Source organism: Amblyomma maculatum, chromosome 6, assembly GCF_055883805.1.
Source record: "Amblyomma maculatum isolate TAMU_Amacu chromosome 6, ASM5588380v1, whole genome shotgun sequence".
Taxonomy (NCBI): domain Eukaryota; kingdom Metazoa; phylum Arthropoda; class Arachnida; order Ixodida; family Ixodidae; genus Amblyomma; species Amblyomma maculatum.
In genome coordinates, this window is record NC_139349.1 from 55,763,366 (window position 1) to 55,825,136 (window position 61,771).

General features: G+C 45.5%; 2 protein-coding genes across 2 annotated transcripts; one reads left to right on the forward strand and one right to left on the reverse strand.

Moving 5' to 3' along the window:
- Positions 1 to 1,374: 1,374 nt before the first annotated feature.
- LOC146185792 (disintegrin and metalloproteinase domain-containing protein 10-like) lies at positions 1,375 to 41,048 on the reverse strand. Its single transcript, XM_084607915.1, has 13 exons — positions 40,964 to 41,048; positions 32,697 to 32,844; positions 29,483 to 29,601; positions 27,808 to 28,061; positions 23,130 to 23,498; positions 22,425 to 22,617; positions 21,342 to 21,526; positions 14,651 to 14,831; positions 13,610 to 13,757; positions 10,549 to 10,647; positions 6,583 to 6,773; positions 3,129 to 3,334; positions 1,375 to 1,551 (listed from the first exon to the last, which is right to left on the reverse strand). The coding sequence occupies exons 1-13, from the start codon at positions 41,046 to 41,048 to the stop codon at positions 1,375 to 1,377; spliced, it is 2,355 nt and encodes a 784-aa protein (XP_084464041.1).
- A 3,640-nt stretch (positions 41,049 to 44,688) lies between these two features.
- On the forward strand, positions 44,689 to 54,777 carry LOC146185793 (neprilysin-1-like). The gene is made up of 4 exons (XM_084607916.1): positions 44,689 to 44,828; positions 48,125 to 48,202; positions 49,244 to 49,639; positions 52,712 to 54,777. Exons 1-4 carry the CDS (start codon positions 44,689 to 44,691, stop codon positions 54,462 to 54,464), a joined length of 2,367 nt encoding a protein of 788 aa, XP_084464042.1. The 3' UTR covers positions 54,465 to 54,777.
- The last annotated feature ends 6,994 nt before the right edge of the window (positions 54,778 to 61,771 follow it).

A 61,771-nucleotide genomic window follows, 5' to 3' on the forward strand; every position in this document is an offset into this window, starting at 1 on the left:
AATGAGCAGAGTGCAAGTGCTCTAAAGTTGAGCAAACATTTCCTAATGCGACGAGTTTGACAAGGCAATGGTTGTTTAAGAGATTTGGGTAGGACATCAAGAAAATTCACGCCAAAAAAATAAAATAAAAATAAAGCTAAGCTTTGGGACTTTTTACCACTGTAGTCATCAAGTCAATCAAGTAAGTCAGTACTTTGCAGAGGCGAACAACAGCACTCATAACGAAAAAAAAATAATTTCATTCAGGGGATGCGTCTCTTCTACACCGTATCACCCCAGATATGCAAATCCAAATTGACGCTGTCATAGGTCCCCTCGATACCTTCCGAGGGCAGCTTTGCTCGGTCAGAAGCACCATGGTCCGAAGTGAACGGTAGTGAAGCACTACGTAGAGTCCTTGAGAAATACTTCATTTCCGATACTTTTGACAGAAAGGTAGATTATTATTCATGGCTAGGCACTTACGAGTTGCTCCTGGCTACGCCAAAACCATTATTCTACTGGCCAGTCAAAACAGGCAAGAATTGTGACACTGCGGAGTAAGTTGCTGGCGAGATGCGCAGTGTCCGAAATGCTCGGAAGCAATAATGTAGTGGCCTCAGTCACGGGCATCATGCGCCAACAACATACAAGCAATATTTGGTACTATTCCAAGTAAATTGCACATATCACATGCATTGGATATGCGGCTTGTGGCCTAAGCTTGCTTATGAATGATGTGATAAAGCTGAAGTCATTATTAAAGTTTCTGTTTTTTAGCACATAAATTACGCTGTTCTAACCAAGCACTTCATTTTTTTTCGAAAAGTTCGAATTTTACATAAAAGAAACGCAAATTTTTCAAGGCATTCAAAATTTCATAAAGTTTTGCGTTTCTAGTACATACAAGGCTTGAATGCAACTGCAACACTCACGAATCGGGAATGCAAGCTCGATTCTAATCAAAAGTTTCTGCGAAAGTGGTTAAAAAGAAACAATAACTGTTTGTCACAACGCATGAAAGTTAGTAAACTTACCGACGAAAGTATCGGACGTCAGTGAGAGCGTATATAACATTTCATTTAGACATTCCCCCCCAAAAAACTCATTTCGATCGAAGTCCTGCGCGAGGATGGTGCACGAGGAGCTCCAGAGGATGGTGGTTTCATTACATATAGTTTATGTGGTTCTTGAGATAAATGCGTTGGGTGGCCGCGTAAATCCTTCGCCACGATGACAACGCTGACACGTGTCAGTATCATTTGACGCTCTTCTGCTGCTTATCATCGTGCAGAAATATTTGGGCCGCAGGTTTGCACAGCACGGTAAATACACGGTAAATGGTGCGGTCGAGGCCGTTGACTACTGGTGAGCGTCCGTGCATTGGGCGCAGAGTCACAGGCCGGCGAAGTCTCTGAGGAAGACCATGGGGTGGCGAATGCTGTCGCTGATCTTCCGGTTGGGCCGCAACGCGGGGTTGGTGCTCGGAGTGTGCACCGCACAGGCTCGAATGATGGCCACCGTCGTAACGCTGCTTACCAACAGGCCCAGGGCGGTAAGGTACCAGTACCTCTGCGAAAACGAGTGGCGTACAGAGAGCTGTGTGACATCGCCATTCTCCAGCCATAACCTGTTAACGAAATTGGGCGGCGAGGTTTTGGCAGCGTGGTGCCATCGACGGTGTTACACTCCTTTTCAAGCTGCGTGTCGTGCACAGTTACATTTTACTGCTGCTAGGGATGTTGCACTCTGTGGGCTTATAACTTTTTGACTGCAACATTGGGCTTCGACAGTTTTGCACTAGGTATGCTTGTGCGGATTGAGAGAGGGTTCAGGAGGGTTGAAAAGCTCAGTTGGTAAATGGTCATACTGAAAAACAAGAAAGAAAGACAGCCCGCGGAAAACGATGGACAATAAGAGAGAGAGCGAATCAGAGAAAGACAGAATTTAGCGAGGGTTTTAGTATTCGCTGTCATGCTACTCTGCGTAGGAAAGGGAATTAGCGATACACAGAAAGAGAACTGTGTGGAAAATTAAAGAAATAACGTAGGGGGAGATAAATGGTGGCCACTAAATGCATGCTAAGGTGCATCGTCAAGCGAGGTTTTGACACGAAATGATGAAATGCCTAGTCTGGCAAATGGGAGTTGTCCTCTACTCCCCTTTATTCTAGGCCGTCGTCTTTTTTGTGTGCAGTTTACCTAGTAAGGTGAACACTCTCCTGTCTAGGAGAGAAACATTTCACATGAAAATAGCAAAATGACCTTTTTTTTTTTTTAAATCAGTCTAGTCCATCGTCGTTTTTTTGTGCGCTGTTTTCCTATAGTATCAAGGGTGAACCTTCTACTTCTATTTAAGAGACAAAAATTTGGCATGAGAACACCAAATCAGCAATCTTTTTTTTTTTTTTTTTTTTTTTTTTGTTACAGTCAGTAAGCAAAAAAGCTCCTCTCAGACACGCACTTGAATTTTAGACAAAAATATATAAGCTCTTGTCACTTAGCGCAGCGCTGTTTCAGTGCAAGGCCATCAATTCGGAGGCTAGCACCTGAGAAAAATCTTCTCTTGCTGGTGGAGCCATGCCCCTGCATAGCAACAGCTGCTTGACAACGATATATCAGTTAGCCAAGCATAGTCGTGACACTGGGCCTGCAGGATAGCAAAGACCGGGGCCAGTTTAGGCTTGAGCTTTCACCTTGACCATATCCTTTGACTTAGTGAATTATAACGATATCACCTCCGATGCTATAGCGTTGGCGCCGAGGCAATGACGGTAACGTCAAGTCCCACAGTATGGCGCTGCAGTCGCGCAGCCAGTCAATAAAAGCAGGTTTAATTGGTAATGATCGAATGCATGTCTCATTTCTAGTAACTACTAAAAGCTATAGGCAGCAGAAGAGAGAAACGAGTTGAACAACACCGCCCTCAAGGGACATTAGAATTTCTGCCAAAATTTTTTGCAATTTTGTCTCCAATTAAACCAACTAGATAAATTTCCTATTTTATTGATCACCATTAGCTGCCCAGGATTAAGCCTCTTCTTGTGTGACTGAAATGGCTCATAAAAAAAATTGGTTCCGTCTTTAACGTTCGCCATCGCGTTAAAAGCCCGAGATAAGTTATAAATGTACCCGACTAATGTGTCTCACCAGGGCAGCGTCGATGTAGAAGCGGATGTCGAAGCGGAGCAGGCGCAACTTAGCCAGTGAGCCCTCAGCGTCGATGAAGCGGCAGCGACGGAAGGAGTCGCAGTACCCCTGCAAGTCAGCGCACGCGGCCCCGGGCTCCAGGCGCTTGTGGCAAAGCGCCCGCATGCGGTCTATCTTGCACGCTTCGAGACACTCGCTGCCTGGCACTGCGAACCATGCCCCGGCCAGCCATCATATATAGGGCGTTACAATGCGTTGGAGTGGCAAGGCGTTGAGGAGGCCCAGCAGGACCCTAGTCGGATGCAACCTAAGTCTGCAGTATTCGCCACATGCTATTTCTCCGTGGCAGAAAGCAGTCCGCGCCGCTAAAGCTTTTTCGGGTTACCTAAATAGCGAAATTATGGTTCACACTTAAGCTCTGCCTTGAATGGCATGGCGCGACAGCGTAGGCTACCAGCCCGCATATAAAGCCCCGCTTTAACCAAGTCATGCGAACCTGACTGCGCGGCCTATAGGTAACGTGAATGCATCGGTTCTGGCAGGCTGATTCTGATATCGCCCTCCCATATGAAAGGAGAGGTCCAAGTTGGCAGCCCCTACAAAACGTAACGTCTGGCAACTCTACGTCCAGTCAGTGCACGGCCATGGCAGCTGCCAGCTATGGCCTGTCAGCGCCATGTTCGTGATTTTTCGCTCACAACGCCAACCGCCCGACGCCGACACCGGCGGGCGGCTGTCAACACTGCATTTTCGGTGAACGGGACCTTTATGGCTGTCGCGTTAAAAAGATTACCACCAGACCGAACCATAAAGCTAATAAATTACGATGCCTCTTCCTCGTTTGGTGTAGTCGAATATTATAAACTAATTTTGTAGCGAAAACGACACTGCTCTAGGTTTTCAAGCCGTCATCGTTTTACTGTGGCACCTTGGAAGATGAAGACGAAGAAGAAGAAAAAAAAAAACAAGAAAGAGAAGAAGTAGAAGAAGAAGAACAATAAGAAGAAATAGAATAAGAGAAAAAAGGGGAAGAAAGAAAAGAAGAAGTAAAAGAAGAAGAAAAAGAAGACAGATAACTCGGTTGTTGGTAGAGGCGAACAACCGCGAGTTGAGAGGACAGAAGGTTCGTTCGTACGTTGTGCGGCGATGTGCCCCGGAGTTCGACGTAGAGATGATGTCATACCACTAGAAGTCTTCTAGACCCGAATGAGAATTGTCAACGACGAGAGACAAGGTGCGCTCATACGTGAAGTGATTCCCTTATGACATAAATAAAGCTGAAACCATAGAGTAAACTACTATGCGCAAAAACCATGTCTTTACTTTGGAGCCGAACATAAACGTAGCCATACAGATTGCTCCCGCGTAACTCCAGGTTTAACCACAAGCTAAACCACAGCTGTTTTTTTTATTTATTGTTCGGCGGAGTAACACACAGGCCTGTACCATGCCCCATAGTTTGAAATGCCGCTGTTTAAAGTCGTGTCTTAATATTTCGATGCACCTTTATGGGTGAACTATATGCTAAGGCTTCATTGTATACCGCAATTCGGGGATATGTGTGCTGAGGAAACCTAAGACAGTCACAGCCGTCCGAAGATGGCCATGGTAGCGACGCTTAGCAGAAAGTAGAATTTTTAAAAACTTGGGTTGAGGAAGGCATCTATTGCTTTATACAGGTTTTTAAAAAGGTGTTATATAACAGAACTGCGCCCTTGTTATATGTAAAATATTTAAGTTTTAAATCTTTATGTACATTTTTATTCGCTTTATCGCCGTTCGTAAAACATTTCTTTTGTCTGTAGAAATATACACTCTCAGTGGACTAAATGTGATAATAATCGATTTCTTTAGAGACAATCTTGACACTATATATAGATAAAAGAGTGTGCAATAAAGTTTATTTTGCCAATACACACTTTATATACTCTTTCGTATAATTTCCTCCTACTCCCGGCTCCATTTTCACAATGCCTGATGGCAAACTCATCGAATAAAAAAAAAAAAAGACTGTCTTTAGACTGACGTCTACAACCACTTCAATTTTCTTCCGTCTACAGACTGCCAATCAACTGTCCCTTTGTTAAAGTAAATAATCTTAATTTTCTGCTGTCTACACACAATCTATTCTGCCTTTGGATTAAAATTTATAGTTATTTCAGCTGCAGATGACGTCATTACTCGGTCACTGATAAAAAGGTTGGTTGGTTGGTTTGTGGGGTTTAACGTCCCAAAGCAACTCAGGCTATGAGAGACGCCGTAGTGGAGGACTCCGGAAATTTCGACCACCTGGGGTTCTTTAACGTGCACTGACATCGCACAGCACACGGGCGCCTTGCTTTTGATAAAAAGGGAACGAGAATCGTTCGTTCTTCAGATGAACAATGGACGACAATAAAAAGCTTTACTACGCGCAACCATGCGTACGAGCTTTCGCGACACACTACGTTTAACCTGAGCTAAACCACAAATTTCTTTTTTTTTTTCAAAAAACCTGTCTAAACTCTCACAGTGATGAAATTTGAAGACACAATCTTCTTTTCCAAATCGTACACCACGGGAAGCCGAGCACCAGGTTTAGCGATGGTCTGTACCAATTCGGAAAAGCCGATGGGTAATCGATTGGCAACGGGTGTATATCTCTTTCCGATTGAGTTTGAGCATACTAGCCGGACAGTTACTTCACAACTTTTAATAACGAAATGTGGTGCATATTTTTTCGTGCATGTATTATGTGTGCCCAGCCTGGGTACTTTTAAAGTATTAGCTGAATTTGTAAGCACAGTAATTGGTTATGTCGTTTTCGAAAATGATGTGGTGACGTTATTAAACACTGCAAGTGCAGTCTATACAATCTATAGATAATTGTGTACTGAAGGTTTAGTAGACAGCATCTAAGGCATCTATGCACAACCGTTTGTCCAATGTTTAGGAGAGAAAGATATATAAACTGTCTTTGGAGAAAAGCCTTCAAAAAACAAACGCCATCATCTATTAATTGTCTATAGACCAGCTTCTATAAGACTTCCTTCAGACAAAATCCTACAAAATGCATTTAATAATAATAATAATAATAATAATAATAATAATAATAATAATAATAATAATAATAATAATAATAATAATAATAATAATAATAATAATAATAATAATAATAATAATAATAATAATAATAATAATAATAATAATAATAATTTAATATATAAATATAGATTGACTAAATCTATAAATTGTCTGTATATTTATGGTCGTGTTTAGGTTATATTTCTGTGGAAGTTCGTGGACTTTATTGAAAATAGTGCATGGCTATCTATATAGAGTCTTGCACTTGCCTTAAAGAAGGCCGGATTAGCCTCGTGAAAATAAACTGAACTGCCGCTGCTCATGATGGTTTGCAGGACATGTGCGTGCCGCGCGTATGTGAACAGGAGGAATACCAAGAGTTCGAACTCACAACCGTCCGTGCAGGCTATCAGGCACATCTCTTCGGGCGTGTGGGTCGGGCCCGTGAGGAAGCATTGGTGAAGGTTGTACATGCGGCACACCGACTGCAGGCAATCTCCAGACTGGCACACTTGCGTGCCGTGGTTGCACAGAGTCCCATCGGGTTTCCACTTCGATGCTGGGCACTCGCCACTCTCTCCACTGTCGTCATGCCAGCGTGTCAAGGGGTGTTTTATAATTTCCGACAGAGATCTATCTGTTCTGAAACCACGGCATGCATGCACGATCACGAGGACTGCGGCCGATGTGAGTGTCCAGACTGCGGCGATATGTTTCATTGTCGTAAGGATTCTATGTACGCAATCCATGTCGTGGTTTCCGCGAATACCTGACGACTATTAATTGAAAGGAACTTCCGCTTGCGTTTTCACCTCAACATGAATCGTACAATGCCTAGACCCACGACCCTCCGTCCATGTCCTGATAAATACAGGCGAATGTATTGGCTCTTGTGCACACACGACACACGAAGGCGTGAAGGTGACAGTCTTTTTGAAAACACTTTAAAGGGAGGGTGGGGGGGGGGGGGGGGGGGTGAACCAAAGTAGAAGCGCGTTTATTTATATGGCTCAAATTTTGCCTCGTCGGCTAATTGTCGCCATGTGATTATGGCGACGTCCCTGGAGCTGTCACAGGAATCTACTTGCTTGGAATTTAGCATGACACCGCTTCGGACGTCGTGGAACATATTGAATGCCAGAATTTCGAGATGCCTTTTAATTCTGAGGTAACTGTGGGGTGTTGTAAGATACTGTTACGCGCACGTTGATCAGATTGGTCGAAGCTTCTGATTCACAACAAAAATTTGCTTTTAAAGTTTTTCCGGCGCTTGCATCAGTTACATATGTAATTGGAAATCAATGGACTGCGTTTTTGAATGTAACTGTGAGACAACTGTGTAACATTGCGAGGTATCGTTGCGAAATAAATTGATAGATGTGGGCTAAGCTTCGTATGCGTACCAAAATTCTGCTTCTGAAGTTCGTCTTGCGTTCACAGTAAGTCCAACAGCCACAGAAATCAAATGGGGTGCGTTTTGGCAAATAGCAAAAATCTGTTAGCCTGTCGAGAGATGATCTGCGGATACAGTGATTACTATCGGGAAGTTATGCGATACGTAAAAAATCATATTCAAAAACTGTTCCTCATAAAGTATCGAAGAATTCTGGGTCTGCAGTAATAACTCTCACGACACTGCTGTTCCTCTGTGAACGTCCTCAACATGCGAAGTTGAAGAAATTGTCCCCGATTTAAGAATTTACTATCTGAGTGATAACATAGGAACCGCTCTAGATGCCTTGAATTTATGTGCGTTCTATTGATTTAGAATGATTTCTGTTGCATCAATCACTGATAAATTTTTCTTATCGGAGAACGACATAAACAAAACCTAAAACGCTGAGTCTCTAGTGGCGAGTAGTGATCCTCGCCTGTAGTGGCCTATCAGATATGCTCAAGGATTCTCATTTCATCGTGATCTCTGCTCCAGGCTACGCTCCGCATATAGAATCTGCTTTTAAGGAGTTACTTTAGAAACCCAAAGTTTTACTCAATCTCTCCGCCAATGAAAACTAAATAATGGGAACTGAATGATATCAAAGGAAGCTTCTGTGCTAAGCTGGGCGTGATAAAGGACAAACGAGGCAAGGACCTCACTGAAGCCTCAGAGATAAAGAAGAGGTGGCAGGAATACACAGAAGAACTGTACAAGAAGGACCCGGATGTGCAAACCCAACATAAGACGGTTGAGATTACTGACCTCGAGCCGGGCATCCTGAAGAGTGAAGTTGAATGGGCCTTCGCCAGCCTTGCTAAGAACAAAGCTAGCGGAATTGATGGTATTCCAGCTGAGTTGCTTCAAAACCTCAACCACGACGCTGTTAACACACTGCATACATTATGTCAAAAGATTTGGACAACCCTGCAGTGGCCACAGGATTGGAGGAGGTCAGTTTACATCCCCATTCCAAAGAAAGGCAGTGCCAAAGATTGTTCCAACTACCGCACGATCGCGCTTATTTCGCATGCTAGCAAGGTGATGTTGAAAATCCTCCAAGGTAGGCTGCAGCAGTATGTGGATCGGGAGCTTCCGGACGTGCAAGCTGGGTTTCGCAAGGGCAGAGGAACTAGAGACCAAATTACCAACCATCGCTGGATCATAGAAAAAGCAAGAGAGTTCCAGAAACCCACCTACTTCTGCTTTATTGATTATGCGAAAGCGTTTGACTGCGTAGATCACAGCAGATTGTGGCAAGCTCTCCAAGAGATGGGAGTTCCAATTCACCTCATCTGTCTCCACAGGAACCTGTATGAAGGACAAGAGGCCACAGTCAGAACTGGGCATGGTCTTACTGATTGGTTTCCGATTGAGAAAGGAGTGAGGCAAGGCTGCATACTGCCACCCTGTCTATTTAACCTATATGCAGAGTGCATCATGAGGAAGGCCGGTCTGGACGAGTCTTCAGCTGGAGTGAAGATTGCTGGAAAACGTATCAACAACCTTAGATATGCGGATGATACCACTTTAATGGCAGAAAGTGAAGTGGAACTCAAGAGACTTCTGATGCGCGTACAAGAAGAGAGTGAGAAGTTTGGGCTTAAACTGAACATTAAAAAGACGAAGATCATGGCGTCTTGCCCTATCAAGTCCTGGAGCATCAATGGACAAGAAGTGGAAGCTGTGACAGATTTTCTGTTCTTGGGCGCCATGATTACCTCGGAAGGAGACTGCAGCCATGAAATTAGGAGACGCCTGCTTCTGGGAAAGAGAGCAATGGTTAGCCTTGACCGCCTAGTAAAGAGCAGAGACATTAGTCTGCCAACCAAGATCCGTATAACCCGTGCTATGGTCTTTCCAGTTGTGATGTATGGATGCGAGAGTTGGACTGAAAAAGGCTGACCGCCGAAGAATTGACGCGTTTGAATTGTGGTGCTGGCGAAGACTCTTAAGAGTTCCTTGGACTGCCAGAAGATCAAATCAGTCGATATTGTCGACCATGAACCCTGACTGCTCATTGGAGGGTCAAATTCTAAAGTTAAAGCTCAGCTACTTTGGTCATCTGATGAGAAGAGAGGAGTCGCTGGAGAAAGATTTGATGTTGGGAAAGGTTGAGGGTCGCCGGAGAAGGGGTAGGCAGCGAACGCGATGGTTAGATGGCATTCTCGAGGCATTGCAGATGAAGCTATGTGATGTTAAGAAGATAGTGAGAGACCGGAAAGCGTGGCGTGACATGGTCCATAGGGTCACGAAGAGTCGGACACGACTGAATGCCTGAACTGAACTGAATGATTGCGTGATTAACTTCATTTCTGAGGCGGCCAAGGACTTTTGAAATTATATATACCAACCCACATATATTTCACTTTTCCTCCGCCTCTGGAAGCAAAAAGGTACCCCTCTGATGGAGCTGGGACAGGGAGGTCACCGTCGCTTGCTGCGGGGGCTAGCCTGTCACAGAATTTTTATCTGTTGTAGGCCGTCATTGCACCCGCCACCGTTTTGGTGGTGGACGACGGCTGTTGTTGCGGCGCGCGTCTTTCTCTCCCTCTTCTTTTTCTTTCTTCTCTATTTTCTCTTCTGTCTGCACGAGGCAGCGGGGGTGGCTCAGCTACAGAGCCAGTAGCAGGCCCGTGCATTTTCTTTTCCTTCTTCTATACAGCCACTGCAACAACAACAAAACAGGCACACCTGCTAATAGCTCTCTACTCAATTCCCGACGGCGCTGTCGGTTTTCATTACATGCGTGACTGCGAACAAGTGTTGTCTAATCAGGAGTCTGAAAAGACGCATTAGACCAAGTATTCTAGAGATAAACCGGGCCCTGGCCACTCATCTGCTCTGAATTGTTCTCAGATATTACTATCATTTAGTGTGACATCTCGCGTGGCGTGTAAACAGGCACAGATATAAGGATACTTGCAAAAAGCTTCGTATTGGCAGTCGTCTTCTGGCCTGCAAGGCACCGAAGGTCCATGAAAGGTGCAGTTCTCAGTGCAGCAGGCTCCGTTGCTTGGACTGTAAAAACATGCAAGCCGCTTCAACAGTAAACGACGATGTTTTTGTTTCGCTTGAAGTAGCAAAGACGCTACAGTTCCTGCATGCCGACTTTATGACGTCGTCATGACGTCACGTCTGGTTCTACGCGACGTCATGATGACAATGTTGGCTTGGTTTGTTAAAAGGCTTAACGTCCCGCACCGGCTCCGGCTATGAGAGATGCCGTAGTTGAGGGCTCCAGAAGTTTCGAACACCTGGGGTTCATTAACGTGCACTGATATCGCACAGTACAGCTAGAATCAATATGAAAGGGAACACGGGAGCGTGTCACCTCCACGCTTTCAAATGCGCTGTCACCAACAGGTGATAAGAATCAGTGGTAACACCCAAAGTAAGCTTGGTCGGCTGCTCTTTCCGAGCATACCCTAGGTGCTACCCATTCTCGTCTTGTGTTAGTGGCAGCGCTTTGCAAAGCGCGGAGGCCACGCGCTCCCGTGTTCCCTTTCATTTTGCTTCTAGCTGTACATTGGCGTTTTTGCTTCTCGCCTCCATCGAAAAGTATCTTCCGCGATTAGGACAGTAGCCGTGTGTCATTGAGTTCAGCGCTGAGTCGCCGCGGCGGGAAGCGTGACGGTGTGGTATGGATAACTTTTGAAGCACGCGGTTGTGAAAGGGGCTGCCCCCATATGTACCATTGGCTTCCCCATATGTACCTGTCAAGTTACACATAGAAATAAAAAAGAATGGCAGGAGGAACTATGAAAAGCATTAACTTGTTGGGAGCAGCGAGTGAGCAGTACGTTTTTCGTTTTGTTAGGTTCTCCACAGACTTTTGAAAAAGGCGTAGCCTTTGAATTGACGTACCATACTTGGAAGTGGTCATTAGAAAGAATAAATGACATTTCATACTCCTGGAAGAATGAAAAGTACGGGCATGAAAGGCACTTGCATATAGAATGAAAGGCCCTTACAACATCTTATTGCGGGGTTTAACTTCTCGGAGCGGCTTGTTGGCGGTGAATAGGAATCGTAATTTTCGGTTTTTATTCCTTACAAATTTGATGGAGTTAAGCAGAACGAAAGTTTTGGCTTTTTTCGACCAATATTTTTGACGAACGAACTGTTGACTATCTTCGGTGATTTAATGTGACTATTCTTTGTGCAGTCAAAAGTCATTCAGGGTCTGAGTGTTTTTGTCAGCATGACAGCTTTCTTAAACAAGATATTTGGGGTAATTGGAGCTATTCTTATCGAAAGCATGCCCTGCTACCGTCATTGCGACAGTAAAGCGAGTTGAATGAGATTAGGCGGCATGCGAAATGGCAAATGGAAATTTACTTCCAAAACTATATATTTACATCTTACCGTTGAGTTGCCATGCAGGGTTGAGTGATATGACGATGTATGACGTAGTCTGTGCATTGATGTCAGCAATGAAACTGCCTTTCAAGCTTCAATTAATTATCGTGACACTTGCTCAGTTTGATGTCAGTATCCTTGTAGTCGGTAGACCTACTTAACCACGGAGCGAACAGATACAGTGAAATTGAGATATATCCAACTCGAAGGGGATCGCGAATAGTTGGATATGAAATAGTAGAAAAGCGCAGCTGTAACGTAGAACAAAGAATGCATTGCCCCCAAGGCGGATTGGCCGCCGATGTGTTTGCAGCACCTCAGACTCTGACTTATGCCTGACATGCTTCACATAATCGAAGTCGCAATATACGATTGTTTCGAACTAGCCACTGCCTATACCTAATCATATTACTAGCAGACTACAAGTTCAAAAATAGGCACTACCGGGAAGGCGGTGGTGCCGGGTTCAATCCCGGATCAGGACGAATTTTTCTTTAACTACGAAGTTTCTGAGAAAGCTGTATAGCCTTGCTTTGTAGCCGTATGGCTGCGCTCGGGTGGATGGCAATGAGTAATTACTCCCTTAATAGGTCATTAAAATTACGGTACAGTTGGTTTCTGCGATGCCTTCGGCAGCGAAGCGAGCGAACCAACTCAGGAGGGCCGCCGCAAGTCAACATTTATGCTGGCTGCACCATGTGTGACCGATGTACCGTGAGGAATGAATGCGATCAATTGAAGTGCACCCCCAAGCACGTCTTGTAACACACCCAGCGTTAAACGAGTAACGTGACTGCACAGCCCTGTTGAATGTCATGCAATCGATCCGCCTGTAGGCGCGCAAAGTGATATTTAACAGCTCCATTAGGGGAAGCCCTATTAACAGGGACACGACGCTCAATTTGATATATCGAACGACCCGAGAAGCTGTAGTTCAAATATTGTTTGACTTTCCTATGCTTTTATGTGTGATTTTCAAGAGTGTAGCGCGTGTGTGGAATAGAGCCATTATTTCAAAATATTCGGGTCTGTTGCGTTCAGGCTCGACTCTAGTGCTTAGCTAGCAGGTGGCAATGAGGTGGTGCTTCCCGGCCAGCGAAGGCAAGTAAACTATATCGTGGCACTACCTCAAATCTCAAAACTCTGCTGACTATCTAATCTAACAGATATACCACCATTTCATTTCAGTATGACTTTCCAACTTAGTTAATTTCAAACTTTGACTGTGACTCTATACTCAACAGGCCGCTATAGTTATGCATTTCATTCTAGGAACATCTTTTTTCCCTAAAACCAAATTTTCCAAACTGAAATTGTAATACGTCTGTCGTCTTCTTTTTCGGTTTATGTAAAAAGGTTCAACCCCTATCTGTGACGGACGCCGTAGTGGAGGGCTTCGAGTTAGCTTATTAGATCACTTGAGATTAATTAACGTGGGCTGACATCGCGCAGCACACGGCCGGTTTTGTATCTCGTCTCGGTCGAAATACAGCTGCCGCGCCACTGCCTTTGGTTAGGTCGTCGGACGCAAAAGTCACTGAGCTACCGCGGTAAGTTCAAAGACCTGCTCTACAAGCCAAGCTTATACTTGTTGGCGGTAGAGAATAAGGGGGTCCCTTGCCTGCATATGGCGCCGGTGGCGAGGGTGCAGCGTTTGGGATGGTTGCGCGAATGGCAGCACTTGTCGAGGCACTCGAACCGATCGTAGCCGCAGTCACACTCCTCCGAGTCTTCGCGAATAAGGTTTCCGCAGAAGGGACTCGTCGGCTCTGGGACGCAAGCAGACACAAAGCAAGAACCGATTACCCCTGAGGGGGGGGGGGGGGGGGGTAAAAAAACCTAGACTAGTTACCAAGAACAAATCTCGATCAAACAATTTTCTGTGTATCCTTAAATAATTAACCGTGGACGAGTGCACAAAGGCTCGAAAAACCGCTGGTTAAGAGGTCGTAGTGAGAGCTTTAACGCTCTTATAGTGTTCTAAATGCGAAAGCGTTGTATTTCCGTCGTATATGTTTAGCGTTTATCTGGCACGCGGGTTATAATAAAAGGAAACAGAGTTTAGTGATTGCTATCTCATCTTTTAATGTTTTCATGTGCACAGTTCCGTAAAAAGCGGCTTCCCAGCTTTTCCTAAAAGTGTCATGCAGCTTTATGCAATTTCTTCGTTTCAGACGAAATTCTCACTTTTTATGCCCGTTTCAGAAATCCTGGCGTTCCGACGCTGTAATCAACGACAATTGAGGCAAATTTGTAAACTTTTGCGCATGACTGGATAAAATAGTTGATTCTTCACATCATGAAACTGATTTTCTTTCTTGAGGTGTACATAAACTACCGCATATTTTACGAACCCAAATGGGAAGCGGAGTTTGAAATGGTCTAAGTCTACTGCTCAAGGCATATGAAAAAAAAAAAAAAAAAAAAACCAAGGAGTCTCGCACGCAGGCGCACTCGTACAACCATGTGTGTCCTCGTTGTTTTATGTGTTATATCCTGTGTTATGGATAAAAGTGTCAACAGATGGTGGCAGAACAATCCGAGTTCACTTTGTATTTGGTGTTTTCAATATTGATAGCATATACTTAAAATGCATCCTTAACTTTGTTATGGAACACTGAACTTTCATGGCTCACCAAACGTAAATGCCGAAGTCGCTCACCTTGGAAGCAATTTGGGCGTGTCCCGTCGCCCGTGAGCATGTCTTCGAGGACGACAGAAATGTGCTGCACACTGCAGGGCGAAAATTTGCGGTTGTTGGAGCGGGTGCCAGCCTGGGCGTTGGCGAACATGATGTAGTTGCCCTCATCGCCACCAGGTACGCACTCCGGTGGGTAGTCATGCTGCAGAACGAGCATCGAATCGAAGTAAAATTAGGTCCGAGCAATCTGTTGCGCAATGCCGATATTTACTTCATTGTCCGAAAGGTAGGTATATGAAAGCTAGCAATCCCTACTGCTAGCTCACTTCATCGTTTGGAAGCGTGTTTAAATAGAACCTCCTCCTTCCCCTGCTGCAAATGAGGGCTCGCGTATTTGAGAAATGAGAAATGCCAGGTTAACATAAAGCTTATTAGGTGTCAAGAGTAAATGAAATTTGCTGCCTCGACTCACTTTCCTGCGGAAAACTCAGCAAAAGGACCGATAAGCGAGGAATCCGTAATGCCGACGGTGGGACTACTCGCTTGTTGCTAGCCAACCAATATGACCGAAAGAGGAAATCTTCTCTCGCCCATTCGCTCGTCAATATCTAGTACATCAGGCAACGTCATCGAAGGCGTGTAGACATCAGTTGCGAGCGCCACAGCATGCATTTCGGCGGCGGCGAATTTCACGTCCTGCGCAGAGTGCCATAACGGGAACGTATACGAAAGGGCCAAGGCACCTGGTTTTTGTCCGAGAAGAGATGTACAGGTACCCCCAAAAGTTTGTCCAGCACAAAAATTGCAGTAGAGGCCAAGACCAATGTACTCGCAATATCGCGCATGGCCAAGGCGAATGAGGCAAGCCACGAAGCGATTTGACCGTGCCGCTTGCCTGTCACCCGGTCCTGCATCCACAGAAAATTTTGCTCTTCGTCCGGCAGTCTCCCTGTGATTAACAAAACTGAAGCTAGGCCCTCTGTTGAATGACCCTTCCTATTTTGGCTGTTTAGGTTGCCTTTGGTGCCGCTCTTCGATATAGTCCCCGCATCGCCAGAACACACTCCAGCAGACTTCTCCTGGGCGCTGGGTTAGATTGAGCTCGCGCTGGAGGCGCAGCTCGTACTAAGAAACTTAGCACAGAAGCGTTGCTAAAACTTTGTCCAAGATGTCAAAGGTGATTTCAGCCTTCAGCACCGTCTGTCGGCCTTCCACAAAGCCAACGGCAGGATCCTGGTCAACACTTATAAGCTTGCGAAACGTCAGTGGCCTGCACATGCATTTACATGTCTGGTAAAAAGTCTGCCACCGACTATCAGTCATCCTAGCCTGTATAGCTGAGAATCTCGACCTATAGGCTAAGCTGTGGCTACTCGGCTATTTCTAAACTGTGACCAGCGTCTCGACAGCCCCCTGGATGATGAACAGTCCATTAGATGTGCCTGCCTGCATGGGGCCTTCTGTCCATTTGTTTGGGTATCTGTATTCTGGTGGCGTTTTTATTATAAAGTAAAACAAAACAAACAAACAAAAAACAGCGCCTACATAAACCGCATACACAACACCACCTCCCCACGTTAACGAAAGCTTAAAAAATGTTGCCTAAATTGGAGAGGTTTAACGTGACTGCACTTATTACAACGTGCGAAATCCCTACTTTTGCCACATTTATCTTGGTGCATTGTAGATGCAATATACAGTGTCACTGTCCACTCGCCAAGGGCACGCTCGTATGGACGCCCGAGTTGGCAGCGCCTGCTAATTTGACGATGCTGGGATTAGTAGGCCGTATAAGTCTCGCAAAGTAATGCTTTCGCACTAAGAAACCACAAGAAATAAAGCCTGTTTCTGTCGTGCAATCCCTACAGACAGAAGAAAAAACCACGTTGGGCGCCAGTTGTGGGGTAGCCTGCCGCTTCTCATCCGTATTGTTGAGCACGACGAATTGGAAAACACACAAGGAAATGTTTTATTTGAATGGTCGAACAAGGATGAACCCATACTACGCCCTGCACAAAGTCACCCAGCCAGCACACTCCCAGCAAAGCCAACATACAGTCACCCAGCCAGCACACTCCCAACAAAGCCAACAGCACTCGCTTTTGTAAGGGATGGGGCTGCTCACTAAACACTCGCCGTGCGACGCCAAAATGGCATCGTCGTGTTGAATGGTGACACTTGTGAGCGCAAAACATTCATGAAAGATTTTCAGTTCCCAAATACGCGGTGCACGTGGATATGGTATAATATACTGACAAAGGCGCATTCTCGTTAGCAGTCATCGATAAGAACGGCAGATTGCGGCAGGGTTTGTCTGGAGCGAATGATACACTTTTCGCAGCACGCCGCTTCGTCGCGTCGCTCTCTTTTTCTTTTTGCGCACATGGAGAACTGATTATTTCTTTGGTTGTTCAAACCAGTAGCCATGTGACTGAAGGGTGTGCTTTGCACTTTCATTCGCAACATGCAGAATGTGCTCTTTGATATTTGGTCGTTGCACCTCAAGAAAGCGAGCAAATCAAGTTTTTTTAGCCCTTCGGTATTCCGAAAACGTTTTTTGAGCACCTGCACATAACCATAACCGATGCATTTGTCTCACACCAATTGGGAGGGCTGAAACCAGAGTCTAGAAAGGACTGAGGCTGAGAATAGGACCAAGCAACTGGGTGGAGGTGTAACTGAAGTCGGCTAATGATAAGGTTCCCAGCTGACCATTTTCTGATTACTTATTTTTGAAGCGATAGTTTGTGGGGATTCACAATTCCCTTCCTCCATTATAACGCCCGCGCGTAATTAACACGCGTGATTACGCGCGCTGACAGAGAGGTTGGCGGAGGAGAGGGCATGCTGGCCACCCCCCGCCGCCTCCCGGGCACTGCGGCGACGCTGCCGCGGGCTTCCCTCTTTCCTGCCGGCGTAACCGGGAGACCTCCTCTCCCGTTCCGTGTCGAGGAGCGCGATGTGAATCCCCACAAGTTTCACTACGCGAGGGAGGGGAGGGTGCTGCTCCTGACCCTACGGGGCTAGGAACGGTAGGCCACCGCTGTTTGCAGCGGTGACTCGCCTGCCACCGGCTGTTTTACCTGTTGTAGGCCGTCATAGCACCCGTAACTGCATCGGTGGTGGACCGTGACTATTGCGACGCGCGTCTTTTTCTCTCCCTCTTCTTCTTTTTCTATCTTCTCTCATTTCTCTGTCCGCACGAGGCAGCGGAGGTGGGCGTCCGTGTGCTGTGCGATCCACCTCCGCTGCCTCGTGCGGACAGAGAAATGAGAGAAGATAGGCGTCCGTGTGCTGTGCGATGTCAGCGCACGTTAAAGATCCCCAGGTGGTCGAAATTACTCCGTAGCCCTCCACTACGGCTCCTCTTTCTCTCTTTCCTCTTTCACTCCCACCTTCGTCCCTTCACTTACGGCGCGGTTCAGGTGTCCACATAAAACAAGTGAGACAGTTACCGCGCCTTTCTCTTCCTATAAATAAATCAGAGGCAGCGGAGGTGGCTCAGTTGCAGAGCCAGTAGCAGGTCCGTGCATTTTCCTTTCCTTTTTCCTACAACAACTACGCGTGGTAAAGCCAAGGTCACCGCGTGCTTCCGATGACCTTCAAGAAGCTTCAAAGTTGAGTTAGAACTTAATAATAATAATTTGTTCACAGGAAAGGAAAGCCGTTATGTTTGTCATGCGTACTGTGGACACCTAACCGCACCGTAAGGAAGGGAGGAATGTGGGAGTGAAAGTGGAAAGAGAAAAGGAGACGCTGTAGTGGAGAGTTACAGAGTAATTTAGATCACCTAAGGATCTTCAGCGTCCACTGACATCGTACAACATTCCGTTTCGCCTCCATCGAAACACCGCCGGCGGCGGTCAGGATCGAACTCGGGAACCCCTGCACAGTAGTCGGGCACCTTAACCACTGGAATTTAAGCCACAACCATTTTGAGTAGCTATGTTCGCATCAAAGGGCAAGGTCAGCGTCAAGGTTACACTCTACCAAATAACTGAGGTAGGAAGCAGCTTTACGCGTGAGCAGCAGCACGTCGAGACACATGATCGATGAGCCGCGAACCTCGGCCGGAGCCACTCCATGGGGAGACTGTGGGGAGGGTGGCTGATCCTGGCCCTGATGGGGCTGGGACAGGTAGTCACCACCGCTTGCGGCGGGGGCTAGCCTGCCACCGAATTTTTATCTGTTGTAGTCCGTCGTTGCCCCCGTCACCGCTTCGGTGCGACGCGCGTCTTTCTCATCTCTTCTTTTTCTTTCTTCTCTATTTTCTCTTCTGTCCACACGAGGCAGCCAAGGTGGCTCAGCTACAGAGCCAGCAGCAGGCCCGTGCATTTGCTCGACTCCCAACGAAGAGCTTCTCAAACTCGGGGTCCATAATACCTACGAGGAACTCAAAGAAGCACAACGAACTGCCCAAATAAGGCGCCTGTCTAGCACGCCCGCCGGTAGGACAATACTTGAGAGATTAGGTATTGAGGGCGAACGCCTATAAGACCTCCCTCAAACTATTCCACGCGATATCCGAAAGAGGATCACCATCAAACCTCTTCCTCGCAACATGAACCCCTAGGCCCATCAAGGCCGAAGAAAAGCACGAGCTAAGAGCCTGCACACAAATCTGAGCCGGCTACAGGATGTCATCTACGTCGACGCTGCAGAAGACGCGGAAGACCCTAACAAATATTCGATATGTCGAGTCACAGAGCCCAACACTAACCCAGCGAGACCCGTTATGGCGGAGACTGTTTCCACATCCAGACCCCTAGTGGCGGCCGCCATCGCCGCGGCCATCGCTTTTACTAATGCAACAACCATAGTAAGCGACTCCAAACTGGCAATCAGGAACTTTGCTAGAGGTAGAGTCTCCAATCCCGCCTCACAAATATTCAGTGAAATGAGAGAATCTCCTCTCGAGATAGATATCGAATTAATATGGACCCCAGCTCATGCGGGGAATCCGGGAAATGAGGCTGCCCATCAATACGCCCGAGAATTAGCCGGCCGAGCGGTGGCGCAAAATCAGGAACCGGAACCCTTCGGTGAGCCAGTCGTATCACACCACGAACTCACTGCACATTACAAAGCAATAAGAACACTCCTACCACCCCATAAAACACTGACCAGACAACAAGTAATCCAAACTACACATCAAAATTCATAAATGAGGATATGAGTCCCTTCTGCCGGTTTTGTGGGGAGAAAGACAGCTTCGAGCATATGATCTGGGCGTGCAAAGCCCAAAAGCCTCCCTCAGAACTCTTGCCTGATCCCTCTAAAGAAACTTGGAACAAGCTAAGGTCCAGCGATGACCCCGGAATTCAGTTCAAGGCCGTCGAATGAGCCGGCGTTGCCGAAAATCTCCATGGCCTGCGGCGCGCTAGTCGACTTCCCCTATTCCTCCCACTTATTGTGAATAAAGTTTTATCAGCCTCTTTTCCTTCTTCCTACAGCCACAACAGGCAGCGGTGGCGGCTCAGCTATAGAGCCAGTCGCAGGCCTGTGCATTTTATTTTCCTTCTTCCTACAGCCACAACAGCAGCCACGCCATGGACTCTCGGAGGAAGAGCAACATGAGCAGCCGTGCTCGTTGCGAACGTCAGTTGGCTGCATCGGACGATCCGGAGGACTTTGAATTGCGAGCATAAAGTTTGCGGAGAAGAGAAGGGGCTGAAGCCAAAGCCTAAGCGGCGGAAAATCAGGAACGACATGAGGAGCGTCTTGCGACATGTCGCCGCGACGATGCTGCAAAGAGTGAGCGACGAGCCACCGCCGCCGCCGCTTCTGCATCCCTATGCTTCAGCTATCGCTTCAGGCTAGGTTTAACCGAAGCTAAACCGCAGCCAATTCTTTTGTTAGGATTTAAGGTTTTAGCTGATGAGCTAGAGATAAGATACCATGGGAAAAGGAGTGCGTCCTTAATCGAAACATGAGTTCATAGTGTAAAAGATAAGAAATCTGATTTCATGGTATCACTGTGGCGCAAGACGGCGGTGATCGCAAGTCAATGCAGCTAAGACCAGATGACAGCAGGGATGCAGATAGTTATAAGGGTGGGCCACGATGTGTAGTGTGAGAATTACGCTTGTTCGGACGCTGTCATCTGCTGCATGACAAACAAGACCTGAAATGCAAATGACATGAAGACAGTGTTGAGAACGCTTGAAAAGTAAACTTTAACAGCACAACAAACGAACAGAGAAGAAGAGACAGACGCGGACGGCCAGCGATCATGCAAACATAGCTTGGTTCGACAGTTTGAAGTAAGGAGTGCACGCTGTAACAAAGGAGGAATACGAGGGACACAAAAACCCCCTCACACAACTTCGCAGATGCTAAGACATTTAGGCACACTTTCAGGAAGAGTGCTTAGCCATAAAATAGCATTGTTGCCCATTTGAATTTTATGTGGAGGAATTTGAATGACTTCGCCATCCTTTCGTTTCGCTCCTGCCTTGATACCTTAGGGGCCCAGAGCGCGTGCACGCACGCACGCACGCACGCACGCACGCACGCACGCACGCACGCACGCACGCACGCACGCACGCACGCACGCACGCACGCGCAGGCTAGGAGATTTTGCCAAAATAACTATAGTGCGAATTCATCAAAACTTAGCAGCCACAGAATATGCTCATAGCGCTCCTCACGAGTAACGCCCGTCGGACAGCCATAATATAGAGCCTAGCTCCTATAGCCAGACACCACGTACGGGTGAGCCGAAGTTGTGTCCTAGCTCGTGAGTAAAGGTTATCTCAGAGATGCGCTGCGGTACACGGCCGTTGTGATTCTGGAAGGAGATGGTCCCCGTGTTGAGGCTCATGTGCCCAGAAAAGCGCATTGTCGGACCACTGTGCACGACTGGTTGGAACGGCTCGCAGATGCCTCCTGGGTAACCTGCGTAAGGTATTGGAAGCACATTAGCTTCGTGCGTTCGACGCAAGCTTTGGAAAATGAGACGCCATTGTGTCTTAAACATCAGCGCGTTTTTTAAATTCATCAATGAGGATTGCTGAGTCCTATAAGGCGTGTCCGAACGGAAGGTGCACATAGTGAATGGCAGATCTATAGGCGCTAATACTTGTTTAGGCGGAGATGCTGACAACACAGCATGCACTGTTCTTTAAAAGCTGATTCACTGAGCGGGAAGATACAGCTTGTAATAAACTTTCGAGGTAAGGTTCCCACACTGTCGCTTTGAGGTATCATACACGCAAAAAAGGGGACACTGAAGTTTTCATCGTTTCATCTGAAATACAACGGCAGCCGTGGCCAGCTGCGTTTAGGCATATTGTCACGTGGTGGTGACAAGGCCGATGACACAAATGAAGAGTCTGGGAGTGCACTGAAGGAACTCTTTATTGGGCTGACTTGCGCCCGCAAAAGAACTAAGTGATTCGGCGGCGGCGATAGCAACAATCGTGCTCGGCTGTCGTAGAACAAAAAATGCCCGTATCACGCGTCAGCGCTCGATTTAAAGGCTGCGACGAAAGATTGAGATAAAACTGCAACTAGTGACTAGCATACCCTGGAACATTGTAGAAACATACACGCATGGCTGGAATCTTCGATTTACGCCTTGGCGTATCTTGCGCGACAATGATAAGGCTACGTCTGGCGGCAAAAGAAATGAACAAACAAATAATACATAATCGATTTGTGCGCTGGCATGGCAGTGATAAGGCCGCATGCTGGCGGCTGTAGAAGAAGAAACAAAGTAATGCATGGTTCGCGGAAATATGTTCCCCCTTCTCTTCTGAAAGAAGATAGATGCAATGCGGCTCCACTTGCTTACCTGGCCCATCGGCGATGTATGCGACGCCCAGAAGACCGCCAGGAAAAGCGCGATGCGTCCACAGGTACGAGGCACAGTAACCGCTGTGGTCGGTGCGCGCCAGAGTGCTCAGTAGATGGGTCGCATCTAGGTCTTCGCGGCAGAACGGATTTGAGTGCTGCCGCTGTCCTCTGCATGCCCTGGAGTCGTTGATCTGCGGTGAGTGCAGCGATGGGAAACATGTCGATGTGACACGAACATCCCAATCAGCCGTTTGAGCGGCAACCGATCCTGGCGTACCTTTCGCTTCAGTATGAGGTCTGCTCATTGATACAGTATTTCTGGATTTCGCGATCGTTTTTACATTATCGAATTCCCTCTGGCTGTGCTTGGACTACCTTACAGCACAATATGTACTGCCTGAAATGGTGCAGAAGTTGCAATTCCGCTACATTCAGTGATTTATCTACGAAACTGGTCACCGGACATTGAACTATAACTTCCTACTTGGTCCGAATAAGGAACGTCAAATGATACGCTGCATTTGAGCCTATCGCTTTAGGACATCAGATATTACATAGCATATCACACCAAATTATACCATACCATTAGATACCGTATACCCTAACATAGCATACGTACCAGCCCACACCCCGCACCAACCTTTACCCATGTAATGATTACGGGCCTCTATTTGTTGTAATTGGTGAAGCCTGCAATAGTTACCTGGACTCGCTGCACGGCAAATGAGATTCCGGTGACGCCCAGGAAGTCGGTGGCACCGAACATCTCCGAGGCGGCGGCCACGTGCGACGCCACAAGGGCGGTGATGGTGTCGCGAGCACGGACCTGGTCTCCCTCCAGGTCGTCGAGCACGGCTTTGAACAGCAGGTGGTCCACGGCGATCTGCAGGTTGCACACACGCTTCTGACTCCGTGAAAGGCCCTTGGAAAAAGGAGCTCTCCGCAGAAGTGCCGGGTTGCCGTTCAAAATTCCCCCGCCTGCACTGCCAGTCAGAGGAGTATCGCCAGAATCTGCGTTGACGTGCTGTACTTGTGTCCATAGGGAACGCTTCGATCGATGACGCCTAATTCCCTGCACCCAAAAAACATAAAAAACACGAGGGTATATTAAACAAGGTAAAGAAATGACTATGTAACAGTAGGTAAAAATTGAGGGCCTCTCAAGCCCGTCTGTGCACATTGTGCATTGCTTTGATTTTCTTATGCAGTTTGCACAATTACTCCAGTGTCCCCTATGTGAAGGCAATGTGTTCGTAATTGTGCGGCGTTACAAACCTGCCACACGCAAGCGCTTTCAATGCATTCATCAAATAAACATAACGGTTTTCTTTGGAGGGTTTCTTACTGAGCAGGACTAGCCGTGGGCTTCATGCGCTTAAAAAGTGTTGCTAGAAAAATGCCTCGTTATCGTAAAACTTTTTATTGCATGTGAGCAAAACTCCCTTCTTTGCAAACGCTATTGAGAACGAACTTTCATAGCACTAAAATTAGCACTAAAATTTAGAACAGGCTTTGCCTGATTACACTAGTCGCAGTACGTGTGCTGAGAAGTACTGATTTGGTTCACGATTTAGGTAAGATTAAAGGTGAAGTCCTGGTAGAATGTCAGGTCTTGATCAGTCATTGATCAGTCATGGGCTAAGCTATACCGGCCTTAGTTACTCGAGCGAGGCCATGTGGTTTTGACGTTAGGGAACCGCTTAGCTAATCAGAGCGACGGCACTCGATGTTCGACATTTTTCGATTCTCATCTCACCCTCCCACTTGGAAGGAGCTGCCCAATCTGGCAGATCATTCCAACTCTATCATGCCATCTAGTCTTGTGACGTCACACAACACCCTGACCAATAAGTGAGCGACCTCTCACCTGTCAGATGCATACTAGTGATTTTCTGAGCCTGCGACTTTTAAATGGCGGAAAAGAGGATGCTAGGATGCAGGTTGCCATGCGTGAAAACGGTTACTGACGTCATTCGTATTGATGACGTCACGGTCTTCCCAAGTGACGTCATCAATACGAATGACGTCAGTAACCAATTAAAGCGATGGCATAGACATTTCCGATGCTCGGTTTGGCTAATCCTGAATGTGTGCCTCAGCACAACAAAGGACGCCTGTGGGCTTAAGAGGGAAAGACGACGTCTTGACCTTAATGTTTTGAAGTATATCAATCCCTTCAGAGAGTAAGGTTACCATAGGCACTTTGTTGTCGCTGTTACTGAATTGCGCGCCGGCGTGACAAAAGAATAGAATGGCAATGATGAAATCGACAGGAATCAGAGTAGAGAAAGGATTTCAACAAAGTTGGAGTGGAGCCGTGTATCCACGCTGTACATAACAAAGATTGAAAGTGGGGCCGATTTTTCATGTTTGTGCCAGCAGAATTGTAGCGCATGTGCGCTACAGTTCAAGTCCATGTGCTCCGATACAAATGAGCAGGAGCCTTGCTCACAGCAGCACAACAGCCTAGCAGTATTATCTTCTAAATTTCAGCGTAATGTTTACGTGAGGAAACCTCACCGTTGCTTCTAAAGGGCTACGCGATGCTTATGAGATACTTTCCAAATATTCACTGGAGGATGGGCGTAATAAAACTTACTGCTGTGAAATTTGTCAGCAATTATACAAATAGATACAGCACACATTCTACCTCAAAAATGGATTACCATTTTGTGTAGTGTTAATTATTTTTAATTTATCTTTGCTCTAAAGCACCTATCTCATCACGTAGAAAGTATCTGCCTTTAGCTCTAATATCAAAGAACATATTTGTATAAAATAATGTTCCAAACAAACAAATAAAAATAAATCTTAAACCTACTTAGTGAAGAGTTCTGAAAATTTGTATGATAGGAAAAAAAAAAGCTTGTTACTCAAATATGACTAATATTAAGCGCCCTGAGAAGGAAATATGTTTACTATTGATTATTTTTCTCAGTGCTCTAACATTACCACAAACGAAAGCTTTTTTAGTGATGAAAATACAAACTTACGTAGGGAATTGATTGCACTTCAAGTCATGTGAAAGGGATTGATTGAGATCTGGTAAAAATTTGGTTCGCTTACGCCTTATTATTGTTGAAAAAATTATGCGAAATCATATAAAGAAGGTTTTATGACAAAATGGTAGACAAAGCATTCCAAACTTCACGCCTTTCCGCTCGAGGTGACAGAAAAGAGAAAAAATAAATGTCATAAAAGCGTGGTACACAATCGTAAGGCTAAACAAATTCTCTATTATAAGTTTGCCAAATGTAATAATTGATATTTTCTTTTACAAAACACAGGCTCATGCCATCATAAACCTGCGGCCATGAAGGCGCCATGATGATATTAGTGATGGGGTTCAAGGCCAAGAGCGTTATACTATCGTTGACACAAATATAAGTTTTCAGCACCGTGTTATGACAGACAAGGACAAGGACAAGAGCGGTTTACTATCGTTAACACAAAATTTCAGTTTTCAACACCGTATTATGACAGACAAGGATGTAAACCAAAGGGCAGGTGGTGTTGTAGAAGCTCCTGAAATGACTACAGTTGGGCCGGGAAAATTACTGTCAAGGAAATAACTAGTTGGATGCAAAGCGGTGTGCGAACATGTGCAACTTGTGTGCCTCTTGCTTTTAGGGTATTTGAATTTTGCGAGTACAAGCGCGCTTCCAAATTCTAAGTTTTGTCACTTGTTATGATATCACTTGTAAGGCTCTCATTACTTTCCTTCCCCGTGTTTTACCTCGTGAACAGTATTAGCCACACTCGTCTAAAACGACGACATACTGAGCCTGACTGAGTGACGTCTGCTGCCCATACAAATTTCGCACACAAATTAATCACCAACCTCCACCCATAGGCCATGGACATCGTGAATTCAGCCGAAGAAGCCGGGGCCTCAGCAGTGAGGATGACAGCGGTTAATTATTTGATGGCTGTAGCGCACTTGTGATGGATGCGTATGCTGTCCGCATTCTGTTCTTTTTTTGCGATACCCATGGCTGTCTCTGCGTTGTATGTTTTTATTTATGTGAAAGCAATACTACCACTTACTACTCTAGGTTTCGAGCCTTCAGCGTAGCGCGGCGGTAGCCACGTCTTACCCACGTGACGCTGTGACGTCACACCCTACGTGACACTAGGGTGAGAGCTGGGATACCAACTCAAGCGGTCGGCGTAGCGCGGCGGTAGCCACGTCTTACCCACGTGGCGCTGTGACGTAACACCCCACGTGACACAAAAGCGAGAGATGGGCTCCCAACTCAAGCGGTCGGAGTGGCGCGGTCGGAGCCGTGGCTCAGTTGGCAGGAGCTGCCAATTTGGGTCTCTCGTTTCACATGGGACGGTTATGTCAGAATCAGCCTGCCAGGACCCTGGCATTCACGTTACACCTATAGGCCACTAAGGCACGTTCAGAAGACTTGGTTAAAGCGGGGCTTTATATGTGGGCTGAGGAAGAAGAAAAAGAGAAGAAAAAGAACACTCGGTCACCGGCAGCTAAGGCTTTCGCTCAATATTTGGTTCACCAGCGTTGAACTCTTGTAACCTTTTCAGTCGCGACTACCCCGGAATCTTGAACTTAAGCCATACTAACATAAGTAACTTGGCTATTTTAATAACCCAGCAGATGTCAGGGCGAGGGAATGCAGTCACTGAGAGCATATATATACCGTCGGAGTGTGATTTTAGTGGTGCACTGAGGATATCGACAGGAAACCACGTTTCAATCTCGAAGAGATCGATTTCGCTCTGAACAGAGCTTTTGCCCGTGTAAGAAGCAGAGGAAAACACGAAATCCAGGTGTCGCCACCGCTTTCGATTTAGCGAGTAAAACTTGTGTATCAGCACCGACATTTAGGTGCGTAATCCCGGGGTAACGAGCTCGAATATTTTGAAAGGAATATTTTTGACTGCACTTTTCTTGATGATGAATGCGTCTTTTGCTGTCTGAGAATAATAAAAAATGACCCGATAATCAGTTTTCATTGAGAGCAATAACTGGATGGAGAAAGGCTCAGTGTACGTTCAAGGCACGTTGGAGTACTCGTCACCTATACACTTTGCAGGAGCTACCAAATATAATGCGGATCAGATTTGGTGCAGCTATAGGTGCGCGAAACCCTTAGTTATTGCCGCTGCAGCTCCGAGCATTCGACTTGTGTGCAGACACACAATACGTTCGAATAATGTGTGGCCGGAAACCAAGTGGAGGTTCTAACGGTCTGTACAGTTCCCTCAGTATGTTCAGCTTTCCCGTTTTGAGAAACGGTTGGAAACTTTGAATGCTTCACGGTAATTGTAGCTTTGATCGCGTCCCTCCACTTGTTTTTTTCGACTGTGAGGTATTCAGTTTTAGACGCAAAGCAATGGGGAAGGGTTTTTGGTACCTTCAGACGCGACTTGTGACGCTGGCTTCGGGTGGCATACATGTGGCTCCCGCGCATGCTTTGAACACCGCAGAGCGTGCCGTTAACTGTGACGTCACGGGCCGAGTAAATCACCGTATGGAATGGCCGCGGTGAGGACGTAGAAAAGAAGCGGCTAGCCCGTTCCACGTAGAATTCTACTCCAGGGGAGAAGATGATGCGGCCCGTGAACACGCCGTCCATCACGGCTCCCACCACGCGGCTGCCGGCAGCGCCTGCACGAAAGTAAGGTCGAGATTGTGCCGCACTGTACATATGCAGAGGCCGACGCGTTTGGTACAATGGCTGGAAAGAAGCACAGAAACTATCGGCCAACCAATTGTGCCGCTGAAAATTCAGAACGTTTTCTCTGGTATCTGTTTTACGAACATGGTTTGCTTAACTTCAGAAAACGTACTTTTTAAGTACAGTACCGGCAAGCTAGCATGTCCTGCCACTGTTCAAGCATCTTATAGCAACCGCTTCAAAGTATTCATCGTTTTATAAAACGTGATGCTAGATAGCCTGCTGCTCACGCAGTCTTTTGATCAATAAACTAAGCCTGCTAAGGAAGGACTGCCCAAGAACGGCATGCTAAAGCGGCGCGCGGTGGTTTACGCATAGGGCATTTTGTTTTGAAGAAGACCGTTTGTACTGAAATCATCATCATCATCATCATCATCATCATCATCATCATCATCATCATCATCATCATCATCATCATCATCATCACCACCACCATCATCATCATCATCATCAGCCTGACTATACCCACTGCAGGGCGAAGGCCTCTCCTATATTTCTCCACTTAACCCGGTTTTGTGCTAACTGCATCCACTTGACCCCTGCGAACTTCTTAACCTCATCATTTGTTTGTCGAGCTCGTGTTTTACTTATGTTAAACACGAGCTCGGCAAACAAAATCGCTTTCCTAAAAATTCAGCCAGCCAGCGCAAACTATGAAAGTTCCCTTTTAAAACTAGATATTATCTTACACTATCATGTCTTGGATCACATTTAAGGTGGCTGACTCTTAACTGTTGGCAGCTGCAAACCTATTTGAACCCTTGTCGTTAGGTGGGGCTACGGTTCAGAACTTTTTCGCGCTGTGTCTCTGAGAAGTAAGCTCTTAGACAACAAGCTCTCACATCCACTGGCATCTTTGTCTTCAGCTTCCCTGCCACACTATAGCCACATAGTTGTAATACCGCTTTGAATTCAAAACGGCAGCCTACAACGTTTCATGAATTGCCTTTTCTTCCTTCTCTTTTTTCCTTTCCTGGGAACATGTTATGACAGGTAGGCTTATGAATGCGAGAAAGGCTGCAATGAAAATGGTACTATTCGCGATCTGAAATTTCTTTTTTCTACTTCATTTCCTCCTCCTTTTCTCATTGTTCATAATGACTCGCCAATTGAATAAAGAAAAAAACTATTCATTATAAATGATCATTAATCAACCTGGCAAATCTTAAGTTCATGCAAGCCTGTAATATCAGGTATTCAAGCTATTTCACTTTATAGCAAAATGAGAGGTCATAAAAAAAAATCGTCAGGGTACCGGTATTATGAAAGTAATTGTATCTCAGCCTTTATCACCGCGGCATTAAATATTGCCCCAAGTGAAAAGGGAAACGTAGCAAGTTTACGCACTCACCTATGACGTAGCCGGAGTAGATGTGGTCGAGATTCGTGTTTACTTTGCCGTCGTTAGCTATAAGGACAAAGTCGTCCGAGAAAGAAGACCGGTCATACACGAGCTTCAGTTTAAACTCCCTGAATAGAAAAAAGAAAAGAAATGAGAGGTTGTGTGACTCCGCCGTCGAACGATGTATCGTACGGTAGCGTCCAAATCGCAACTTTCCGTTCACATTTAATAGCATTCCTGCCTAATTTCTGAGAACAGCAACCCAAAATTCTAAGTTGATTTTGAAGATAAGTCATCCAATTTTCGAACTGAGAAAAGCAAATTTCGGGAGTGGGCTGCCCAACTTTTTGATGTGAGCCAGATTGGTTCTAGACGCAGGTCAACTCAATTTCCGAATTGGGAAAAGATAATTAAGAGTGGGCTATTCCTATTTTGGGGCTAGGCCTAGTTCACTTTGAACGTGAATCAACTCATTCCTCAAATTGGGTAAAGTTAATCCTAGGGTTGGACCACCCAAATTTCAGAGATGGGCCAAGATGATGTCGAGCATGCCCTAACCCAATTTTGAACACGGGTCAAGCTATTTGCCACCACTGAACTTGTCAGCGCTCATATTCGGTCTAAGTAATTCCAAAGTCAAATTTTGGGTAGGATATGACATGTCCTAGACATGCTCAGTATAATATGCCAAGCAAAAGTAATTAGTCATTGAATTCGACCCGAGCGTTGTCATATACGGGCACAATGGAAACCTAAACAGCTTTCTTCTCATTTTGCAAATATAGTGTTTAGGGGAATTCCCAGTGGGGGATTCCCCTAAACACTGTACGACTACTTATACTACGCATTACCATTCATAATTTCATATCGTACAGAGCCATTTAAAAATTGTGCGTTGTTTTTAGCGTTATCATGCTTACCCATTCCCCAACTGAGTGCAACAGAAACAATCCTGTTCTTTCCTAACATCCGCGAGATCACGAAGGGGTGCGGGAGGGGGGTGGGGGGGGGGGGGGAGTAGAATTTCTTTAGCACTATAAAAATAGATGGTGCTAAGATAAGGAAACGCAAAATAATTTTACCATAACTTTGGAGGCTATATACAAGCATAAATTTGGAAACTAACAATTTTCTGGAAGCTTGACGTAGCCTCGCCAGAGAAAAAAACGAAACAGGCAAAACTGTCATCCATCCAACTTTTTTTGAGGCAAGATAAGACCAAGCGAAAGTCTTGTACTCAATTTATATCCTGTGATGTGCGGCAAAACGCAGTAACACCGACGCGTTCACTCTGAAACCAGAGGTTTTGCTCTGCAGAGCGCACCGCCATGCTGGTTATCTCCCCCCACTTGCCTCCTTAAGCATCGAAGTGCTTACCCTGTTACGCGATGGGAATGGTGTAACAGACAACGTTCTCAGACTTTCCAAGAACGTTGGTAACAGTCTGGTTTCTTCGCCACTTTTCGCTGTATGTGCACCGCGAGATGAGGGCGAAAATAACTTTCAAAACAAGGCCAACTCGGAATTCGGGCCCTGATGTCGGCAAGAACATAGAAGATTACTGCCTTTTAGAGCGCAGCTCTTGGCGCTCGTTCCGGCATTTCGCGTCGTCGTCGTCGGCGTCGGCCTCGTAACAAGCTTCGTCCCCCTCTCAGCTCCCCAGCCCTCCGTGGCGGCGACCGCGCGTATTCTTGCTGTGCGCGCTCCTGCCACCGCCGTTCGCCCTCTTCCTGCGTTGCGGAGACGGTGTTCTCCGGTTGCCGAAGAGCCGGCTCACTTCCGGTTGCCGAAACGCATAGCCACGTTGACTTGACTCGCTAGCGGCGTCAGCGGCGTCATAAATTGCTGCTATCTCTTCGCCGCGCAACGCTCCTATGTGCCCACTCGCTGCCTCCCGCAACCTCCCGATAGTTTAATTGCTCTCTTCATTTCTCCGACCACAAAGCTTCCTTCATGACAGTAAAGAACTGTTAGTGGAGTGTTTATTGAAGGAATATGTGTGAAAAATTGAAAAAAGTTGTCTGTAATTGTACGTACATGTCTTCCTCGCAATATTTGCCTCAATCTATCAAAAAGGTGAAACAGCTGATGAGCTGCTCTCAAATTTCGCATTAGGAAGTAACGTAATTGTCGGCAATTTTTTTTATGGCGGTGATGGCATTCGGGGAACTAGTTGCATGATCATTTCAGATACAAAATAATTTTGCATGGACATAAGAAAAGAGAACCGCTATAGCGCGCAGGTAGTATACGAATTCTTGACCTCTATAGGTGTCGAGTGCAGTACTCTACCAAAGGAGCCTCCTCATACTCAACTTCCGAGGGGGGTTGCGTCTAACCATGCGTTGAAAGCATTCACCAGTGCTGCTTCCGACCGCAACAAATTTCGTTATACCACAAATAAAACGGAGAACGAGATCGCAGGGGGGCTTTCGTCAAAGTGAGAAAGCCGGGAAATCTTAAGCGCAAGCACGCCGATGTCACCACCAATCGACACACAATTAGATGAAAACTGAGGAATAATTTTGTATGTTGAAAGAAATCTCTTCTCATTACGTGCAAATAAGCACCGCCTAATGACATCAATGCCGTAAATGTTGCTTATTTTAAATCATTTCGTCACGTATACCGTTAGCCAGTTAATACGGGAAACTGTTTGCACAAGAAATAGCAGTGAAGTTGCCTTCGCGCTCTATAAGACGCACTTTCGACTGCAAGAAATAATTAAAAAAAAAGGTGAGCGACTGAGCTCTATCTGTAAGGGTACGTGCGACAGTGCTAATAACTCCCGTCTTCTACTTCTCTTGCGGATTTGCGTTCGAGTAAATTAACCTTGCTACCTACTTAACCACTCATCCCTTAAGTTATTCCGCCGTTATCTCATACACTTATCAGAAAATGGCCGTAAGCTACCATATTACGTGGTAGACCACCCGTCATGAATATAATGTCTCCCTTTAAACATATTGCCTGCATGGCCTATAAGGCGCAGGTGCCCGCACCGCTGAGTGATATATACGCTAGAGAAAACTGTTGCCTTTCGACTGGTGACAAGAGCTCAACTTAACTTCAGCATCGACCTCCTGATGTTTGGTAAAGAGCCTCTGACAACGACGACATGCGAGCCGCAACTATAATGCCGAGAAGAAACGTGCCTCTTCAGTATTTTCTAATTTTGGTTGCGGAATTGCATCTGCGAAAGGGGAAGCAAAAGGTAGCTTACCTGTTGTAGGCCCTGAAGCTGACCTTCACGCTGGGCAAGTGGCTGTGACCGCGTACGCCGGAGCGTTTCCAGCGAGCCCTGCTGGTGACGTTGACTGGATGGTACGAAAGTGGCTCGTAGTGACGCACGAAGTGATTGAGCGGGCGTGCTGCGAGTTAGAGCACGCATTCGCTAGCTTATCATTGAGTCTTAAACGTGTGTTGAGGCTCACCACGAGAGGGAAAATTCCGTGAGCACTGAGGAATCTACACTGCAGAAATGCGAAATCATTAGCAGTGTTGGTGCACACGGTGCATCACGTTTGCTCTCATTAAAATCATCAACTAAACGTAACGTCATTCATCATCATCAGCAGCAGCCTGACTATACCCATTGCAGGGCGAAACCTCTCCCATATTCCCTCAATTAACCCGGTTCTGTGCTAGCTGCATCCACTTGACCCCTGCGAACTTCTTAATCTCATCCGCCCACCTAACTTTCTGCCGCCCCCTGCTACGCTTTCCTTCCCTTGGAATCCAGTTTGTTACCCTAAGCGACCATCGTCATTATCAAGGCCATTATCATTGCTAATGCCATCATTGAGATTATCTCTAACTGCAGCGTCATTGTCATCGCTACTATCATACTCGCGGTAGACAAGGAGAATTATGATGTGCGTTTCAGGATCCCGGGCGTGGCGCTGTTTCTTCAAACGCTCGGCGGCTGGTACAAGGGCTGGAGGTTCGATTTTTCCTGGAGACAAGGTTTATTTGTTTTTTTTTTCTATCTTCCTCACGACACCAGGGATTGTGTGATGACGTCGAAATCTTGCGGTATCCCGCGGAATCTCGCGAAAAAGTGTAATACTTTTGGTGGCTGGACGGACAGGGTCATGGCCGCGAGTATGAGTCATTAAAGGCTTTCGCCTTAAACGTGGCACGTGGCTGAACTAACAGTTATGCGGGGCTGCGCTCTTCTTGTCTTTCTTGTGCCCTACATATGCTAGGCGATAGGTTCTCTTTTCAATCAGGGGAAGGTTACAGGTGCGGTGCGTCTGTAACTGTGTCACTCCGCCAAGAACTTCAGCCACACGACGGAGCTTGACTGGGCTCTTGCGTACGACCGCCTGCCGCCTTGCGTTGCTGTTCGCGCCGTTGCTTCACTTCATCACTGCGGTGTAGCTGACGCCATGTATAGAGCTTACAAGTTGCTTGTAATCAATGAACCAAATTTCACCCTGACTGCTTAATCTAAGGCTGCAAGTTGGCGTCTACATGTTAGTATCAAATGCTGTGTTTTAAGATAAAGATACTAAATGAAACATGAGTCCACATTCCACTGTATAGGAAGAGACTTGCTACGGCTCTGCAGTTCGGTACAAAGCCAGGAAACGCGTTCGCAGACTAAACTGCTCTGTCGACATATAAAAGAAGTAATTAAACGTCTTACATGAGCGCCCAAAGTGCCATAATGGCAAGACCGTTTTGTTGAAGTGCACATGGTAGTTTTGGTTACATTTAAAGCTACAAGGCGGTCTGGTTAAGCTTTACATGAAACACAAAAGGGAAATCAAAGTGGTTGCTCAACATCTTTTTAATGTTTACTTGCGATCAGTGAATAAAAACATCCTGATTGCACTGCAAATATTTGCAGTATAGAAGAAAGTGTTGACGTATTTTCAATGAATTCATGTCATGAATGAATAAAGAATTCAGTCCACAAGAAGACCGCAGCGCGACAAGACTATACAGCACCAGATAGTGTAAATGAATAAAAGCGAACGAAATAAACTTCATAGATTGAGTATAGAGAAAATCTCACAATCTAAAGAAGTCGGTCAAGGGGAAGGCTTGCTTCAAGGCATAAGGAATGAGATTTCAGAAAACGGCTGTGTGTGACCCAATTTTTGTCTGACGAGAAAAAAAGTAACAGCTTCAAGAATAACAAGCAAGTGTTGCAGGTACGACTGCTGCACTGAAGGAACTGAAGGAACAGGCAAAGCAAACAAGGTCGCATTTCAATTTTGACGTTTTTCATTGACTCACTATATTTAAGGGGTGGCAGAAAGTTAGGCGGGTGGATGAGGGTAGTAAGTACGCAGGGATAAAATGGATGCCGCTAGCACAGGACGGGTTAATTGAAGTAGTATAGGAGATGCCTTCTCCCTGTATAGCCCGGCTGACGATGATTATTATTATTTGACTGATAGCATTTCGGCAATAGCGGATGTATGGTTTTCAGAGTTATCATGAAAACGTCGCTTTGAATAACCACGCTTTTTACGCGACTTTAATATCACGCTCTCTTTGGCAAAATAGATGGGATAGAAAATATTCCTAAGCCGATACGGCCTTTACTAATGTATTCCTTACATTTATACACACAATATATAGGAAAGAATTTCTCTACTTGCAGCTTTCCATGGCCCAAGCGCTCTACTTACAAGCACCAGCAAAAAAACGTGGCAGTTAACAGGGTCGATCAGCTTACCGTGGCAGTTTTGAAAAGGCACTATGACCAATGCAGCGAGTAAAACGTAGGCGACGCACAGCTTGTTCATAAATTTCAGTCTCGGCCTTCTGATGACGCACACAAAGCGCTGTTTGTTCTTCTTCTTCTCCGCTTGTTCGTTACGTGACGCATGCTGAAGGAAATTTGTCAGGCCCTCTCGCGGTATGCATAAAAAAAAATCTGCTGAAGGTTACCGCGCTTTCGCAATTAGCAAGGCCAATCCCGAGATTTCTATGTGTGCGCCATTTTTATTAAGCCAACAACAACAACAGCATTCGAGTTGGAGAAAAAAATCTCGAAGCGGTTCCTGAAACCGCAATCTATTTGATGCAGTTGCGAACGTGTTCCTGATGATTCCTGCGCATTAACGATTAGCCAGTGGCGTCCTCCGCGCTAGTGTCTTTCGTGTCTTGCAGTCATGAAAACAAAATAATGATGACATTGCAAACAACCACGATGACAAGGAAGAGGTCATTTTTGCAAAGTGCAGGCGTGCTGATGCCGTACAGCCCTTATATCAACTATTCCTCGGCGAGGAATTTAGTTTATCGTAACGCGAGTATCGCGCAAAAACAACAACAATAACAAAGAAAAAAAAAACGATTAAAACAAGTAGAACAAGTAGAACGCAGTAACAAGCAAGTAAGTAACACAAGGAAAAGAACGGAGACGTCAGAGCCTTCTCTTTAGCTAAATGACCAATGGACGCTGAGGAAAAGCGTCATTAGAGCTATCTCAAGACACTCTGATTTCCAGCAGAATGCTGCACCAGTCGTACGGCTCTTTACACATCGTATTGTTTTGTACATCCTCGGTTGTGTCATTAACTTCATTAAACGATGGCAAAAACAATTTTATACAACAATATGAGCCTCGCACACACGTTGCGCAATCTGTAATATGGGTCCCGACGGGTTCGCCGTGAAGAAGAATGTGGGAAATCCCCGTGGTATTAAACTTCCAACTCACTGATGTTTTGTTTAGTAAATTCTCGAAATCACACTGGGAATTAAATCTACGCAATAATAGACACACATCTGGGTGATGCACGGAATCTGCGTCCACCGGGCCCATGCGCCAGAATATTGACGCTGCTTCCATGATACCTTCTCGGCCGTCTAGTACGGACCGAGGCGCGAAGGTCAGGACGCAACCAGCGTGTTTGTTGTCTTAGCTCCCCCTGACGTTACTCTCCTGGAAAGAAGCTTGACCGCCTCTAATTTCAGCGACCTCGCGCATTCCTTCAATGTATGCCGCAGTCAGGGACAACCATAGAATCTCGAGAAATGATTCCTTCTTCATGATCTGTGGTAAAGAAAAAAAGAACAAAAACGAAAGAGGCATTACTGCTGCACGCGCGGATGTCGTTTTCATGGGAAATGTTGTAAACGTGCGCATTGTAACCTGAACAGAGCTAATAGCTTTTGATTTCTTAACATGTGCACAGAACTGAATGTGTGCAAGACAAGTTGACAGCACATTCTTATAAAAAAACAATAGTAACCTCGTTCTTTCTCCGAGGGAAAATAAAAACAGCCAGAACTGTAGGCCGTAGCTCACCGTTCCTCGGCTCCCTGGTGGATCGAACTCTCAGTGCCACCTAGATAACATGACCATAAGTGGCCTACCCCGCTATTCCGCCCACATGTACAGATTGGCATATATAAAATTGGGCAACATTTTCCTTTGGCAGCAAGGCAGCTCGGAAGCCTTCGGTGATGACGTACTGCGCCGTTTCCCCGACTAAAGCTCCTGACGCTGTTATCGGTGTAAATAACGTACACATACTGGGCAAACGCTCTTTAGTGCCTTGAGCAGCACTTTACGAGGCAAGGAGTGGTCATATGCTGAAAAAAACTTTCGCTCGCATTAATGGAGCTGATAAGCCCTTCAGCTGTGCTTTCCAAGCCGTGTCCATATAGTATGCCCATGTACGCCTCGCGGGATTCTCGACAGGCTAGCATAGTCAATGAACGCGCACAGCATATAGTATTAACGTGATAAATGCTCTATGATAACTCTGTATTGGTTAGTATTGTAGTATTATCTTCATGTGTTAATAATGCGAATAATTTCTTAATGATATATTAGTTCACAGCGCGAGGAGTGAAATTTTTGGAAGGAGTATTTTCTACTGCGCACTGAGCTGGTGCGTGGATTGGCTCTGCGGCTTTGGCTGCAAAGCCGCGGAAGGTTATCATCGAGAATAGTGCTTTCTCACGTTATACTAGGTTTTAACCAAGTTAAACCTCAGCAAACATAGACACTAGTAGGCGCGTTTCCTTCGTAGAAGAGAGCGACAAATGACCATGGATGCGAAAAAGCAGCCCGCGTGATCATATCTGGGCCACGACAGGGTCACTGTTTTCTCTTACGGGGGCTCCAGTGTTGAGAAATATCACTCGTCCGTTCTGCAGCCTCCCAGCTCTCCTTGTCTTGTCAGGGGACGGAACAATTACCTCCTAGTGCGCTTAACTCAAGACTGCTCAACCCTGCTTGTACCTGCTTTCGATTATGAGAGAGGCAGTAATTTTATTTCGCATGCGAAAGCAAATAGAATAAAGTTCGTCACTTAATGTATCTATGCTTCTATTGTAGAAGCACTTAACAACGCAACAAAACAAAGTCAGAACCACGTAAATGACCATCATTCAAACAAACATGTCTGTAAGCAGAATAAACCTCATGCGACATAGTTGAACGACATAAAAATTTCAATTCTGCTTTCGCGATGCAACTCCTTTTCTTACATACTGATAAATGTGCTGAATTTTAATGACTAAATTCGAGAAAAACGTGTTTAAAACACGCTGGAGGGAACCTTGCGCCCACTATAGTTATTCGCGGTAGAACCCATCACCTCTAGAATACGAGGTACATTCCCTGCTCACTAGGCCTCTGCACAGGTCCTCCAGCGACCCACGTACCAAACTTTCTTTTTCTTTTCTTTTTTCATGACTGCAAGCCATGAAAGCTAGGGAGGCAGCCTGCACTTTACAATCATGTAGCTGTGAGTAAATCTTGTGAGGCCCTAATTGGTGCCTCCTCGCTGCTTCTGCTATTGGCTCTCTCTCTGCTGCTCAATGTATACCCATTTAGGTCGCCAGTCCAGCTCGACAATCAGAAGAAACTTATTAAAAATCAAACATTGTTCATTTTAACCACCATGGTTCTAATTATCAGTCGGCTTGCACATGGGAAACAAGCAGCGAAAAATTGAGTTCCCGCTTCTATCTTAATATAAATGTACGCTACTTCAGGAGTTCAGAGCACGTTAACTGCTCGTAGCCGAAGGTTAGCGTTAACGGCTCCCGTCTTTGACTTCCTCTATATCCGCCCTCGTTAGCGTACTTGCACTTTGCCACCTGCTTGATCATTAATAAATTAATCAGTGCCTGTGTTATATCACACATACAGCGTATACATTCGTATGCTACCCACATTGTTTGGAACGGTTCCCGACATATGTACCAAGCTCCGCTTCAACCAAGCCGTACAAACGCGCCTGTGGAGCGTGCTGATAGTGTGTACGACTCGTGTTCCTAAGGCCCGAAGGATTCAGTTCTCATCTGTTCCTTCAATTACCAAGGAAGTACACGAGTTGACAGCTCTTGCCAACTCGACCATGTTGTGTTGTCTCGCATGCAGCGTCACACAATCCGCACATCAGTTAATGCCAGGCCGTGTCCCCTATCAACCACCATGCACTTGCCAGACGCAGGCTGGCGAGTTTTCGCTCACAACGCCATGTTTTTAACGCGATAATGTTAAAAGTGCTCGTTCTGGACGGAAAATGACGGGAATGACTTTAGTAAATGGTAGTAAGGATAGTGTTTACGCTGGACAGTGATTGTTTGGTTAGTTGTGCGATGTCGCAAGAGTACATAACACTGCAGCCGAGATGGCAGCAGTTACCAACTCTAGCATCTCCTCTCAAATGTGTCAGTTAGATGTGATTAAAACCTTACGGGACTCTTGGGTCCTGTTCGTAGGGTTGGTTAAGGCGGGACTCCGTATGCTACGTCGGGTGACCTTTCACATATCGTGGTAACTTAATGGTTCGCTAGTAGTATGTGTGAGATAATACTGGCACAAATTAAGAGATAATTGATTAAATGAGATAATGTACATGGACGATGATCCGGAGGCAGCTCCGGCAGGCGAGAGCCACTAACGTTGTCGCGTGATACATGGTGCACCGCGTCATATAATTGTTCATCAGTTGATTTGTGTTGTTGTAAGAGAATTGTTACTCATTATAACTTTGCCATTATTAGCTTGTATTCGTGTATAAGCTATTTCTTGTGTTCCTTTTATGGTTGTGAAGTTTCCCTCCCTTCTGTAATGTACTTTGTACTCTGAGTGTAAATAAATAAAAGGCGCAGCTAGTGTCTCCCAGTTTCCTAATGAGCAGGACATTTAACAATGTTGAGTTATACACGGGAAGGAGTAGTATCAAAGCGTTGCGCAACTAGTAGTGCGCGGTATCCATGCTTAATTATGATGCTCTTCTATACTACACATATTTCGGGGGAGCGTTCCACGTAGCTGCTGATATCTTCACAAAGACACGTAGAAAAAGACTGAGTTGACAACTTTGAAATACAACTCCTTTTGAAAATTAACAACGTGTGACAAGATATCAACCCAGCGGCAGTCTAGATTCTGGTAGTACGAGTAAATGCTTGCTGCAACAATGAATGTTTGAAAGAAACTAGAAACTAACACACCCGTAATCGTTATTTTTCTGTAATTTTTCAACATCTTTTCAGGGGCTGTGACTGGCCACCGTATAGCCAGCTACATTTTGGATTGAGTACGTAGATGAGAACAGGCACGCCAGTTCGACTCTCTCATATTGCATATACTATCTTACTGAGTGCCCCAAACTGCGAGTAATCTAGAACTTCTAGCGGTTGTATTAACGGGATTCCAAAGGATGATTTCTGTCTCAGCCCTCTTTAGTTTCGATAAAGTGCTGGCTTTATATTTTTGGCTACATATATCAACATGAAACATTTCTTCGTTTCAAGTCGCACAATAAAAAAAAAAAAACACTAGGCAAGCATGAAAACTTTAAATATATGATGGTCGTTGCAATGTATAGTCATCTGTATGCAGTGAAAAAAAAAAAAAAAGATATCCTTGCCCAGTTACTCGCATAAGTAGGCTTGGAGCGCAGCTCTAAAAATACGCCGACAAACTTCTTTAAACGCTCAAGATAACGCACTCAAACGACCGAATGGCATGATATTCAACGCGCCTGTGCAGTAGCAGCTGCAGTAATCGTGATAATGCTGCCAGCATGAACGGTCACATAAGTAACGTGGCTGGAGGGTCATATGTGTACCCTAGTCGAAAAGTCGTGTTCTAAATTCTGCACATATACGTAAGGCAGATAGAGCTTTCGGGACGATGACCGCATACCCGCTGCTAAACAAGGCGCCCATGTTTTTTTTTACCACACCGCAGAGTATCGCTGCCACTCAACTAACTACGAAACCACTTATGCATTGCAGAAGCATTCAAGAAGTGCAGAAGCATAATAGGCACTAACTACTACCTTATCATGCGCGTCAAAAGGGGTGTAATCACCATTACTTTTTATTTTATGAGACAAGAGCATGGGTGGCTCATGAGCCTGAACTATAGTGGAGCGGACAATGGGGACAACCTTCAGCAGTAGAGCAAGTACATAAAAATAACAGAAAAAAAAGTTGCCAAATGGAACTTAGTGGGAATCATGACATACTGCTGCATATGTATTAGTATCTTACAGACACTCAGGTACACCAGACCATGAGAAATCTCCGCAAGGTAGTCCCTGAATAGTCGAGAATTTCTGGTCCAAAAAAAAGTCATCAAGACAATTATGTATTCTCTTGCGCGCAAGATATTTGTGGGAATAATGGTGCCTTAAACGGCATGTGAATTTGCACTGCAAGTAATCACAATCAAATATAACGACCTGTGTTAACGACTTGTCCAGTGTTTGTCGCCGGGTGGAGAGATTATGCTTTTTATTTTCAAATACTATCGGAAATGAGGCTGTTGCAGTAGTGAACCCCAACAAAAACACATGCATACGTTTGATGACAAATACAATCATGGAAACATTCTCGCATAATAACATCGATGCCACGAAGTTAGCTATGAGAACATTGCGAACTTTGCACATTTTGCATTTTGCCACAGCCGCTATATGTAACTGCTGATCCACTATGAAGTTTACGGTGTAGATCTTTAGAGGTACCTTAAAGACACGACGCTTCCTTGGACACATTTGCTTTAAAGGCACTACCATTGTTTTTCTTTTTTGCTGTAGAGGCAGCACTATTATCTGCACTTACGTAGGGGGAGATAGCATAACACGCCTGCAAGGAAAATACATGCTCTAGTTTTACAGCCATGACCCAACACAACTGGCTATCCCGCACTCGCATCACTCACCATTTTTCGTAGTACAGTCTTAAGCGACAGTATTCCATTAACTGTCTGTAGTATTGCGTACCGTGGCTTGTTGTTTCACATAAATTTCATATCAAACCTAGAGCCAGCCGTGCACACCCCAGATATGCCCCGTCGTCAAAATTACTTTGCAAAAAAAGGCAGTTATACAGTACTGTTCACAGAAAAAAGCAACGTCTTTTAGATCACCACGAGAAAAACGTCATCGGAAGACGTTGCACAGTCCACATATAGTACACTCTATCGTTAAAGGCGCCAGCATTTTGAGAACGCTGCTTTGACATTTTCAGCACAACTCAAGTATTCTTTAGATACGAAAGAGTACACGGGGCTTTTGCAAACAGGAACATTATTCCGACATCCTTTCTGCACCAGACACTCTTTTCGCTGAGCAGATAACAGAGTTGACAGCTTCTCCGTCTTGTGTGTGCTTCTTCAGTTATACAGTGCTGTGACAAAAGACACGGCATTAGCGTCCTAGCATGTCAGGCGCAAGTTATTTCTTCGATTGCTGTCCAAGAATACACAGCAGGCAATGCGCGGAAAATCGACACTAGCTGACATGCGATGGAAATAGCGTTCGGAAACTGGCAGCCCCTGCCGGATGTCTGTTCAGTAATCCTGTCCCCTCATCATGGTCTTACTTGAAAGCACATCTGCAAAATGATAACTAGCGAAAATATGCATTTCCCAGAAACCCTAATTCGTTCTGCTTGTCGTGGGAAAATTATCCCCATGCGCCGAAGTAACGCGTTGTTAAAGGGATGCTGAGGTTAGATAGGAGTTCGCAGTGTTGATTGGCCACCGTGGTCTGACACAAAATTACTGCTTGCATTCGGAACAGGTTGCATCCGGAAAAGGTAGAAAGTATTGAAAAAAAAATAAAGTAATCGCAGATGTCTCCGATATCGCACGAGAACTGCACGCGTTGACACATAATTTTGAACTGAGATGCCGGAGGCTGCGACACGCCGGCCGTCTATTCAACACGGTGATTGTCCATTCCCCTTTAGCTTACGTGTCACGAGTTTGAATCAATTGGAGAAAAGGCTTTTAAAATAAGTTTTATCAGCCACAAATGCATTTTTTTCTGCGTATCTCGCATCATATAACCGCCGACAAAAAGATGGAAAATAAAATTTTACAAGGAATATTTTGGAGAAAGCTGTCTTTAGAATCTGTTGCAGTTTTTCTTGCTTCGTACACAAGAAAATAATGACAAAACGAAATTATGTGCAAGGTTTTTTTATGCCTCTGCCTTGGCTAATACGTTGTAAGACATAAAAAAAGTCGATTTCGTCCACTTTTGTGATTGCAGCGGAAGAATAATAGATGCCGTGGACCAATATATTTTTCTAGCAAAGGCTATTTTCAGCACAATGTACCCTGCTACAGGATCTTATCGCCTGCAATCACCTTAAATAAAATTTTTCCTGCTTCCTTTCTTCACCGCTCAATTCGTCACCAGAAGCGCGCCATCTTTAATTGGTAAAATATGGTCAACCCCTTTTGTCATGAGCTCAACTATTACGCCACTGGCATAACGTGCCCCTTTTGTCATGAGCTCAACTATTACGCCACTGGCATAACGTGCTCAACACGATATGCGCCGGAGGTAGTGCAGAAAATGCTGCTTCAGTAAACATAACAGGAAAAAGATATTAGCGTTTTGAAAACGGGTATTTCTGCAGGATATTCCGCTCGTTAAACAGCCCTTGTTCATCAACAGTGTGATTAGAGTTGTGCACATTATAAATATGTTCTAATGAAATCACCTCGCAACGCTACCTTGCCAAAAAAAAAATACTTAGCTGTGGTTTAGCTTGTGGTTAAGAGGTACGTGAGAGCAATCTGCGTGGCTACGCTTAGGTTCGGCTTGAAAGTAATGACAAGGCTTTTGCACATAAGATCCGTTCGATTCGCCTACACTACCTGAACTAGTTCACTTCGTGCTGCACTTCGCCTGTTTCCTGAGTGCATCCTAGCGTTCTCTGCACGACGGTATTCTTTTCACGCAAGGGCAGATGTCGTGCAGGCCTAGTTCAGCAAAACTCTGCACTTCCTCGACAGCAAGTGCTGAGTAGTTCAGTAGCAGACAGCAGCATGGCAGCAGACGACGGCGACATATATGCGATGTTGGATGGAGTGAGCACGTTAATTTGCCAGTGTCGCGATACGCCTGCACGTCTGAACTGGGGCTGCATGAGTGTAGAACTTGCACAGCACTTGCTGTGCACTGCATGAACTAGTGTAGATCGTGCAGGGTGAATCGAACGGGCCTATAGTAGTTTACTCTGTGGTTTCAACGTTACTTATGCCATAGGGGAATAACTTCACGCATGAGCACCCCTTGCCTCTCGTTGTTGACCATTCTAATTCGGGTGTAGACGACTTCTAGTGGTACGACATCATCTCTACGTCGAACTGTGCACACAGCCGTCACAATTAACGTTCGAATGAATCTTCTGTCTTAGCAACTCGCGGTTTTCGTTCGCCTCTACCAACTACCGAGTTAAGTGTTCTTTTTCTTCGGTTTTCGTTAGCCTCTGCCAACTGCCGAGTTATGTCTTCTTCTTCTTACGGACAGGCACGACGATATGGCGAGACTTTGGCTAATGTAGCTCTCGCTACAAAAGAGAGACAAAACCGACCGCGAGCCAGGGCCTCAGAACCCTTGCTCGCTTAGGCTCTCTGTTTTGCCGTTTACAATTCTTGTCCTCCTCTCGTTTGGTGCAACTTTGAAAGGACATGCCCTAAAACAGGTCCATGATTCACTTCATATATATAACATTGCAACCGGAATACTTCTTCGTTAGCACTTCTCTGCATTGATGTAACTTAGACATTTTATTTTCTTAAATTTGTTTCCCGATTACTATCCCTACCACCTCAAATTTATTCCAGGACGTCTTTCACCAAAATTGATTCTATAGTTCCTCATTTATATTGTTGTAGAGCCTAAGTCAGGATGAGTTACTCTTTTGTTGTGCCTGCATTAACACCTGGCCGATCCATCATTGTGGGTATATGGGCCATGACTATACTAAGGAAAGAAGACGACGCTTTCCCTGTTTTCGAGAAGAAGAAGAAGAAGTCACGACTCGTAGCCTCACACGGTGCCTTGCCGACAACGTCGCCTCGATGTCGTTCGTGTTCTCACTATCCGACCGAAAGGTACGTATTTCAGACGATAAAGTAGTTCGATACTTCCCTCGCTTCTCAATGGCGAGGTTTTGGAAATACACGAAGTCGATGAACCGATGTCAAGGAACCGTCCTTTGCAAAAGTAGCCCGCAGGCTGTCCCTTGCAGCTTCTGATGTTATCAGGAGACTTACACTATCTAGAGGAGTAGAACGATAGGGCAGTTTATGCTCGTAGCCAACTAAGCCGTCTACCATAGCGTGGCTGCTTTGCCGACAGCCAACTCGCTGTCAGCCTGTCAGGATCCTTGCATTCAGGTTACCCCTAGGCAAAGCAGGTACGTTAATACGGCTTGGTGAGAGCGGGTTCTTATATTGCATATTGCGATTGCTTCCAAGCGCTGCCGATTACCCATTTCCGGCTTTACGAAAAATGTCTGCGGTAGCTATAGGTTGGCAGACAATCCACTTCTTCGCCTGGAACCCATATTCGTAAATAAATAACATCAGCCAAGTGAATTTGGCGGGAACTACAGCGATGAAACAACGAAATTCATATAAAGAAGACCTCCCAAAGTTTACGAGCCAACTTTCCTTGTTCACTTAATGCGTTGTCATTACTTATCTCTTCCGTAATGCCTTAATTTAAGACTTTAGAGGTTTAAATAAAGAAGAGCCAAGAAACTTGTGCGCATAAAGCAAGCGTACAGCTCCCGAATTTTTCAGTAAAATCACAGACGCTGATATCAGTAATATTATAGAAGCTCGGTAGGTCATTCAGCGTCCCTTACAGGACAAGAGAGACGCAACCGGTTCGAGCTCGTGCACGCACAAATAGGTTTTGCCAGCTGCAGCGTCGTTTCCTGGACTGCTGCTGGTATGACAAAACCCCCCTGCTCGTCTGCGGCCAAGAGTTGCTCAAAATTGTTATAATTGCACCCGCAGAGCCAACGCGGCGCCTATTTCTGAGGACATTCCCTACGGTGCGATTTATCTATTTATTTTTATTTATTTAATTATTTATTTATTCTCAGGGCCAAAGCGTTACAGAATGAATTAAAATAACCAAGTACTACACGAACAGAGTTGGTACAGCAGTAGTGCAAAATACAATTAATAATATAATTTTTAAACAAATCAGCATTTGTAATAAAGACGGATGGAGGCGGGGAAGCGGTTCCTTTGGATGCCTTGGGTATGAATAAACCGAAATGTAAGTTGGCGCTTCTTCTGGGCACGTTAAACTTGAACTGCGTTGCGGGATTAAATGTAAAATGGCGACACAATTAGCAAATCTGAAATGAGGATTAAAATGATATATTGTCACGTTGGCAAAAAGACGTGTGAAGGCTACAGAGCCGGTTATACATAGAGCCAGTGTTGATATAGTCCAGGGACGTCTGGTCCAAGCGCGAAACGGGGACTTCGTCGTCTTCTGCTTCTCTTCATTGTCCCCTTCACACTGGCATCAATATCTTGTGGAAAAGACATATATTACGCGAAATTCTTCGGCAGGCAGGCAAGTCTAAGTTTTACTTCATTAGAGATCCGCTTGCAGTTCGAGTACAGTTAGAAAGGATGTAACGGACAGCAACCCTTTCGGTAGACTCAATCTGTACAGTGACTAACATTTTTTAAAGTAGAAGTTTAATGTTAGTGGCGCTATAGAAGAGTTCGTCGCAAATAGCCAAGTGTTGGTTCCCGCTACTTGTTATGCTGCCCACATGGGCTTGCCAGGAAAGGTTACTGCATATATGTACGCCAAAGTAAATTTTAGAGGAAACCTGGATTTGCGGAAATTAATTAAACGAGTAATCACAATGCAGTTCATTAGGTGCACGGCGAGAAACGATCACAGACTTGCATTATTAACGTTAAGCTTTATTAGCCAAGCGTTACACCAAGAAGAAATTTTTAAAGATAGGATTGAAAAATAAGGTGGTCTGCAGAGCTTTTTATTTGACCACTAATAACGCAATCGTAGGCAAAAAGGTTTGTAGTTGAATATAGGCTTTTAAGTAAGTCTTTAATGAATATAACACTGCTCCTTCTAGAACGTCTAATGTTACATGGCAAAAATGAGAACTATGGTAGTTAGTAGCAACAAATTGTGTGTGGTTAGACAGGAAGAATTCTATCCATTTTAAAACATTCGGTTCTAGAATAAACTTCCTTAGTTACAGAAGTAGTAAACTGTGGGAAACCGTATCAAATGCCTTGGAGAAGTCAGTAAAAATGCAGTCAACAATGAATGAAGGATTGAGAGAAAAAAATCATTAATTTGTAAAACTTTAAAGCTTGGTTTCACTGGAATGGTGTTTTCGAAAACCGTGTTTTTGAGCACAGAAGAAAAAGTTTGCCTCAATAAAAGTTAAAATATGGCCGCGGATGACATGTCCTATTGGTTTCCGGGGGTATGCTTGTTAAAGATATATGTCCCTAATTCGCAGAAGCATGAGCGTCGCATTACTGAAACAAAAGAACAATCTTCTCCACGTTTCACTCATCCCGGAGGTTGCCCCATGCTAAAGACAGAGAAAAATATCTTATAATATTATCGAATATTACGTTTCAGTGCTCTTCGAAAAATCTATATTAGTGCCATCATTGCCTGGTGAGAAATAGAGCTTAATTTTGTGTATTAACATGCATATTCGAGCACAGTATATACTTACAGGAACCACAGAAAGTTAATCAGATTAGAAAACAATAGGAACGATGGACGGAACATACCTCAGAGAGGACAATGAAATACACCGGTCAATTAAGCAGAGCAACAAGTCGATCTGCTTTTCGTTGTTGCCGTGAGCGATATTCCAAAATTTGCGCGGGTACGAGTATAGCATCAGCGGCAGCGTGCGTTCAAAAAAATGTCTGTTTAGCAATTGTATGTGCACTTGTGTACGCCGCAGCCACACGATGATAAGCCTCCCACCTTCCTTCGCTCTGAGACGGTTTGGCTCTCCGGAAGATATGTTTGCTTGTTCACTAATCGCTTGACGTGAGCCAGGGTGTACCAGAGTTTACTTTTATTTTGCACAGGGGAATAAATTGGTTAGTAAGATCCGTTATTTTGAATTTAGATGTGCCAAGTTTCCTGCGCTGATAGTTCTAAAAATATTTAAAATGAACTTGCTTGGAAAACGTGCTATAACTTTGCATTATTAAAAGCTTAATAGAATTTACCCTAGCCACTATCATAATTTTTGTAGTAACTTCCTGCTGAAGTGCGACGTTAGACATAATAAAATGAATAATGGCCGGAGTGATCACTGAATCTAGGCAGAAGTGAAAGTTACATTCCAATGTGGTGATTTCAATGCTTACAGGAGAATTCAAGAAGGGGCTCTTTTACTGCCCCCTCGAAAGGAGTCAAGAAAGTCAAATCATGGCCGGACATTCACAAGGTAAATGTTGTGTCTCTTCGTTGCATTATATTTCTAATATTACCTTTCGCGGTGGCTGCTCAGGTTTGAAAGTGGATCTTGGGCACAGCGGCTGCATGGAAAAACATCCTAGGGCATCAAAATACAACATAGCGGCAGATCTCTATTGTGGCGTGCATCGTAAACGCTCAGGTACCCTAAGAAGTCAAAATTTCGTAGCAGTTAAGAGAGACACATCAGACCTGTTCTGGGCAGCGCCACATAAACCGGTTATGAACTAATTTCAAGATGGCGGAAAAAATTTGGGTTCCATTCTGTGCCGGTTCCGGACGAAAATTTGGGCTCATTTTTGGTTGTTGGTTCGTTTCCGGTTCCGTTTCATAATATGAGGGTACCAGGAAAGCAGTTATTGTGACCACGTTACTCGGGTGATTAATGAGCCCAAATGACCGTGTATCCTACGTGCTAGGCTTTTCAAGGATACCAAATAACGTTCCAAGGCACATTTGAATATATTTAACAGGCACACTTTAGGATATGTGGCTGGCTCTGTTGTAATTTTACAGCAGCTACAGTAAATGACTATACTACCGCTTTAACGCCCAGAAGGGATGAGGATAGGCGTTCTAGCAAGTCCACCCGAACCCTCTGCCGGACATCTCGAACTCTGGGTGATACTATAGTAACGCTGCATGGCCCGGCTGCAAGTTGACGGCTTGGGATGTTCTGGCTAAGACCGTGCATGTGCATAATACGACTCACCTCAGACATGTAAGTCGGCGCTATTTTGATAGCAGCCGTCTGGTCAAGGATAGACACAAAAATAAGAAAACGAGCGCCAATCATCAATCAATAATTATAACTGCGTAGTGATCGGAAATTTCGGACTTTTTGTCTTCTAAAGCTTTGTCAACATTTCGATAACTTCATTTGTAGTTTACGTCTCTACCTTTTCATCGTCACGCCTTACACCTTGGAAAATCGACCATCACCGAAGAGCGTTTCGGCCTACTTACATATGAGCTGAAGACAGTGTTTAGTGAGAACTGTGTTGCTGGGCAGGAAAGCCATGTGCGATACTCCTACGCGTGCGCAGAAGAGCTCCTCCGCTGCCACGCTGGACGAGAAGGCACCCCCTTCGCCGCGCACCACGCCGCGGCAGGAGTCGAGGCTCTCCGGCCGTCACCGGCATGCCCATTGGGCGCACGGCCATCACTACCACCCATCCCACCCCGCCGAGAGGGTATCCGAGACCCACTGGGTCATCGTGGTGGCAATCATCGCATCCATCAGCATCGTGATTGCCTTCTTCGTGTTCGTCGCCCTCGCCTTCGCCACGCGGCTACCCGAGCCCGGACAGCGGCAGGAGAGCTGTGAAACGCCGGCATGCCGAGGCTTCGCGCAACTCCTGGCCGCAAGCGTGGACACCAGTAGGGAGCCATGCGATAACTTTTACCGGTGAGTGCGCCATTGTTGGTGCGCCAGTCTGCATGGGGTCAGTGATTTCTTCGTGGTATTGGCACCGTCATCGACTTCGTAAAGCGTCTTAGTCGATAATTTGCAGCGGGGTGAGGCCAGACGTAAAGGAGATGAAACAAATGAGCGGAGAAGGTACGCTTGTTTGTCAGATTTCATGAGCTTTTGCGATGCGGTCGGACTTACAAACTCAAGACAAGGTTCGAGAATCTTAACTGCTGGTTTCTCACTCTAATGAGCCCAGGGCATGCCATGCATAGATAAGTCGATGGGACCGAAGAGAATGTGACATCTGGTGACGGTTCAACATGCCGATAGGAGACTTTGTGCTTTCGATAATGCTATACCGCAAACCACCCAACGTCATTTGTACAGATGATGATCTAAAAAAAAAAGGGATCTAGAGATACATGAAATATGACTGTAAATACTGATATGCCCACTTATTTCGACTTCGATGGTCACGCAGATTGCGTTCCTTGTTTCCGAAGCTCGTAGTAAGCAGTAGGTAGCCTGTTATGCGCGCCTCCTTCTTGTAAGCCGACCTTGTCACAGCGCTCTCCAACTTATCCAATGCTCTAATATGTTAGCCAGCGAAACGCTTCCTGTAAACAAGAAGCGGACTGACTATGTAACTAATCCTAGTTGAACGGACAACTGGCGGTCGGTGGGTATGTTGATCGTCGTCTTCACTGAATTACTCGCAGTTTTTAACTGGTCGTACTTAGCGTAGGATGGTTTCGTCAGATTATGACTAGTAGCTTACCGGCATGGCTCAAGAGGAAAGTATATAATAGTCGCATCTTACCTGTATTCACTTATGGGGCTCAAACGTGGAAATGAACTAAAAAATGTTCCACTTACGCTGAGGACAACACATAGAGCTATGGAACGTAAAAAGGCAAGTGTAAAGTTAAGAGATAGGAAGCGTGCAGAGTGGGCCAGAGAAATAACTCGAGTTAATGACATTCTAGTGGAAATCAAGACGAAGAAATGGGAGTGGGCAGGATATATAGTGCGAAGAGATGATACCAAATGGTCGCTAAGGGTAACAAATTGGATTCAAAGTAAAGGAAAGTGTAGGAGGGGCAGGAGAAAACTAGGTGGATGGATGAGGTCAAGTAGTTCGTACGCAGGGGTCAAATGGGTACAGCTATCATATGACGGAGTTAATTGCTAGAATACTGGAGAGCAATTCATCCTGCAGTGAATATAGTCCGGCTAATAATGATGGGAATGGTTTCGTCAGTGCATAGTCACGCGATTTGAGGGTCATCGCCTGCGGCAATGAAGACATCCTAGGTGACATTGGGTCCGTTAAACTATGCATTACCGACGCGCTGCCACAAATCAGTGCGCGTATGATTACGTGGCTGTTCAACACATTTCTCGCCCACATAAACACTGCATGGAAGCAATCCATAATGTGCACTATAGTGAGTTGGTTTTACAAGGCTTTAATCATATTAACGGTGGCGAATAGAGATCCGAGCCGGAACGCTTACATCACATCTTTCATCTGCTTTAGTGTGCAGAGAATGGCATGCCGTCGATCGAACATATTGAGAGCATTAACAGTGCCATGATTATGTTCAATGGTGGAATCTTACATACTCGCCATCAGTGGCAGAACAGTTTGGTCCCTGCAGTCACAGCAGTCACAGCGGTCAGGCAGTTGGGGTGCGTCACAAAATTGCCAAGCACGAGCTGGACCTTCCATTATTTTTTTATCCGTGTCACGCTCGAACACAATAAATTACTCGAAAAAAAAAGAAAGAAAGATACGTAGCTCGTCATCTCCATCGCCCGCCCAAACTTACTCATAGTGGCAGATACGTTGAATAAAGTAAAAAATGACGCTGGCACTTAAGTTTAACTCCCCTTTACGGCTCCCCCTGCGAACCCTCGTTCGAGTGCATGGACATTTCTGTTCTCTTAATAACAGATCCCTGACTGATGCTGCTGTTACCTAAAACACACTGCTTTGCATACAGTCGCAACATGATTACGACTATGATGAGAGGGACGACCCTCCTTACCTCAATGCCCTGCTATAACCGAGCCATACGAAAGTGCCCGCATCTTCTTAAAGTAGCGTCCTTGATTTGGGATCCAAAAGTCGCGGGTTCGATGCCTACCTTACCCTCCCATCTGGAATGAGCTCCTGGAGTTGTCAGCTCCGGCCAAATCGGTCATGTCATGTGATGTCGTAACTGAACACTGTACGCATACAGAAGCTGTAATAGATTCGCTGCTTAGTAGTTTTAATTCATGCCTGAACTGATCCAGCCAACAGAATTACAGCGACTAGTTAAATATCTATTGCAGCTTGTGTGGGTCTCATGTCATCTCGTACTGTTTTGCGACATCGGAATCCCCGTTTTGACAACCTGACACCGTAAATGAACCTGTGTGAGAGAAGTGCACTTATAAATTATGTAGCGAGGGTAGGCGAATTTCATGGGGTGATACGTGCTTGCTAATGCCTTGCGCATGATTCTAAAGAAGAAATCTAGCAAGAAGCATTTGATGTTTCTGCCCCTTTGAGGGAGCTGATTTCTTCGGGAAAATGATGAGGCCATTTTAATATCAGCTACGGTAAAGTTCCGTAAAGAAGAGCTAAACAGCGGCAGGGAGTGTTTGTTTATTAGTATGCAATAAAAGTGCACTTGTGATATGAGGACCTGAACCCGCGCGCTTTTGTCTTCTGTGTTCTGCATATTTTTGAGAAGTTCGTGCTGTTGTGATACCTGACTCAAAATACTTAGTTGCGGATGTAGTAGGTGCCAAGATGAAGTTGGGCATTTATAATTCATCCTGTTTATTTGAAACTTCAAGTACGTATTGTGCGTGAAAAAAATCACTAACGCAAGTGTAAAGCAGTTTGTTTGAGACTGCTTTATGGCATCTCTTCTTATAGTTTCTCTTTTCTTTATCGGGTTATACTGAGCAGAACATTACCTGTACGCAGCCTTTGTTTTCAGTCAGAGCTGGCGGTTTAACAACCTAATCAAGCGCATTATAGGGGGATTTCGTTATTGTTCGCCAAAACAGATTCGTGTGCGGCAAGCGCAAGAGCAGCCACTCGGTGTACGAGGAGCAGCTCTCATACTTCTTTGAAGAGCTGGCCACTGTGCTGAGGGACGCCCGGGCCCTCACTGACGAGCAGACGGTGTCGGGAAAGGCAGCCAGCCTCTACGCCAGCTGCGAGTCGGTGCTGATGGGCGGAAACGAGGACCTGGATGGCTTCAGAGAAGTGCTCAGCGGAGCCCAACTTGTATGGCCAAAGCTGGACAAAGCTCCCGACGTGCTGGCCACTACGTTCCGTATCAAGAAGTACTTCGACATCGCTTCACTGCTCAAGATCACCAGCGTGGCGGGCGCCGTGCGCAATTATTCGGAGGTATGGGAGTTCCTTCTTGAGCCAGGGGACATATTTGGCTCCTCTCGCCGACGCCGTGTGGCCTACGCGAACTCAAAGTTCTACAGCGTAGTGGTGAGCGCCGTGGCCGGACCCGAAGGAAGCGTAGATTCTCTGATGTCTTACAACGACATCACCACTATTGACGAAGACTTTAATGAAGCATTCGGCCATTTATTCTCGAAAAAGCCGACCGATAATCCTTGGATGGAAACCGGCAATCTGTCGGTGATGATGCCGTACTTTGGGGAGCAGCGCTGGCTAGATTTCTTCAAGAACCACTTCGGCGCAAGCGAGGCGGCTGTCGTCGTAAGCGTAACGAATGCTGACTACCTGTCCGTGTACGACAATCTCACCCAGAAGTGGAACGAGAGCACGATGGTGTGGTGCACAAGCTGGCTGGCTGTCGCCGAGATGGCGCCCTTCATGAGCAAGAACATCGCTCTTCACTGGTTCATCGATGAGGCGACGGTTGACTCCGCGCCCAGGCACTGCCTCGAACTGAGCGAGAGAATACTGGGCGCCGCCGTCTTCAGCAGCTACGTAAACAAGACTTTCGCGGAAGAAGTGGTGGAGGATATACGAGAGGCGACCGTTGCGCTTCTGACTCCGTTCCAGGAAAAGAACGTGAAGAGCTCGTGGCTTGTGTCCCCCAGCATCTACGATATAGTCAATGCCAGTGATTTCTTCTGGATGCTCCAGCAGGCCGACGCGTACCAAAGGGAGCTTAACGCGAGTCTCGTAGACAATAACCGAACCGACTCCATCGCTTGGAACTGGGTCAGCGCAGTGCGCTTGCGCGATCGAATAGTGGACGGTGGCGCGTTTTTTCTCCGCACAGCGTATTTGGAAGACGTCTACGGGGAGTCTTCGTACTCGTTTTTCAGCTCGCGGAGCAACTCGATCCGACTGCCGCTGTACGCCTCAATGTTGCCTATCTACGAGTATGGCCTCACAGCGGGAATCAAGTTGGGGACACTGGGAGTATTGTTTGCCCAGGCGGTGTTCATGGCTCTGCTGGCCAGGATTGGCCCGGACGATATCAGCGCCTCCAATGACCGCCTGCGCTGCTTTTCCGGGCCCTCGGGTAACGGAACATACAGCCGGGAATACGATCGTGCAGTGCCTCTTGAGATGCTTGAAGAGTTCGTTCAAAGTGTGCTGCCAAGCACCAGTGGCAGTCAGCTCGATTTTCCACCGAGGTTTGAGGAAGCACAGACTTTCTTCTTATCAATGTGTTACCTTCTTTGCAATCCGGATGTAGGTAGCGCCAAGTTCGAGCGGGCCTGTAACGAGGCAGTGAGGCACTCGCACTTGTTTTCCAAGGCGTTCAACTGTTCTCTGGGAACAAATATGAACCCACCGGACAAGTGTGAATTTTTTTAACTGCATCATTTTTATCAAACACGAACAACTTGTTTCGCTTTGTGAAATCACTCGACATTTTTTTTCGTGATATTTTGCAAATGCTTTGAACTGAGTATTAATATACCTCTTGGAACGGTCAAGACTGTTGGAATCTTTGACTTTACACACTACGAACGTTGACTGGAGAGACATTCGGCTAAGGATCGAGGCACACATTTTAGCGTAATGCTTTATCCTTCGTACATCGTTTCGTGTAGTTACATGTACTATATGCACATGGATGTTACAATGTCTACATTTTGTATCCATGGTAATCAGTCCACGTCGCATTTCTGGCAGCTATTGAATAATAACTCTTGCACTGCTGGCCCTAGGACTGTTCAACTGACCGTTTTGGACAGGAGGGGAAGCAGCTGTTATTTTTGTTTTCCCCACACATTCTGCCTATGCATTTTCTTTTTGTTTTAACCTTATGTTACTGCGTGATCTTCGAAATAAGACTGAAAGAAACAGTTTTTAACTTCTGCCATATTAAAATTACGTTCATGGCATATTACGAGCTGCGTGTTATTGATGCAAGTGGCAGTATAAATGCGTATGCCTTCTCTACCGTTAACGACGCTACCAGTGCCCGGTCGGTTGTGTTTTATGAATATGGCGTACTCAACTCTGTGCGAAACCTACCAGCAACGATCTGATCTTTATTCTGAGCTCAAAACGCTTTCAGTGTGTCAGTGGCGAAGGTCCGAAAGATAACCTGAGGCAGCGTGCAACAGGTGCGTTATGTATAATCGCCTCTCCGCTTTGCTCAGAATCTGCTCCGCAGACTAGCGTGCAAATAACTCAAGGGTCCAGTTTGTGTATTCGTGCTGCTTAGCTTTGAGCTAAACAAGCAACTGGTGCAGCGCGCTATTACATCTAATTGCTAACGTGCTCACTTACCATCCTTTTTACCGAGAATTCACCTTTGTATAACATCTTATTTCGATATCGACATGAGTATATTCGATGAAGCGACTATCATCACTTCGATATTATAATTCCGTATGAAGGTACCATGCATATAGGCGGCTGTAGAAGATGAAAAAGATGCAATAGTAAAAGTATTAATGCAGACGGGTCTCATAGAAAGGGATCCCCCGCATCAAGGAAAGGAACCAGTGACCACGACGTATGCCAGCCTCACAAGCAAAGCAGTACGCCGATCAAACATCAAAATTGAGTGTACTGCACTAAAACCTCCGCAGCTGTCTGGTTAAGGGTCAAAATGCTCAATTTTCACTGTGCTAGAGGTACCTACGCATTTGTGGTGCTAAAAGTGGAATATTTTGACCTCCCGCCGCATTTGGGCACCACTATCGCAGAGTATGTGTACACGCACGTTTTTGACATCAACACTGAGATTTCTACACATCTTGCAACCACAGGGCACCTGACCCACAGGGCACCTCGCAATGAACGAGAGCTGTGAACAATAAATATTTTAGTATATTGAAAAATCGTCGAGTCAGTGGAGTTTTCTGATTGTAAGAGAGCACCTATTTATAATTTTCACTCTGACCTGTAGTGTTTCGCTTTTCTTTATTTCAGGAAGGCAAGCGCATGAAAATCGAGGAGTGCTGGATTTAAATCCAACGAAACGTCCTTTCCACGATAGTGGATAAATTAAACATTTCGTTACAAATGCACTCTGCCTAGCTTCCGCCACTTCAGAAATACTGGGTTAACTCAAATGAGCCGACCTAACTCTTTCCTTATTATGGAAAAATTGACATTTTCAGAGTGATGCGCGCGAAGAGAAATTAAAAAGGCTTCGTTACTGCAGCACAGCATAGAGTAGAATTTTCTTCGTATTAACATAAAGAGAAACATAGAACATAAATCGCTAAGGAACAAAAAATACTTTGGTTGACAAATCTTGAGAGGCTTAGTTGCACTAAAATTTACTAGAATATTGCATAAACCTGCTAAACTCTAGAAAAATAAAATAATAATATCTGTATAATATCCGCCTTGTGCGTTAGTGTGTCGGAAGCTATGTTACAAAACTTCACCCGCATTGCTCAAAATAGAGGTCAACTGCTCATGTTCACAGCATTGAGCTACTCTCAGTGCAGTATCCAGGAGGACCTGGGCCATCTTGCATGAAACCTGTGTCCGTGCACTGCAGATAAAGAGGAATATGTGCATATCATGACCGGTACCTTCAGAGGGGCCCGCAAAGCAGCGAACCACCCAGGAAAAAGCGGAATTACCAATGTTACAGACGGGCACCTGCCTGGATGTAGAAACAATCTTTGTCCGAACTACAATAAACGACAGTATACGTCATTATTTGGCTGTCGTTTACACCTGCAAAGTCAGGTGGCGATGGTGTGAAATCACCAGAGTCAGTGTAAGACAAGAACGCCATATTGGGCGCCATGCTTCCTGCGATCATTCAATGTTGACAAGTGCGACTGAAAAGTCCGAAATACTCCCAAGTAAGGCTCACGGGAAAATAATTATGAAACTAAAGTGCGGCTCCTTCGCACTCTCTTAACCTTTTAAACTATGCGCGCTCTTTTCCCTACGTCTTGCTGCGTGTGGAGGCAGCGCAACTGCGCATGCGCATAGTTTATCGCAGCGCGTGATATGTGCGCGACGTGGCATCGAGTCTTGATAAGGGCGGCGAAATCCAAGGAAGGAGGATTCCGGCGGGAACCGTGCAGGGGCGCTGTCACTCTGTCGGCGAGCGGCATGAGTCACCCACGATGTAATTACACCGGCGGTGGAGCGGAGCCTTAATTACCAGGGTGAAGATGGAAGCTGTGCCTCCTGAGATAGTTTGAGCGTTTTGCGTGAGTGAGTTGCTGCCACGCTAGACGCAACTCTTGTACCGCTCGGAGCTTTTTTGCCGCATCGCATTGCCCTATTCGCACCCCAGTGTATTTTTATTTATTTTTACTTACCAAATACTGTAGGCCTTAACTGGGCCCTAGCAGGAGGGGCGAAAAGAATACAATGCAGTGAAATATGAATTCATCAAAAGTAACATACTAAACGCAAGTGACAAGCAAATTACGATGAGACATGTTCAACACTAACAAGAAAATATACACCAGTATAAAGCATGACTATGGTTAAAACGCCAGAAATTTATCAATAGATTCAATGGACTTGTATTTTTGTAATTCAATAAAATTTTGTGTTGATGTGTAGAAACATTGACTCCCTTTCTTTCGTGATCATAGCGTTGCGTTGTCGCGAGCCTCGACTGCGTGTTTTGTCGACGTCTGACGTATTTTTGCACATTGCTTTTTGCTGATCCGGACTAAAAAAGTGTTTTTATAGACTCTGGATCTGTCGCTCGTCGGTCGCGAACATAGCCCGCGAACCCGTTCTCTAGAAGTACAGCCCTTTTTCAACATACTGAGTGGCCTTACTTCTCCACAAACGGGACGAATCTGTGAATAAGTTTTACACATATTTAACATCATGATAGCAGTCAAAAAATACCCGCAGATCTTCCCTCGATGGGCTTCTAACGGTTTTTTTCTATTAATTTTCAAAAACTTGCCGCATTAGCTTTCTATTCCAGTCTTAATTACTCCCAGGACAAACTTAAGGAGCAAAATTCCGCTACGCATAGGAAGCTTAGGCCATTTTTACCAATGTGCATGTTCATAGAAGCATCCTGAAACTTTCCACAGTTGCCTCATAATTCATTTAAAAAACGCAGCCCATCGGTTTTCTATGGTGTATCGTCCCTAGGTGGAACGACAAGAGTGGACAGCCAGGTTGTCAGGAAAACAGTGAACGCTCTGGCTTATTCCACGTTGTTATTTTTACCCGAAGGTAGAAAGGGTGCACACAGAACACGATGCGCACAGAGGGCAATGGAAAAGCTCGTGGCAGTGAAGGGCAGGCACAGATAACTTGCCGGCCACGATCCGATACGATACATATGACAACTTTAATTGGTCGCTGCAGGAAAAGCATTAAAAGCCGGCTCTTGCCACACATCGCGAGCTTATTATTTCTTATTTTGTCTTTCGGCACTGACGCGTTATCCGCAGTTTTAAGTCAGTCGTTTAATTCCTGGCAATTAAACTTGCTTGCTTGATATATGTTTCCTGTAAACCGCAGTGTTATAATGGCGACAGCGAGAACTCACCTATACGGCTGTAAGGTTTGTTTTTGTTCACGAGGCTTAATGTCCCAAAGCAGCTATGGCTATCAGATACTCCATAGTGTATTGCACCGTATACTTTCGGCCAGCTGGGATTCTTCACTGTTCTCTGACATTGCAGATCACACGCTCGTCTTGCGTTTGCCCTCCACTGAAAATCGGCCGCCGCGGCCGAATTCAACACGCGTCCTTCGATTGAGTGGTCCAGCTCCCTAGCCACTGAGCTACTGCTGTGGATGGCTGAATGGGAAGGTGGAATTGGTGAAGGAGTGGCAATTTGTGTACGAGCATTACTAGCCGAATTACTGGGGAGCTAAAGGGGCTTGAAAAACATTGAAAGAGACTGGGCTATCACAACTGCAGGAGAATGGAAACGGTTACTGCAACTTATACTTAATCTGGCAAAAGCTGGCCCCGGTTCGATTTAAGGATGTCGGTATGGATAGTTAAGTATATCTATACCTCGCGATGAAAAGCGAATAATTGTCTTTGACGAAGCTGTCGCAAATGCTGGAAGCGATGAAAGCAATGAACACATGGCGACTGTTGCTAGTGTGCGTCTGCTTTGTTCGCTCCCCGCGGACATAGCATAGCGGCTTCCCGGCTGTCCGAAATTCGTTTCCCCTCAAGATTTCTCTTTATTATCCTCTCCCGGTATCCTGCACTGCTTATTCGCGTTGCCGTTTGCGTTCCTTTTTCCATCTGCCCATGGCGTTCATTACCGCTCCGATGGTTCGTAGGCGTACCTGCCGTTACTTCGTCTCCCACATGTCTTAGGTGGTTGGTGCACCATACGGCAAATTCTGGTCAGGCACGGCCCTGCCCCCCGCTCTATAAGCATGGGACCCTACTGCTCACTCGATCTGCTTTGTTTCCTTTCATTCTTATTACAATATATTTGTTTCTAATGGCTTTATTAGTGCACTTTTTTTGCTGTTTGTTTTCTGTCATATTTTGGTACCTGTCATGATACCTTTTTATTTATTTATCTTTATTTTATTGTTTCACTGGTCATGAATAGCTTCCTCTGTCCCCATCTGTTTATCGTTTCTCCTGGTTTGCTTTGCTCTATCTTACACCTTTTTTTCTCTAACAACCTTCTGCTTCAAACCCCCTCTTTTAATTTTTGTTTTATTGCTTTCGACTTCTTTTCTTCACTTTTCTTCCTCCCCACAGTTCCCGCACCTTTCCTCACCCTGACCACCTGCGAGTACATCTGAAGCTTCTAAAACCACATTAGATCAAGGCTTGTGGTTTTTTTTCTTCTGCCATAATGATTATTCTTAATAAGGTTCCTCTTCCGTAAAAACCACTTTTGCCTACCATCATTGGTATCTTTTTTTTCTGTGTGATTTTTCTGAATTTTTCGCTCGAGCGTTTGCCCCTTTTCTTTTATTTTCAATTGGTTTTGCCTGCGATAACAGCTGGTTCGGTGCGGGCTTTCTCTCACATTTATTTTACGGTTGTATGTTTTTCCGATAGTTTTACAATAAAAAGGCCGGGAGGTGGTTACACCAACAAGGTCACAGCGGCCTGATGACTGGGCCATGGACGGTCAGAGTGTCTAGGTGACTGCCTACTAAGGTTGCACCGGGTGGGTGTGGTATACAGGGTCTGTCACTAGATGCGAGGATATTTGAGTGCGTGGTGCTTCTGCTATCGCAGCTTAGCTCCGTGCGCCTCGCGTGTACAGTGCGACAGGTGCTGTCATGATTCTGGTCCGCATCCGGGTATCAAGCCTTTATACCCCGACATGGGTATAACGTATTTACAGTCATGCTACGAAATAGAACATCGGCACGGGGGCTGAAAATTACCTAATTACTACACGCAACTGTCTTCATACAGCGACGGCCAGGGAAATTTCGCCACGTCTCCTCCGGGCGAGCAGCACTGCACTCGACGGACGCTCATGACGGTCTCCCTCGACAACCGGCAGCGCGCCTTCTTTTATAGGTCAGGAATCCGCTGGCATTTGAACTGTTCAATCCAGAGGCAGCAGGTGGCAGAGGTCCAATAGCGAGCGCGCTAGTGTCCCGCCGCAGGTCTGCCGCGGCGAGAGGGAGAGAGGAGCTCATTCTCATTCCTTTTAGATTGGTCTGAGCTGCGTTGCATGTGGCTGTATGAAAATATGTTCTCATGAAATACGTACCGTACACGTCGCTCATTACGTGTCATTCATACTTAATCGAGGATACGTAGCGAAGTGGCACTGACCATCTCGTTGTTGAACCGCACAGGCAGAAGTTATCTCAGGTAATAATATGCAAAAGACATGGAGCTTTGTCCACAACAAAGCATGTTGTTTTTATTGAGGCCATAAATCTACAATAATAGCATACCTGCCTCATATTTTTTTCATGGAGAAGGCGACGCTACTTCTAGTTAATATTTGCTGTTGTGAATTATGTAGGAGAACACTACCTAAGTGTGCTGAAACTTCGTGCAGTGTGCAGCAGTGCTAAAAATATGAAGGTCACATAATCAGTGGCAGCCACTTTTCTGAAGCACTCTCGCATGATTTCGAAGCTTTTATTGCGCTGCACGTAGTCCTTACAATGAACACGTGAGGCATCTGTTTAACTTTTTTTGTTTACGCTTGCTCACGTTCGACCGCCTCTGCTGACCGGTCGAGCTAAGACGTCAGAAAGAACGCTTATAAAGACGAAACATGTACTGATTTCTAGACATCAAATATTAGGGGAACAATTCGATGCAGCTGAATAGCATCGAAAATTTTTGCGACAAAATTATGGCCAGATTTTCTTTATTAGGATTATTTTAATGTTGTTGAAGGCTTGAAGGCAGGCAAGACCACGAAGAAAGCCGTGGCATTTCTTAAATTAAGGCCTCTCAGTTTGGAAAGAAAATTTCTAAGCTCAATAAACTTGCCCGCTACCAGCCTCGGTCCGGTAGGCACAGAACTGACGTACAAAGCTGACCGCAATAACTGGCAGACAGCAGATCAAAACTACATTTGTAAACAAATAAAAAGACTTTAGCTGCAATATCTGTATACGCGGGGTAACTCTGTGATTAGTCCACGTTGGAACTAGCCCCAGTTGAATATATGTAGTATCATTCACTTTAAGGTTACATCCAAAGCAATTTATTCTACACTGGAACTGGGAGTAGGCAGTTACCATTATAGAAT

Coding starts and splice junctions, on each gene's coding strand:
- LOC146185792 (XM_084607915.1), bottom strand. CDS start 41,048: ATGACTTTTTTTTGGACCAGAAATTCTCGACTATTCAGGGACTACCTT. Junction 29,602..32,696: donor AGCTTCAGGGCCTACAACAG/GTAAGCTACCTT, acceptor TTTTCTATTCAG/GGAGTTTAAACTGAAGCTCG. Junction 1,552..3,128: donor TCTACATCGACGCTGCCCTG/GTGAGACACATT, acceptor TCGTTTTCGCAG/AGGTACTGGTACCTTACCGC.
- LOC146185793 (XM_084607916.1), top strand. CDS start 44,689: ATGACTATACTAAGGAAAGAAGACGACGCTTTCCCTGTTTTCGAGAAG. Junction 44,829..48,124: donor TCTCACTATCCGACCGAAAG/GTACGTATTTCA, acceptor CAATGCTTACAG/GAGAATTCAAGAAGGGGCTC. Junction 48,203..49,243: donor CATGGCCGGACATTCACAAG/GTAAATGTTGTG, acceptor GTTGCTGGGCAG/GAAAGCCATGTGCGATACTC.